General features: G+C 38.5%; 1 protein-coding gene and 1 pseudogene across 2 annotated transcripts; one reads left to right on the top strand and one right to left on the bottom strand.

The window, feature by feature from the left end:
* Positions 1-4501: 4501 nt before the first annotated feature.
* On the top strand, positions 4502-7767 carry LOC136388387 (HAUS augmin-like complex subunit 6; annotated as a pseudogene).
* A 12202-nt stretch (positions 7768-19969) lies between these two features.
* LOC136386273 (C-type lectin domain family 4 member A-like) lies at positions 19970-33403 on the bottom strand. 2 transcript variants are annotated; one of them, XM_066357770.1, is made up of 6 exons: positions 33170-33400; positions 29073-29189; positions 27416-27517; positions 24063-24214; positions 22904-23019; positions 19970-21113 (listed from the first exon to the last, which is right to left on the bottom strand). In XM_066357770.1, the coding sequence occupies exons 1-6, from the start codon at positions 33249-33251 to the stop codon at positions 20966-20968; spliced, it is 717 nt and encodes a 238-aa protein (XP_066213867.1). In that variant the 5' UTR covers positions 33252-33400; the 3' UTR covers positions 19970-20965. The 2 variants fall into 2 exon arrangements, with proteins under 2 accessions (XP_066213867.1, XP_066213872.1); XM_066357775.1 differs by lacking the exon at positions 29073-29189 and having other exon boundaries at positions 33170-33403.
* Positions 33404-53116: the final 19713 nt, after the last annotated feature.

Below are 53116 nucleotides of genomic sequence, written 5' to 3'. Positions count from 1 at the left end.
AAGGAGAAGTGATTATAAAATATCATCATCTGTTTCCAGGTTCCCTGGAAAATGAAGAAACACAAACTAAGGATTGAGTCACTTGCTGGTACTGTAAAAAAGAAAAACATTCTCTTTAACAATGTACAGAAAAAAACAATTTAAAGACTTCTTTGCTTCCTTGTTAATCTCCTAATCATGTTCTGATCCTGACCATTGGCAACCATTTGCTCTACTATCTTTGCTTTTTTCCATTCTTTTGTTCTATATAAATTTCTAGATTGCTACTAGCAAACTTCTGAATGGTAGTAATAAAATAATAAATGAGAAACACACCAAAATTAAATATCAAATATAATAAAACAAAATTTTATAGGGAGAACGGCAAATTGGAGCAAAAGCCAAATGGTGAATAAGTTTAGGTCAGATGTACAAAAAAATTTAGAGTATTTGAGTCTGGCTAGAAACTAATGCAAAAATTAATAATAAAGAAGATAATAACTAGTATTGATTGAATACCAAATCATATTCTATTAGACAAAGTGAATATTTTTCTGTTCTGGGTTGAACAATTTTAAAGGAGCTATTTGAAAAAAAAATCCATTCCCAAGAAAGCAGCATTGGGTTGCCATTTTTGAAAATTAGTGTTCATACAAACAACTATATGCCAACAAATTAGATAGTCTGGCAGAAATGGATAAGTTTCTAGAAACACACTATACATTCTTTCAAAACTAAATCAAGAAGAAACAAAAAACTGAACAGACCAATTACAACCAACAAAATTGAAGCACTAGTACAATAACTCCCAACAAACAAAATTCCTGGACTGGGTGGCTTCCCAGGCAGATTTTATCAAACATTCAAAGAATAAGTAGCATATATCCTTCTCAAACTATTACAAAACATCCAAGAGGAGAGAAGATTCTCAAGCTCATTTTACAAAACCAGCATTATCTTAATTCTAAACCAGATAAAGATAATACAAAGAAATAAAATTATAAGTCAATATGATAAAAATATATGCAAAAAATTCTAAACACAGTATTATCAAACCAAATAAAATACATTAAAAAGATAATACATTAAACCAATTAAGGTTAATTCCAAGGGCACAGGATGGTTCAACATGCACAAATCAATAAATGTGATACATCACATTAACAAAATAAAGGGCAAAGACATATGACCATATCAATAAATGCAGGAAAAGCACTTGACAAGATATAACATCATTTATAATTCAAATGCTCAATAGAATGGGCATAGAAGGAAAGTACTTCAACAGAACAGAAACCATTTATGTCAAACTGTCACTAGTATGTATGATATATTATACTAAATGGTTGCAAGCTGAAAGCATTTTCTCTAAGATTAGGAACAAGAAAGGATGCTCACTCTCACCACTGTTATTCAACATAGAGCTGGAAGTCCTAGCCAGAGTAATCAGGCAGGAGAAAGAAATGAAAAGTATCCAAATTGGGAATTAAGAAGTAAAATTGCGGCCCTGGCTGGTTGGCTCAGAGGTAGATCGTCGCCCTGGCGTGAGGGAGACCCGGGTTCAATTCCCAGCCAGGGCACATAGGAGAAGCGCCCATTTGCTTCTCCACCCCCACCCCCTCCTTCCTCTCTGTCTCTCTCTTCCCCTCCCGCAGCCAAGGCTCCATTGGAGCAAAGATGGCCCAGGTGCTGGGGATGGCTCCTTGGCCTCTGCCCCAGGTGCTAGAGTGGCTCTGGTCACGGCAGAGTGACGCCCTGGAGGGGCAGATCATCGCCCTCTGGTGGGCAGAGCGTCGCCCCTGGTGGGCGTGCCGGGTGGATCCTGGTTGGGCGCATGCGGGAGTCTGTCTGACTGTCTCTCCCCGTTTCCAGCTTCAGAAGAAAAAAAAAAGAAGAAGTAAAATTGCCATTTTTTGCAAATGACATGAGTTTTATACAGAAAACATTGAGACTCATCAAACAGCTATTAGAAATAATAAAAAAAATGCAGTAATGTTGCAAGATACAAAAATCAATGTACAAAAATCCATTGTGTTCCACCGTGGCTGGGTAGCTCAGTTGTTGGAGCATTGTCCCAGAATGTCAAAGTTGTGGGTTTGACCCACAGCCAAGGTACATGCAGAAATCAACAAGTGAGTGCATGAATTGGTGGAATATTCTCTCCCTATCTCTCTATCTAAAATCAATTTTAAAAAAACTTTAAAAAATCTCTTGTGGTTTGACCCATGATGGCACAGGAGATAGAGCATCAATCTGGAATGCTGAAGTCACCAGTTCCAAGCCCTGGCTTGCCCAATGAAGACACATATGAGAAACAATTATGAGTTGATGCTTCCCGATCCTCCCTCCCTTTCTTTCTCTCGCCTCTCTCTGAAAATCAATGAAATATATTTTTTAAAATTGTGTTCCTATCAATTAGTGATAAAATTCTAGAAAAAAAACAATTCTAATTGCAACAAAAACAATAAAATGCCTAGGAATCAACTTAACAAAGGATGTGAAGGACCTGTTCACTGAAAACTACAAGACATTATTGAAAGAAATTGAAGAAAACATAAAGCAATGGAAAGGTATTCTGTGTTCACGAATTATAAAAGAATTAACATAGTTAAAATGCCCATATTAGCCAACTCAATTTGCAGATTTAATGCAATCTTTTTCAAAATCTCAATGGCATTTCTCAAAAAAAATAGAACAAAAAAATTAATAAATTTCCATAGAACCACAAAAGACCCTAAATAGCCACAGCAATCCTGGGATGGGAGGAGGGTGGAGCTGGAACCACCACACTCCCCAACTGCAAATTATACTACAAAGTTACAATAATCAAGACAATATAGTATTGACAGAAAAACAGACACAGAAATATGAAACAGAATTAGCACTTTGGAATACAGTATGATGGTTTCGTATAAAACTAAAATACTTTTACCTGGCAATGCAATAATCACACACCTTGGTATTTACCCAAAATGAGTTGAGAATTTTTGCCACACAATAGCAGTTTTCTTCATAATGGCAAAAACTTAAGAGTAACCAAGATGTCCTTCAGTGGGTGAATGGATAAATATTCTGTGGCACATATAGACAATGCACGATTGCTCAGTGCTAAAAAGAACTGACTTATCAAGCCACAGATAGACATGGAGGGATTTTAAATGTTTATTACATAGTAAAAGAAGCCTTTCTGAAAAGGCTACATACTGTATCATTCCAATTATATAACATTCTGGAAAAGGCAAGAAAGTGATCAATGTTTGCAGGGGGAGGTGGAGAGAGATGAACTCGCAGAGCACAGAGGATTTTCAGTGCAGTGCAAATACTCTGTACAGTATGAGATTTTAATGTTAAATACATGTCATTAATCATTTCATTTGTTCAAACTCACTGAAGGTACAACATCAAGAGTGAACCCTAATGTATACATGGGCTTTGGGTTACTACGACACGCCAATGTAGATTCATCACTGGTGTACAATGTACCATTCTTATGAGTGATGTTGATATAGGGGGAAGATATGTTTATATGGATGCAAGGGACATATGGCAACTCTCTGTATCTCCCACTCAATTTGTTACTGGAGCAAGTTGGGGTTTGAGTTGCCTAACGCCACAGAGCCAATACACAGAAATGAGGAACAAGTAGAATATGAGTGTCTTTAATCAAATTGCCAGCAACCTGAGAAGGCAGTGAACTTCAGGTCCAAAGAACTGCCTTAATATCCTCAGTTTTCAGGCCTCTTTTATAGGGTGACCAGGGTTAGTTAGGGATGGGAAATGAATGTGCCTATGTGACCTTTCTCAGGTCCAGATTCTACTCTCCAGTAGCCTCTGGCATGTTTTTCCATCCTCTGAGATAAGATTTCTAGCCTTGTTACTTTTCTCAAGGACTAGAATCAAGTCCAAGTGCTCCGTAGTCAGGGCTGTGGACTCCTGAGTTTCGTCTGGTTTTCAAGGCCTGATAACCTGGCTAGAGAAGCAGTTCAGCTGGCATCCCTATGACAGGAAAAAAAAAAAGCACTCAAAGAATTCTACAGTATAGCGTGTAAGAATAGTATATTGAAAATATAACTATTGACTGTCTTAATCTCTGAGTTTTTCCCCACATAATTCCCAGGGGAATACATGAAATATAAGCTTTTCACCACATTTCATAGAGAATGGATAAATCAAGAGAGAATAAAAAGCAAATGTACTCATTAACTGTTTCCTAAACCTTACATAATTTCCTGTTGATTACAACTAAAAGCTACTATTACTGAAGCCAAATTTCTAACTGTTGGGTTCCCCTCTCCAGTTTTCTTGGGTAAGCACAGGAGTCTGGGTTTGAGGAGGCTGTGCTGTACTAGTGTTAGAGGCTCCATTTCCCTGCGACTTAATGCCCCGGGCTAGAGGGGAGTAAGCGGTGGCAGTGCAGGAGCTACTGTGACCTCAGGCAGCCCACAGGGAAGGAGCCTGAGAGACCTCTGAGTAATCTGGGCCTTTGTTTTCTTCCTGTGCAGTGGCATCGCCTGCCATGAAGATGCATTTGTCCTGCGTCACCTCCTTGGAGAAAGAGCACCTTTGGGTGTATCTGAAGATGCTGGGCTTCAAGCCCGGGCAAGCCACCGCTGCCTGCTAAAAGATCGTGTCACACATGCCGCTTGGGATGAACTGCTTGACAAAATGAACCGTGATGCCTTTCAAATATTTTCTTATTTCTTGTTTCAAATGCTAGACCAGTCTCTCACCAAACAAGGTTTCAAACTATGTTGCCTTCCATTTGACCAAAAATGTGATACTGAATTTCGGAAACATTGCTGTGAATGGTTAAAAAAATTTTTCTTCTGAATGTGGAGGTGGCTTTCCTCAAGTTGTTGGTTCAGTATTTCTTTCTCCTGGTGGTCCTAAGTTTATTCATCTGATGTATTATTTTGCAAGATTCGTTGCAATAAAATATATAAAAACCCATTCTAAAGGTTCATCCAAACATTTTGCAGAGACATTTAATGTAAAGCCACAAGATTTGCACACATGCAATGCCAGGTCCCATACAGGTCCCATATGTAGCATGTAACAGATTTTTACGAATTTTACAAAGAGAAGATTTTGTTGTGTAAAAGTATCAGGAAAATGCACGATTATCATTAAAGAAGTATGAAATTTGAGATCAGAATATATAAGACAGTAAAACCAATTTACAAAAAAAAAAGGAACTTTATGATGATCACTGATATATACAAGAGAAAATTCAAAAGGTTCGGTCTCTTGGGCTTCAGTGAGTGAAACGCTCCTGTTTTTGGAAAAGAGAGAGAAGTTGTTAGTTCAGTCCTTAGTCCCTGTATAGTTTAGATGGTACTTATGTTGCTATCAATGTTCCTAGGCTCTTACTTAACAAAATTGAGAGACAAATATGTCAGCTGCACATAGGAAGTATTTATGAGGCTGGGAAATTGAACCTGTTAACAGTTATTCAGTTATTACACGAAGTCTTGAAAGTAATGAGATATGAATGTGGTCAGGCTGACCAAGCAAGACTGACAGCCAACCTTTACTTCCTTGAAAAAGAGACCAAATATCAGAGAGAAAGATTATCGGACCTGTAGCATATAAATCATAAACTAAAAGAAGATCTTACAACTGTAACACATTCTAGTGTTGAAAAACAAGGAGAATGGCATAAAAAGTGAAAAGAGGCCCTGGCCGGTTGGCTCAGTGGTAGAGCGTTGGCCTGGCGTGTGGAGGTTCCAGGGTCGATTCCCGGCCAGAGCACACAGGAGAAGCATACATCTGCTTCTCCACCCTTCTCCCTCTCTCCTTTTTCTTTGTCTCTCTCTTCTCCTCCCACAGCCAAGGCTCCATTGGAGCAAAGTTGGCCCAGGCACTGACGATGGCTCCATGGCCTCTTCTCAGGCGCTAGAATAGCTCCAGTTGCAAAGAAGCAACACCCCAGATGGGCAGAGCATCGCCCCCTGGTGGGCATGCCGGGTGGATCCCAGTCAGGTGCATGCAGGAGTATCTCTCTGCCTCCCTGCTTCTCACTTCAGAAAAAAAACAAACAAACAGAAATACACACAAAAAAAAAGTGAAAAGAATTTCGTGGTCTGTCTCCTTTCAGTCTAATTAAAGGCTGGACTCCAACTGTGGATCTCTTACTGCCTGTAAAGATGCATATACTTCTTCCTCAGAAGTATTCTTTTGCAATATCCTACTTCACTTCCAGATACACCTAAGCAGCACAACCAGCATAATCAAGAAAATGATTGTGGAAGAACCAGAGATGTTCTGGGAACTGTATATAACCTAGCCAACAACCCTGCATCTTACCTGTTGCAGCCAACTTCTTCATTAGATACAAGCAGTGTCACAATATTTGAAAAAGACATAAAGATGACAACATCTAGAGAAAAAAATGAAATAAATTCTAAAAAAGCACCAGACTATGAAGGGGAAGACTCTCCATCATCAAGCATTGCAAAGAATACAGGGAGCAGTGCATTGGGAGGGCCTCTGCCCATTAAAAGAAAAATGATCCATTCCAAAAAGAGCAAGATCATCTGACAGCAAAGTTTGCAAGGACAGTTTTGTCTGATTCACCACAGCCCTTTACAGAAAAAGAAGTAAAATTAGAGGAACTAATTCACTTTTTAGTTTCTAACCCATTCTTAACAAGGAACCAAATTCCCTGAACTCCGGAAAACTTGATCAGTGATATTAGGAACTGATGCAGAAAAGCTGTTGAAATGGAAGATAGTAGAAGAACAGAACCAGTTCCAATGGGTATGGAACTTAGAGAAGGAATCCTCACTTGTGTTGCATAATCACAGAGAATTTAGCATGGCCACTTGTTTCTCAACAACCACTGTATCCAATGATAGCCCTTCTCATTTGCCTGAAGAAAAGGCTATTTTGGATTGCCTCCAGTGTGTGCCTCAGAAACATGTGGTGACTAGTCGCATAGGTGAAACAATAACAAACACAGTATCAGTCAGATATGTTAAATAAGAAAATACTTTGCAAGCAAGATTTGGAGCATACAGCTTTATAGAACAAGCTTCTAGAAACAAGCCAAATAGAGACATTTTCTCCTGCTGTAAGGAATAGGCGAGAGGTGATAGGTAGGAATGAAGGTGGGAAGTATATGAAATTATCAGATTACTAGCAAGCTTTTTACAAAGCTCCTTCCATGCATAAAAGTATGTTATGGAATTCTTCAGATCTCAAGGGGAGATAATTCCAGCAGTTTTAAGGATGTTGATTTTGACATATTACCTGACACTCTTCCAGAAGTTGGCCATTTAAGTCTTAATAGCTCCAATAGTACAAAGACCGACGTTAAACTAGAACCAGATAGTCCTATGCACAGTAGCATTTTCCCACAAGATGTGGGAGAAAGACACACTGTGCCAAAATCAGATTCTAGATTTCAAACTATTTACAGTAGCTCTGAGGCTCTAAAAAAAATCTCTTATGAAGAAAAGGGAAGAAACTTACCTCTCCAATTCTGAAACACCTGAAAGACACAAACCAGAATTGAGCCCTACTCCTCAAAACACACAGACAGGGGATACGCTTAACATTTTGAACACTCAGGATTTGCACACTGACTATACAAAACCATCTTTACGCGTGTCTCTTGGTGAAAGAAAACCGTCTCTTTCACCACTATTTAAGTTTTCTCCGGCGGAACAAAAACTGAGGACCGCAATACTGTGTAGTCTTGGAGAACTTCTGCCTAATTTAAAAGAAGAAGAAATCTCTAATAAAAGTCTTAATTCAAAAGAATCAACATCTGACTGGAAAAGATGAAGCAATAGCCCTGTTCATTTAACTATGATGCACACTCCAATTGAAGCAAGTTGTTTTAAAAACTGACTTATAATTTAAATACACATTGGAAGTGTAACTCTTTTTCAAGCTCTAAAAAGTCTTAAATAATTCCTTTTAGCTTCTTCTAATGTTTTTAGGTAAGAAGAATATTTTCTCTTTGTACTGATATGGGGTTGATATATGAAGTATTTGATAAGCAACCATCAAGTTATATAAAGCCAATTTGATTATTTGACTACTCTTGTAAGCATTCAGAAAATGGGAAAGTAGTAGTTTCATTTATTCTGTTATAATTTTAGTTAATTATATTCAGGATGAGTAGTTTTTTATATACTTTTGCTAAGAGGTTAACATAATAGCCATTGAATTTACTGAGCTTTCATTTTAGGGAAATAGACAACTTTTCTTGATGGAATATTCTAGTACTAACCAAAAAAAAAAGAAAAATAGTGCCTTGAAATGTGTGGTCAAAATGACTGATTATTCAAATAGGTTGGGCCTGAAAAAATGATGTTTGATGGAATAAAATGCATGTGATAAGTGAAGACTGGGGCAGACTGAATTTAGTAAACGGGAAAAGGATGGGAGGTGACGAGCATTTTTAAGGAACACTGTCAAAATTCAGTGGGTTGCATGACCAGGCGGTGGTGCAGTGGATAGAGCATCGGACTGGGATGCAGAAGGATCCAGGTTTGAGACCCCAAGGTCGCCAGCTTGAGCGTGGGCTCATCTGGTTTGAGCAAAAGGCTCACTGGCTTGGACCCAAGGTCGCTGGCTCCAGCAAGGGGTTGCTCAGTCTGCTGAAGGCCCACGGTCAAGGCACATATGAGAAAGCAATCAATGAACAACTAAGAAGTCGCAACGCGCAAGGAGAAACTAATGATTGATGCTTCTCATCTCTCTCCGTTCCTGTCTGTCTGTCCCTGTCTCTCTCTGCCTCTGTAAAAATAAATAAATATATAAAAATAAAAAATAAAAAGGGAGAGATAATTTAAAAAAATTCAGTGGGTTGTATGGCAGATTTATATTTAGTTTAATTTAGACATTGAGAATTTAATTTAACCCTGGCTTTATATTTTAACAGAAAAGGATGTAAATTAAAAAGTTAACGAAATTTTTGTTGTAAAACTAAAATGCTCTAAAGATAGTCTTTTGAGGGAACTAGATGAAAGAAGGTAAAGGGATTAGCCAAAAAACCCATATACACAACACACAGAAACTGACAACAGGATGGCAAAGGAAGGTGGAGGTAGGAGGAGAAGGGCAACCCGGGGGGGGGGTGGCAGGAAAAGGCTTTGATTGGGGCGGGGGTGGGGGTGCACCATGCAGTGCACAGATGGTGATATATTGAGTTGTGCTAGTGAAACAAACCTGTATGGTTTGGCAAACCATGTCATCCTGATAAGTTAAAAATAAAATAAAGAATAGCAGAGAAAACGGTTATAATAATTAGTGATATATATTATATGTATATATGAAGATTTGTAGCTAGACTAATTTCCCATGTAGCAGACTTCAGAGCAAGGAAAATTATCAGGGCTAAGACAGGCGTTACATAATGATAAAGGAGTGAACACTCCAAGAAGCCATAACAATCTTTAATATGAATGCGCCTAACAAGAGAGTACCAAAGGTGAAGCAAGAGCTGACAGAAATGCAAGGAGAGATAGCTAAACCTATTGTTATAGTTGAATCTGTCAGCACTCTTTTCTCAGTTTTGATAGATTTATTGGACTGAGATAAGTAAAAATTTTATTAAACTGAACGGCACCATTAATCAACTGAATCTAATTGACATTTATAGTTCATCCAAAAACAACAGAGTATATACTCTTCTCAAACTTAAATGTAACATTTACCAAGATAGGTCACATTCTGGGCCATAAAACACACCTTAAATTTTCAAAAAAAGGAAATCATACAATGTCCGTGTTTAGCCCACAGTGATATTAAACTAGAAATCAGAACTCAATTACAGAAAGATAACTGGAAAACCCCAAAATACTTTGAGATTAAATAATACGCTTCTAAATAACATGAGTCAAAAAAAAAATCTTAAGCAAAATTTTAAAATAACTGATAAAGAAGTTGTATCCACAATATCCACGGAACTTTTAAAACTGAACAATAAAAAAACTATCAATGCAATTAAAAAGTGAGCAAAAGATATGAACAGACACCTTACCAAGGAAGATGTATAGTGACAATTAAGCATATTAAAAGATGTTCCATATTTTTATTATTAAATTACAAATTAAAACCATAAAATGCCACACTAAATCCCTATTAAAATAGCCAAAATCCCAAAACACTAACAATATCAAATTCTGGTGAAGATGTGAAGAAATAGTAAGTCTCATTCATTGCTGTTGGGAATAAAAATAATATAGCCACTTTAAGAAGGTTTGACAATTTCTTTTTTTTTAATAATTTTATTTATTTATTTATTTTTAATGGGGTGACATCAGTAAATCAAGATACATATATTCAAAGATAACATGTCCAGGTTATCTTGTCGTTCAATTACGCTGCATATCCATCACCCCAAGTCAGATTGTCCTCCGTCACCTTCTATCTAGTTCTCTTTGTGCCCCTCCCCCCCTTCCCTCTCCTTCTCCCCCTCCCCCCGTAACCACCACATTCTTATCAATGTCTCTTGGTCTCACTTTTATGTCCCATCTACATGAATGTAAAGTAGTACAACCATTATGGAAGAAAGTATGGTGGTTCCTCAAAAAACTGAAAATAGAACTACCTTATGACAATTTCTTACCATACTAAATACAGACTTACTATACAATCCAGCAATGTGTTCCAAGGTATTTAGTCAAATGAGCTGAAAACACATACACAAAAATTTCCAAATAAATTCTTATGGCAGTTTTACTCATAATTTTCAAAAACTGGAAACAACTAAGATGTTAAGTTAATTGGCAAACTGTAATACATTCATATACTAAGATATTTCCTGGAAAAAAAAAATAGAAATAAGCTATCATGCCACAAAAAGATGTGGAGGGACCCTAAATGCATCTCCTAAATGATATGAGACAGTCTGAAAAGGCTAGAAACTGTATGATTCTACATGTATGGCAATCTGAAAAAGGTGACAATTTAGAAACTGTAAAATGTCAGTGTTGTCAAAGATAATGGGGAAAGAGGAAGATACAAATAGGTGATGTACAGGGAACTTTTAAGGTAGGAAAATTATTCTTTATGATACTGTAATGGTAGATGCATACCATCTAGGTATATATCCAAAGAAATGAAAGCACATGCCTGCAAAATACTTACATATATATATATTTATATATATGAATATTTATATATTTATATTTATATATATAATACTTACATATATATATTTATATATATGAATGTTTATAGATTTACTCAAAATAGCTAAAGCCTAGGAAGAACTCAAAGGTTACCAAAGGAGAATGAATAATAAATTATGATCTATTTATACAATAAAATACAAGTCAGCAATAAAATTAAATGTATTGCTGAAAAAATACAAAAATTTGGAGGTCACAAATGTTGAGCAAAGGTATATAGAAACAAAAGTGCATATTTTATTATTTTGTTTATATGAAATTTTAGAGCTGGCAAACAAATATATGTTGATGGAAATGAGATTACTGTTTTCCTAGGCTAAGGGCACAGGGAATATATGACGATAATCTAAATATTCTTTATATTGATTAACATGGTGGTTCCAGCTTTGTATAAATTTGTCAAAATCATTTCATTGTCCTCTGAAATTATTAGCTTTATAATCTGTATAAGTATAACTTCAAGAAGTTTGGTCACTAAAAATAACATACTTTCTTACATAAGTCAAGATTTAATTAGACTTAAATAATTAGTAAACTTATTAGCTTTCATCATTAAAAATTTTGATAGAATGTGTTTTAGAAATAGTTCACTCAGTTGCTCAACAACGCTGTTGAGGAACCAGGCTCTTTCCATTGCTCTGCTTTGGTATCCACGGTGTTCCTCTAGTTGTAAGGCTAGTTTCCATCATGATCATAGCAAGGAGAATTACACATGTCTTTGTTCATATTCTTTGAGATAGGGAGATAAGCACCACAATTCTTTTGAGAAAAAGAAGAGGTAGTTTATGGGAATAACTTGCAATTTGTGCCTATGGCTAAACCAACCATTACGTGGTTATTTTGATCACCCTGGATTAATTAATCAATATTCACCCATAGAGCTGAATATGAGGTTAGCATCCTGAGGCACCTGGGCTGCTGCATGAGCAAAGTGACTCTCCAAACAACACTGAAGTTTTGCTTGTAAGGAAGAAAAGATAAATAAGCAACAACATGCACCAAGGTCCTAATTATAAAATCCCATTTGCAACAATTTTAACTAATGCAGAGCATTTTGTTTTGTGGACAGAATATGATAAATCAAACCCTTATACTGAACATATGGTTTCACAGTTAAATTGTCACTTTATTTCTTTCATCCTGAAGTCGTTAAATATATCTTTGACAAAGTGTGCACTTTTGATGATTCCTTTATTATCAAAGACAGAACTATTAATTCATGTTTTGGTGTTAAAATCAGCTAGTGAAAATTAACATTATACAGACCCTGAAGAGTTGTCAGGTATCAGGAGATTCCCACCTTTCAAAGAATCATCCAGGTTCATCGTTTCACTTCCAATGGGCTAAAGTACCTATATTTCGCCAGTTCTGGACGTTTCACTAAGTTTCCGCCTCCTCTTCCATTTGCTAAGTATCAATTTGACCCCAAAAGCTTGACGCATTGGTAGATTTATTATTTGTATGTGCATTTTTCCCAACACAATTTTTTGATTGCACATCCTTACTGGTAGAAAAAATTATATGCACGCACATTATAACCAAAAACCTATGATGTAACATAACATAACAAATCCACTATACAATAAATAAGAATTAGATGATAAAAAAGAAAACTGAACAGTTTAGTATTGCATTTATTTACTGATAGTACAATTAATCTACACTCATTATTATATTGTTACTTATCTTTTTTGCAGCAGTGTGATTGAATATGTTTCATTATTTTGCAGTATCTGGAACTGCAATATAATTTGAAGGCGCCTACGTTATATATTGCTGAATAATACACCACTCCAAAACATAATAACTATAAACTATTTTGTTATTTTTCACAATTCTGTTCATTGATTGGGACTCAGCTAGTTGCTTCTTCACTTAAATACCACTATCTACCACAAATCTTACATAAAATCTATCACACACAATCTTGAACTAATAACGTTCTAGGAAATATTAATGAAAATAGGCTCTGAACCACACTCCTATAATGTAGGTATAGGAAGGAGAAAAGTTTCAGCACTGAATGACATTATCATTCTCCATTTCACTGCAGTTCAAGCACATCTTCTATTCTGATAATCAAAGGCATTTAGTGGTTCTTTTGTCCTCCCTAATTCCATCCTCACATTATTGAAATAATAATGTGAAAAGCACATTGTAAATAAATATTGCCCAGAATTTTCCCATAGATAAAAGAGCAGTGGTTACCAGGGGAAGGAGGGCGGAAGGGTAGTAAAGAGGGACAAATATATGGTGACAGAAAATGATTTGACTTTGGGCGATGGGCACACAACACAATCAACAGTTCAAATGGTATAGAAATGTTTACCTAAAACCTGTGTACTCTTACTGATCAATGTCACCCCATTAAATTTAATTTCCAAATTAAAAAAAAGAACTCTATAAAAAAATAACTCAACTTTTGATATAGTCAAAAAATGAGTAATATATGCCTGACCAGTGGTTGCACAGTGGATAGAGCATCAACCTGGAACATTGAAAACCCAGGTTCCAAACCCCAAGGTCACTGGCTTGAGCATGGGCTCATTCAGCTTGAATGTGGGGTCACCAGCTTGAGCGAGGGATCATGGTCACTGGCTTGAAGCCCAAGGTCGTTGGTCTGAGCCCAAGGTTGGTGTGAGCAAAGGGTTACTGGTTCAGCTGGAGCCCCCCAGTCAAGGCACATATGAGAAGCAATCAATAAACAACTAAAGTACTGCAACTTCGAGTTGATGCTCCTCATCTCTCTCATTTCCTGTCTCTCTCGGTCTCTATTGCTAAAAAAAAAAAAAAAAAGAGTGGTATATATAATTACTCATTTAAATCAAGAAAATCAGGGTATAATTTTAAGCCATATTGGGATAGTCACAGCAAGAATCAGCTTTATCATGATCAAGTATAGCTACTATAGTAAAGCAATGAATTAGTGGCTTTATTATAAATATCATATATTTTATATTGTAGAAAGAAAATTGTTGTGGACTGTTAATGGCAAAAAGCCATGATAGATTTGAGGCTTAGCAAAAGGCTAAGTTCTCCCCCCTCCATCTCCATATTTGGCTTTGATGCCTCTGACTCTTTGTTTATTTCAGATGTTTGTAAATTTCACTAATGTATCTTGTTTTTGCCTTGGGAGAGTTCCTGTCTTAGCCTTTGATGTGCAACTTTGTATCAGGGTCCTTGATTTGCATAAATCTATATAATAAAGCGAACTGGGGCTATGAGGCGCTCAGAAAGTGCCAGGCAGTTTGAAGAGTCCTCCCGGTCCCATCGTTTTTGTTTTGACAAGTGTGTTTCTTCAATTCCGCACCGTTATTAGGAGCTGCGCTGGTCCGCGGCAAGTGGTGCCCGAACAGAGGACTTGATTATGAGTACGAGGAAACTAAAACTGAAGGAAGGTGACGGAACTCCCCAAAGTGAAGTGCACACAGTGAGTAAAGAAAATTTGGGGGGAAAGTGTAGTTGGGAGTAAAAGATTATGGGAAAGATAGGGTCAAAAATAAGGGACCTTTATGTAGAAATGTTTCCGTGTGAAGACAAATCGTTGTCTGAAGAGCATCAGGGTGAGCTGGAAACAGAGGGATGTGAACACAAGGATAACTTAGAGTCTGAGGATGACAGGGGGGATGAAAAATCCATGGCTATGGCTGCCTTAGCCGCGGGGCCTCCGCTGCCCTCAGCTCCTTCCTACATTCAAACCTCTGCTCCTGTGTTCCCTTATCAGGCTGATTGCAGAGTCTATAGCTCAAAGTCTGGGAAATCCCCTCTCCAACAATCTATAGACCAGGCTCGAAATGTAGGGGAAACAATAAATGATGGCTTTACCCGTTTTCCTGTTGTAGAAAGACAGGATGATACAGGGAGACTAGTGCAAGAACATGAACCTGTACCTTTTAGAACTCTGAAAGAGCTTAAACTTGCTTGTGTTCAGTATGGGCCTACTGCCTCCTTTTCACTTGGTTTATCAGATATTATTAGTATAAAGGCTCTTCCCCCCAAATGACTGGAAGGTGATTGCTTGTGCTTGTCTCTCCCGTGGTGATTATTTGCTGTAGAAGTTGGACTTTCATGAAGGGGCTGTTGAGGTAGGAGAAAAATCTCAGCATAGTCAACCTGAGCCACCAGTTACAGCAACTATAGAATTTGAAAATGGATAGGAGATTCAGGTATTAGGAAAGTTACAGCTTTTCCTATCATGATCTGATTTTTCTTTAATGTTTTAACTATGATCTTCTGAACTATCATTTTGTTTCTTTCTTGTTCTTTGCCTGGAGGTTGAGGCAGGGGACCTGTGTTGGATCTGACTATGGAAAATATCCCAGCAGCTGCAGAGAGCAAATTTTCTCGGGGAGATTTTGTTTAGTCACATCCTTCAGTCCCTCTGTCAGAAAATGCCCTGACTAATATCAAGCAAGCATCTTTCTAATCTGGATGTGCTCTGAAATCCCGGGTTTCTCTCTGGTTTGTCTGGTTCATCTAATTCTTGTTTCTGTTTAGTCTTTGTTTAATGTTGTCAAAATGTGTCTGTTTTTAAGGCCTGAATTAAGGCATTTTTTGCATGCAAAAATTGGAAATGCTGGCTCTAATATTTAGAAAAAATAAAATGTTTTTAGAACTTGTAAGGAGCACTCATTTAAATTTAAATAGAATAGAATGTAGATCCTTAAGACTTACTGATTTGGTTAGTGCATTGTGAGGTGTGTTCAGAGTTAGGAGCCAAATATCAACTTAAATATTAGGAAACTCCTGCAAATTTTCTTTGTCATGCTCTTTTTACTTTAAATTTTTTTGAATACTGATGTACAGGGTCATTCAGCAGCAGAGAGACTCTGGAACCCTGCAAGGAAAACCTTCCCTGAAGTACAATGGAGAGACCTGCTCACAGGAATCTGGCAAGGGCCAGACCCTGTTTTCTTATGGGGCTGAGGATATGTGTATGTTTTTCCTAGGTCTGCTGAAGCTCCTCGGTGGATCTCTGAATGACGGGTGAGACACCATGATTCTAGATGAGAGACTCACTTCACAAGAGCAATTTTATGAGGCTTATTTTACTATGCTCTCTTCCCTTTCTCAATTATTATTATCTAAATTTTTTTAATGTTTTATATCATTTTATTTCTTTCCTGCTCCATTGTCTGAAAAGAGGGCAAAAGGAGGGCCTGATTTGGGTGTTGCTGAACAGAAATCTCATACGGCCGTCTTGAGATTTTTCTAGAGAGATCTCTGTTTAGTATATATCCTTATTACGTTCCTATTAAGGAAGCCCTACTTAAGACCAAGCAGGCCATAGTTTAATCTCTAAAACCCCAGGTTTCACTCTTGATTTGTGTGATTGTATGTGAAGTCTTTGTTTAATGTCTAAGTGTCTTTGTTTATAAGGTCTGATTAAGTCCTTATATGAAAAGTAATAATAATAATAATTTTGGAAATGCCGGCTCTAGTATTGAAAAAAATAAAAATAATTTCATTTCCCTACATAAATATAATTTTGTTTGGAATAAGTAAAGCGTGCTCATTTTGGATCCAAAAGACTTGCTGGTTTGGCCAGGCTGCTCCAGGCCCCAAGTGGAAGGCTTGGGGCAGCATAGATTTACATAATGAAAGTGTAAAAAAAAATTTTTTTACTATAGGAGAATAATGAAGATCACACTGGGATTTTTCAGTTTTGATATGTACTCTTTAAGGTGCCTGTTAATTAATATTAAGGGGGTGTTTTGATAAGTGTGGGAATGTTGCTTGAAGGTGCATTTACTCTATTTTTGTTAAAAGTTAACAAAGTCAAGAATTTCTTGCAATCTTTGAAGTCAAAATATTGTAAAATATGCTTAACATTTGCTTGAAGATTCAATTGTAAATAATATAAAAAGAAAGAGGGGGGGTCATGTCCTGGAGCTCCTGCTTTTTACTTCAAAAAATTTCTTTTGAATGCTGATGTACAAGAGATGCCAAATTTTTTTGTTCTGCAAACTACTACCCCTTTTTTAATTTTTATTTGATTCCAGCTAATAACACTGTTTTGTCTTTTCCCAAATAGCTCCAGATATATAGGCAGATAGGGACTCTCAAGCCCTTCAGTGAGATCTTCTGAGCATGGCTTTTAAGGTACCAAGAGGCAGAAAAAGCCCAAAGGAGATCAGGTAAAATACTAGCTCTTGGCATATGCCCTCAAAGGCTCCAACACTCCAACTGGAACTTCATCAGGGCCCTGCTTCAATAGTGGAAAGGATGGTCATTTAAACCAAAGCCTGCCAGGCTTACATGCCTTTGCTGTGAGGAAGAAGGAACACACTGGAAGGTGGGCTTCCCCCTCGCTCCTCTAAGGGAGGGTTCAGTCTCTTCCAGCCCTGCTCCAGCCACTTGTGACCTAACCTTGCCCAGAATACTGGGATTTGCCACTAAAGGCTAAAAGGTGCCCAGGGCTGTTGACCCCATCTACGACACAGTGGATGAGCCTGGGGTATTTCTTCCAAGTAGCCGGTAGACTGGTCTCATTTACACAAGGGCCACTTAACTATGTCTTGCCTGAATATTCAGGTTTTTTTATTCTTTCCTCGAAGATCTCTGTTGTGGGTATTGATAGTCCTGTTTTCTGCTGCTTTGTTTAATATATAGTCTTTTCTTTATTCCTCCTGCCTCAATGCCCCACTCATATTTTAGGCTAGGATCTACTCCTAATTCAGAGCTCATTTTTCCTTTTTTGCCAACTTACAAATTTACCTCTGCCACCCAGCTTAGTGTATCCCAAGATTCTCCTCACCACCCAATGGCTGTAAAGCTCCAGTATAGGACCCCTGGGTTCATCTTTCTAGTTTAAAGAAAATGGAAGCTCCGTCTTCATGCGTGCTGCAGATGACTTTTCCAGTCTACCTGGGTCATTGCCAGCTGGCAGCAGCGGTCATTGGGACTTTAATGCTAACTGCAGAGTGTGGAAGTGTGACAGCAATTCCAGTGCCATGTGGACTTTTCCTGAATGTGGACTTTTCCTGGACTCCTGCTCCTGTGACAGTTTTTGATGGACTGAACTAGGGTTGGGTTGCATTTGCAGAGATTTGGAATGGTGTTGGTGCCAACTTGGACTTGGTGAACACTTTAAGGACATTACTCTTTTATAGATTCTTGTTGTATTAGCTTAAAGAGTTTGCTTAAAGGCTTTAATCACTGTGATGTATTAGTCTACTTGTTTTGGGTATCTGTTAGCATTGGCTATACTAATTTTGTGTTTGTTCTGTATTTTTTCTGTCTGCCTCCAAATTAGAAAATCAGATGAGTGCAAATCTCAGCACACAAATTAAAAAGAAAAGGGAGATATGTTGTGGACTGTTAATGGCAAAAAGCCATTATAGATTTGAGGCTTAGCAAAAGGCTAAGTTCTCCCCCCTCCATCTCCATATTTGGCTTCGATGCTGAGTATTTGCACCCACTCCACTTGCTTCCTTGGGTTGCAGGAAGCAATATACATGCCCTTCCTCTGACTCTTTGTTTATTTCAGATGTTTGTAAATTTCACTAATGTATCCTGTTTTTGCCTTGAGAGAGTTCCTGTCTTAGCCTTTGATGTGCAACTTTGTATCAGGGTCCTTGATTTGCATAGGTCTATATAATAAAGCGAACTGGGGCTATGAGGCACTCAGAAAGTGCCAGGCAGTTTGAAGAGTCCTCCCGGTCCCATCGTTTTTGTTTTAACAAGTGTGTTTCTTCAATTCCGCACCGTTATTAGGAGCTGCGCTGGTCCGCGGCAGAAAATGTGTACAAACTTTAGTCAAAGGGGGAATACAGTTATGGCAGGGGCCATTTTGAGTGACAACTCATACAAAGAAACCATAAAACATAATTAAAGAAGAAATGTGTCAAAATACCTGGTGAATATAAATCTATGTCAACTCATCAGTGTTAACCTACAAATAAAAGGCCAAAGTGGGAAGTAACAAGCAGTTATTTGAGATCCAAAAACTATTCTGGAAGCAATGATTCATGTAGAAACTTAGTATTCCAAGTAGGAGCTGAAGGCATGAGGTATTTGAGAAAAGTGAGGAGAACAATTATATGAATAGAAGGGAGGGATTTCTATAGGTGCAGATACACTAAACATAGTCATGCTAATTCTAAAGAATGTCTTTAATTTTCAGTCAAGATTCATTATATTGCTTTTTGTTGTTATCTTTGCAAACCTTTGTTTGGGGTACAATGCTGCTTTAGGCCCAGTTCAAAGGTTATTTTGACAAGTTTTAATAATTCAAAGGTTTGAGAAATAGGATATTCAAGGCAGTTTCTCTGGGATAGCAGCTCTGACTCCATTTAAAAATGGTTCCATTTACATTATTTTCACACCAGTAATAACTTCTAATTTTATAATTCTACATATCCAATGCCCAATCTCTGCCTGAATTATGATATTAAATGAGAATGCAAGACCAAACAGAGAATGTTAAAAAGCTTAACAGCCTACTGGACCAAAGCTGAAACTTACCTTCCATTGATATGTATTACATTCCAACTGATACATAATATACTTTCAGTAAAACTAATAAATCTTTCTGAGAGAAATAAAATATAATGGTTGGTATTATTTTGCTTTACACAAACCTATAAAGAGATAAATCCAGACAGATGAAAGAACCACATCATATTATTATAACAGTATCTAAACCCTTCAAAATTAGACAAAAATTGGGACAGAAGGCTCATGCTCTTCCTCCATTTGTCTGAAAATAAGCTCTTGAGTATACTGTCTGCACATGGAAAACGTTCAATAGCTGTTCATTGTATAAAGGCATTGCCAGTGGAAATAGGATTCTTCCAAGGAGTTGTAAAAAAATCACTTAGAGGACTCATGTATAGAAGATGTGAGCAATTGTGATAATATTTATTGGGGTGAAAGGAAATAATACCCACTCCTAGATGTAAAGCATAGGAAGGCTGCAGTAGCAATTGCTCCCAGGTACCTGTCTCAACCACAACCAGGTAGCTCAATTCTATCTCACTGTCGGAGAAGTCCAGCCTTTGGGCCTCAGGCTTTTACTTGTCTTCATCAACCTTAGGAAAACCAGAACCCAGAGATGCAGAACCTCTTTGCATCTCATTCTCCTGTCTGCACATCCACTGCCGAGGCTGAGCTTGGGCCCACATGGCTGATAGAGCGTGTGAACAAACCTCAGACTTTTATTAAGCTTTGATTATATCTCCTTGGGTTTGGGAATGGGGAAGTTTTCTTTCTAATTATCCCATCTTCTTCCAAATCCTTCATGGGCTTGTGCTGGATCATCCACTTATCCAATCCCTTTTCTGGATTTTTCATGGCTCCATACACTGATCCTATCCAAACCTTTTCCCAGATTTTCCCAGGCTGGAATCCTCCCATTTATTGCACCCTTCTAGGTCCTTTTGCACATGCCTCATAGTAGAAGGACCTCCCTCTGTATCATCTTGATTTCTACTGCACATGTGCCCAGCAAAGAAATTTCCCTTACTGTTTTATCCCTCCCCCGGTAATCTATGAAAAAAAGATTAGAAAACCAGTCCTTCCTTCCTACTGAGAGTAAGGAAACCAAAGAATGTTAGTCTCCTTGGCAGGGCAATCTGGAAGTGGTAGCTTTCTAGTTAATCTGGTTTAATTAGATGTTAGGTTTCTTTGTTTTTTGTTAACATCTAACTAACTACTATAATAAAGGAATTTATGAACAAATGCATACACTGATTTTATATGTTGAATAGGTGATAACCTACTGAAAAATTCTTTGGACGTCACTTATACAGGTTTACACATATATATTAAAAAGCAAATTAACTTTCTCTTTAATGGTGGATACCAATTTAACCACATGTTCATAGAGAATTTCCCATTCATAAATAGATCTTGATCATCTTGCAAATTCGCTTGTGAGATTCCTTACAAGAGACATCATTCAAGCCCCATGAGCCCCCTTGTGGACGAGTATTCAGTATAACACAACGCTCGGCAGAATTACTGGGTTCGCCTTGATGCCAAAATCTGAAAGGGGAAAAAATAGGATGAGGATGTGGCTTCAAACAGTGAGAAGAGTAAGAGACAGTGAGGGAAGGAAGTGGGGTTGAATTGTGTGGAAATCAAGGCAAATAGCCCCAACCATTTTTTCCCACTTATCAGGCAGTTTTATTCTCCGACATTTCCCTTGAAAACCATGTCTTACATCACCCAGATTCATGTCATCTATTGTATTAAACACTTTCCCAGCAAAAAACACAGAGAATCCCTTCTATTTGTTCATGCCCTGTTCCAGGGGACTGTCAGTCCATAGGCTCCCATCAATAATGACGATTTTTTTACCCTAGTCCCAAGTCTGTATGTAGTTTGTTTCTTTCTTTTTTTATTTTTCTGGGGTTTTTTTGAAATCTAAATAAGTAGTTAAAATTTATGAATCTACTACTATGCCTTTTATCTTGAAAAGTAATTTAATTTCCCTCATTTAAATATTAAAAAAATAAAGAATAGAGTAATAGCCCTATAGATTTTACACACTTGATATAAGGATCAAAAATGGGAATGTACTAAAAGGCACTAAAGTATTAAGAGGTTTTTTGGGTTTTGTTTTTTTTTTTTTGTATTTTTCTGAAGCTGGAAACGGGGAGGCAGTCAGACAGACTCCCGCATCGCTCTGTCGGGGGGGGGGGAGGGGGAGGAAAGGGGGGCGTCGCTCTGTCCCGACCAGAGCCACTCCAGCGCCTGGGGCAGAGGCCAAGGAGCCATCCCCAGAGCCATCCCCAGAGCCCCGGCCATCTTTTGCTCCAATGGAGCCTTGGCTGCGGGAGGGAGACAGAGAGGAAGGAGAGGGGGAGGGGTGGAGAAGCAGATGGGCGCCTCTCCTGTATGCCCTGGCTGGGAATCGAACCCGGGACTTCCGCACGCCAGGCCGACGCTCTACCGCTGAGCCAACCGGCCAGGGGCAGTATTAAGAGTTTTTAAAGATCCATATAAATGTTAGACATTATAAAACTATCAGAATTTAGCTCATTTGCTTTATGAGAGATAAAAAATATTATGATCTTTATTGACATGATTATGTGTTTGTTTGGAGATATAAATGTGTTGGTTATAGCACAGGCTTTGGTGTCAAATGGAACTGAATTTAAGAACCATTGTCGGCCCTGGCCGGTTGGCTCAGCGGTAGAGCGTCGGCCTAGCGTGCGGAGGACCCGGGTTCGATTCCCGGCCAGGGCACACAGGAGAAGCGCCCATTTGCTTCTCCACCCCTCCGCCGCACTTTCCTCTCTGTCTCTCTCTTCCCCTCCCGCAGCCAAGGCTCCATTGGAGCAAAGATGGCCCGGGCGCTGGGGATGGCTCTGTGGCCTCTGCCCCAGGCGCTAGAGTGGCTCTGGTCGCAATATGGCGACGCCCAGGATGGGCAGAGCATCGCCCCCTGGTGGGCAGAGCGTCGCCCCATGGTGGGCGTGCCGGGTGGATCCCGGTCGGGCGCATGCGGGAGTCTGTCTGACTGTCTCTCCCCGTTTCCAGCTTCAGAAAAATGAAAAAAAAAAAAAAAAAAAACCATTGTCATCACTGCTAAATAGCATATGCTGAATTATCTAAACTCTTTTAACCCAGTTTCCTCAGTGAGGAAAATAGTGATGTGCGCTTCGTAGAGTTCTCTTGATAATTAAATAAGATAATAAATAAAGTTATTTAACTTAGTGCCCAAGAGTGAAAGAAGAGTGAGCTATTTTATTTAAATATCTGATAGTTTGGACACTCTAAAATATCAATGATTCAGGACCCAAGATTCCTTTATTTAATTCTATACTCACGTGGCACTTTCGTTGTATGATGTATGATCGTCCCATTGCCAGTCTCCTTTACCCTCTGGGTCTGACAGCCCCACATAATAAGCAGTAGTTTTCTGCAGGTTCTGAGTAATAAAATCCTAAGCAAAGAAAAGAAACAAGTTATAGTTTTTAGAGTATGCAGGTTGAACTGAGTTCTTTATGGCTTTATGGAGAAGAAAAGAAAAGGATGGCCCAGGAAGAACCACCTAGGGGTCCTGCCCAGGAGTCTAAGCCTTCTCTTGCTGTGCAGTGCAGGATCAACCATGTCACTTGGGAGCCTGATGTTTGTCTTAATCTATTTGGGATGTTATAACAAAATGCCACAGGTGTAGCTTATAAACAAGAGAAATATACTTCTCACAGTTACAGAGACTTGAATTCTAGATCAGAGAACAAGAATGGTTGGGTTAATCCATCTTCCTGGTTCATAGCTGGCACCTTCTGGCTGTGTCCTCACATGGTGGAAGGCAAGGTAGCTATTTGGGGTCTCTTTTATAAGGACATTCATCTTGTTTATAAAGACTTCATCCTCATGAACTAAGCATCTCCCAAATGCCCCAATTCCTAATACCATCACTTTTGAGAATTAGAATTTTCACATATATATTTGGACAGGACACATTCAGAATGTAGCAATGTTCAATACATATAGAATCAATTTCTAACCGTGATCATAATGAATTCTCATCTTGGATTCACTACCCCTCTTTTCTTCACTAAGAGAAGGTAGTCTTCAAAGTTACACATGAGTAAACTTTTGCAGGCTAAGTCATTTTCTTTGTGCAACCTCAAAGATTCCTTTACTTTATTTTCCTATTTAATTTAATATTTCTCTGTTCATTAATAATCTATAAAACATTTATATGTTGAAATATTATATTTCAGGTAGAAGTAATTTTTATTCTTTAACTCAACCCTCACATATTATATTTTCAATGTTCTTTTTATTCAGGGGGAGTTTAGTTTTATGGAGGTAGAAAGAAGGTATGAAATGTAAATCCTTAATCATCCTTTCCTGTCTATTTTATCGAATGCCTTTTGCCACAACACCAATATCCCAAAATAATGAAAACTTCCCTTAGTCAAAAGAGCTGTACAAACCCAGGCAGAATTTTTTACTCCATTATCTATTAAAACATACCTGCTCTTCCTTGGTGTTGATCACTAGCAGATGAGCTCCCATTCCTGAGCAGTTCTTTTTACTCTCTGACCAGTTTTTGTCTTCAGTAGAAATAAAGTAGCAGTTCAAACTAAATGACTTCCAATTCTTTGGGCAGCAGTTCCAGTATTTCTCTGAATTGGCAGAAGACCGTGTCGGTGCAATATAAGAAAAGTAATTTGCAAAAGCGTGTGTTAAAATTACTTTTTGTTTATGAAATTGTTTTTATTTTAATAAGAGGAAGGGAGGCAGATAGACAGACTTCTGTATGCTCCCTGACCAGGATCCACCTGGCAAGCCCCCTACCAGGCCAATGCTCTGCCCATTTGGGGCAGTTGCTCTGTTACTCAGGAACAAAGCCATTTTTTTAGCACCTGAGGCAGAGGCCTCAGAGCCATGCTCAGCACCAGAGGCCAACTTTGCTTGAACCAATCTAGCCATGGCTGTGGGAGGGAGAGATGGAGGGAAGAAGGGGAAAGGCTGGAGAAGCAGATGGTCACTTCTCCTGTGTGACCTGACCGGGAATCAAACCCAGTACATTCACACACAAGGCCAATGCTCTACCACTGAGCCAACTGGCAATGGCATGTTAAATGGCATGTTAATGGCATATGTTAAAATTAAAGACCAAGGGAACTGCGTAGACACCAAGTCAGACAAAGAAAGACAAATACCATATGATTTCACTGACATGTGAAATGTAAAGTATAAAATTAACCAACAAAATAGAAACATGCTCATAGATACAGAAAACAGAGCGGTAGTTGCCAGAGGGGGAAGGAGGTTGGGGTGCATAGTAAAAAAGGCAAAGGGATTAAAATGTATAAATGGGTAGTTACAAAATAGTCCCAGAAATGTAAATCATAGTGTAAGGAATATAGTCAATAATATTATAATAACTATGTATGGTGCCAGGTGAGTACTTGAAATATTGAAAGAATCACTTTATAAAATCCATGATTGTCTAACCACTATGCTGTACACCTGAAACTAATGCAAAAATATTATTGAATGTAAACTGTAATTGAAACATGATGTTTTTAAGTTAAAAAATAAAAATAAACCAAAATCTAGAAATCGAGAGTAGAATACTGGTTGTCAGGGGCTGGTGGTGGGAGTTCTGGGAAAATGATGGCCAAAGGTCCAACAGTTCTGTGATAAATAAGTCCTGGAAATCTAATGTACAGAATGATCACTATAATCAGCAATACTGTATTACATAATTCAAAGTCGTTAAGGGAGATACAGGATGGCAACAAAGTAGGTGGAAGCTACACTCACGTCCTCCCAGGACTAAACTGGAATTATAACTAAAATATAGACGAATCAACCTGAATAACTAACTGAAGACTAGGTGAAGAAAAAGCTTATAACCAAGAATTTATAGAAGAAGCTACATCAAGAGTGGTAGGAGTGGAGACACGATAAGAGCTAACCCTGGTCCCACAGGTGGCAGCTAAGAATCTGGAGGGATATCTCAGCTATAAAGATTCCCCCTAAAAGAAAAAAAGAAAAAAAAAAAAACAAGCCAGGCTCCCCTCTCCAGGGAAGCAGAACTGTGAAGAAGAGCTTACATAGGATCTGGCTGTGAAAATTAGTGGGGTTTCTGATCACAAAAAAGAAACATGTCTTCTAGAGACATAGGTGCCTTCTTAAAGGGCCAATGCAAAAAACTTGTTCACTACCATTCACGTTGGGCTCTGGCAGAGAAAGGGCAGAATGGATGAGAGTCATACAAGGATAGAATGGGGTTTGCAGCTCTGGGAAGAAAGTTGAGGGAACAATCACCAAGACCCTCTGTGCTAAGTCACTCTACTGCAGGGGTCGGGAACCTATGGCTCACGAGCCAGATGTGGCTCTTTTGATGGCTGCATCTGGCTTGCAGACAAATCTTTAATAAAAAAATAATAACGTTAAAAATATAAAACATTCTCATGTATTACAATCCATTCATTTCCTACCGCTCATGTTCATGGTTGCAGGTGGCTGGAGCCAATCACAGCTGCCTGCCAGGACAACACCAAACTTTTATTGGATAATGAGTAATGTACACAGATTGTTGTATGGCTCTCATGAAATTACATTTTAAAATATGTGGCGTTCATGGCTCTCTCAGCCTAAAAGTTTCCTGATCCTGCTCTACTTCATCAAAGACATCATCTTTCTTGGTGAAGCATACGCTTCCATACGGCATAAGCCAGAAGGAATACAACAGACCCACTCTCTGGAATTCCTATTGACCCACCCTTCAAAGCATCTGCCTTGCTGAAAAGTCAGCCGCCTGGGACAGGGTAAAAGATCAGGGCAGACTAAAGTGTTGTCATTGACTGAGTTGTGTTTCTTTAAGGCATCGGTCATTTGCCCGACTTTCTTGTGAATCTGAATGGTGCCTCCTCCCTTATAAGAGATCTGTTAGACCCATGTTCTTGGTTCTGAGCAACCCCATCCTCTCAACTCTTGGTGACTCCACCCTATGGAAGTCTGATCAGAATCCAGAATAGACTGAGTTGTGGCTCTGAGATGGAAGCCACACTCCCAGCTTCTCCTAAGCCTTACCAATACCTCCCCTTCTCATGACTCCCAGCTGCCCCACCCTGTTAATATCAGGCTCCTAGCAGAACCTGAAACAGAATGAGTTGGGAGGCTCTAGGACAGAAGAAATGTTTGCGTCACACGCCCAACGGGTAAAAAGACTTTCTTTCACACAGCCAAATCTTGGTCTGTTTGGGCCTGATATATTCTGCTAACTTCACCCTGATGACTCCCTGACACAAAGGTGTGTGAGCACCCTGACAGTGGCAGCTAGTCTTGGTATATACCTGAAGACATTTGCTGAGTGGCCTCAGACCCAGCACAGGCACTAAGTTTGAGCCTGTATACATCTGGTGAACACCTCTTGCTCTTATCTGGTAATTCACTAAGAACCTATGGCATGCAACTCAAGTACTACCAGAGGCTTTTTCAGTTAGCACATGATTAGATAACCACTATGATGTCTATCTGAAACTAATACAGAATAATATTGAATATAAACTGTACTTGGAAATAAAAAAATTCTAAAAAGACAATTTTCTTGCAGATATATTAGATATTCACATAAAAATTTTAGATCCTATATATACTACTCACATAAATTAGGGTATATTTTATTTCTTCATATTCATTTATGGATATCACCTAATTTTTGTGAGCAGTATATTCCCACACTTAGGCTTGAAATGATCATGAGACTCAACCTTTTAGTGTAATTTACTTGTGAATCTTTTCAGAAATATTGATTGGAGATCCTTACACAGTGTAGTTAGCAACTAAATTATAGACACATTAATTTTTACCTTGTATGGTCAAATTTTCTTTCTTACATTCCAAAGTTGTGTGAGTGAATTCTTTTATAGTCTTTTTTTCTTTAAGAAGCTGAGAATATTTTTGAAAGAAAACTGAAAAAGAGAATAAGACCATTCATTTCCCTGGTAGTGTTATGACTTTTTTTAATTGTTACTTTCTTTCATTCTTTATGGAACAAACCTACAAATGCCCATTTAGTTGTGTCGAAAGATCCTGACTGTGGGAAAGATTTACTATCACCCCACACTTAATGCAATCCAATCCTACTGATTTTGAAACCAGAGATTTCTCCAGGAATAGCTACAAGATTAATAGTTGAAAAGGACATGATGGTTCTATTATTATGGGTCAAAGGTACTTACATCCATATTCTTTTTCAATACTAAATGTATGATGCACATAAAAGCTAAGCCTTGGAGGAGGAGGAATAGAGAAAAAATGGCTTCTGCTTCTAAATATCACACCAGAAAAACCACCCTTGCAATGGTCATCAATAGAATTCCAGGGTTTCGGTTTTGTTTTCTTCCTCTTTGACCTTCTTCAATACTTGACCCCAGTTCTCTTCCCCTTAACTGTTGGCTTCAGCCAAAACCACTGAGCACAGTCCAGATTGCCAAATCACAAAATCATGAGCTAAATAAACAGCTATTGTTTTCATCCACTGTTTTAGTTTGTTTTTTTAAGCAGCAGGAGATAATTGATGCAATAACCTTTCAGGGGAAAAAAAAATTCATTCTCTTAAGAAATGTTTACAACATTCTTCATGGTTGAAGCCCCACTTCTTTCTCCCACCTAGAACTTTATTTCTCACAGTTCACTTCGCACCATGTGTTCTAGTCTTTTATTATTAGGTTTCCCCACATTTTCCCATGTTCTTTCTGTGCCATCTCATTCAGGAAGTCTATCTAAGCCTCCTCTGCTTCTTGTCTATACAATACTACCATACAATGTTGTAACCACTTTCCAGTTACTACCATTCTCTGAACTTCTTGAGAATAATGGCTATGGCTAGGATTCTGTCTGGCACAGTGTTGGAAATAAAGCAGATGGCCATCATTGCTTATTAAATGACCAAGTAAATGAATAAAATATCATTCCAAATATGTACTAGTTCTTATGCCTTTTAACAATTTAATAAATTCTTAAAAGCAAAGATATGCAGAAATCCATCTATTTGCCAAATTGGCCTTTAGAATCTCACATCTTGAGCAGGACAGAAATAATTAAGGTGAAAATTCAATGGGAAACTTTTCCTGGAATATTTCTTTCCATATTCTTGTTCACTTTCTCATCCCAAAGCAAGTATCTATAAACTCAAAACGTTCTGGCTTTATAAACACCAAGGAAATCTAAATTTGTCCTCACACAATGTCTAGTATAAAAATGGTGCCTTACAGATTTCACTCTACAACACAAACACATGGATACACATATACTCTTCTGTTGCTATAAAGAGTAGATTCCACTATTTTTATAGAAAAGTAACTAAATTCAAATAAAAAACATCTCCAATGGATTCCCACTAATTATGTCATTGCCCAACCCCAAGAACTTTTTTCCCTTTATTTCTGTTAAATGTCAGAATCTAATGGCTATTCTGTCTTTGTGTAAGGCAGACATTCCTTATAGTTTCATTTGGATACTTACTGATAAAAGCAATAAAAAATGAGATTGCCAATAACAACAGAAGTATCAGCAATGATGGGAAGAGAGCCTTGGGAAAATCAGGGTTACTTTTGTGAGGACTGGTCTTCTCTTTTGGAGCTAAAGAAGAAATTAAATTAGTTTTATCAGTAATAAATTCTGACCTTTACTTACTCTTTCTCCTTCTCTTTCTGTTCACCCTTTTCTTGGATGGCATACTATTACTAACAATGTGACACTAGACATAATATAAAAATAGAAAGGAAATAATAATGTTCATTGTAGAAATTTTAGAAAACATATAAAATTACAAGTCCTTACTATACAGGATAACTATTGTTAATATTTTAGTATATATTCTTCCAACAACTTTTACAGTGTTTATATAAGGTCTACCGGAAAGTTCTGTTCGTTTTTGGAATAAAACAAAATACAAATTTTTCTTACCATCAATAAACTTTATTAAATAATATATTTCCACACCAATCCTATCTTCCGAATATGGTCCAAAATGGTTTGCTGAGCTGAATTAAGCCTTTCTGCGATCTCTGATGTTGTCAGAAAAGGATCTTGCTCCAACATGGTCTTAACATCATCGTCATCATCGATCAAAGATGGTCGCCCAGAACGTGGCTTATCAGAAAGGTTGAAATCACCTATTTCGAAATTTCCAACCATCTTCTGCATGTCCTATCAGAAACTGTACCTTCACCAAACACTTTCAATAAATTTCTACATGCTTCTGTAGCATTTCTTCCTTGTTGAAATTCGTATACAATACAGTGGCATAAATGAACTTTATCAGTAGCTATGGGTACACTATCACTTCACACATAAGACTAATGTGAATCAACTTTGTTTTAGTTAATTTGCTATGTCAGTATGTATACATTAAGTGATAAAAATAGAGAGGCACATATGCACCAAATAAATGTGTTTATGTGTCGAAACTTGTTGTGATAGAAACGGACAGAACTTTCCGGTAGACCTTATCTTTATTATATGCGACTTAGGTGTCTGTTTGTCGCCGATAGCTTATTGGTTGCTTGCGTAACTGTACTATCCAATGGGGTGAAGTTGCCACGGCTGAACACAAATTGAGCAGGTCAGGGGGAAGGTGAACATTTGTTTGCATTGGCAATCATCTGTTTTACATAAAAACTATGTCTTAACGTAATTTCTTTTAAGAATGCCTCCTAGAAAATATAGCACTGAAGAGGAGAGAAAAGGAGCTAAAGCTGCACAAAAACGGCTTTCTCGACAAAAAGAAACCACTGAGCAGAGAAAGACAAGGCTTGCTTCAGTCGCAGAGCAAAGGTGTCTTTCTCGGCAAAATGAGACTGATGAGCATAGAGAAACAAGGCTTGCCTCAGATGCAAGACAAAAAAGCCTGTCTTGACAAAATGAGTCCCTTGAACAAAGACAGGAGAGAAATGCAAAAAAACGACAGAGTAATGCTGACCAAAACGCAAAAAGGATGGTCCTCTGCAAGGTGAGCTTAAAAATGATGGAAAGACCTACACAAGAAATGTTGTGTACAAAGAGATCTTTGACATGTGAATTAACATTTTATTATTTAAATCACCTTTATTTATTGAGCTAGCGGTGGCTCTTAAGAAATGTACTGCCAGTGGTTTCCTTCATTGCTCTCTACTTTAAGCAATTAAGCAAGTAGAAGAGGGAAACCCCATGGGGCACTAAGCAAAGGGGCGTCCTCGCTGCCTGCCCTGGGTAATTCAGTTTGAATTAGCAGACACCTTTGCACAAATCATTTTAATTAAAATTTATAATATCTAGAACAGCGGTCATTTCATATGACCTCCGGGCTTTCTAGTATATACATACGCATTTTCCTACATGATTGACACACTATATATACTAGTTTCTGACCTGTTCTTATTTTCTATATCATGAACACTTCTCATGCCATGTTTTCTTCTACTACACTCTCTATTGTGGTTGCATAGTATTTCATTATATATTTAATTAATCTTCCAGGCTATGACTTTATTGGAGTTATTACATTGCTTAATAAAATTATATTGATTTCAGGTATATAATATATACATCATCTGTATATTGTATTGTATATTCACCACCCAAAGTCAAGTCTCCTGTCACCATTTATCCTCCCTTTCCCTCTGGTAATCACCATATTGTTGTCAGTGTCTATGAGTTGTTGTTTTTTTTTTGTTTTGTTTTGTTTTGCTTCATTTATTCACCTTTTTCACTCACCCCCCCCCAACTCTTCTCCACGCTGACAGCAGTCAGTCTATTCTCTCTATGAGTCTGTTTCTATTCTGTTTCTTATTTTACTACTTTAAATAATGTCATAGCAGATAAACCTTTATAGTCATCCCTTATCATATGCATAAGATAAGATCATATCTTTCTGGTTACTATTTCATGGTTAAAAATTATTTTCTCATAGCAAATGTTGGAGAGGCTGTGGAGAAAAAGGAACCCTCATACACTGTTGGTGGGAATGTAAAGTAGTACAACCATTATGGAAGAAAGTATGGTGGTTCCTCAAGAAACTGAAAATAGAACTACCTTATGACCCAGCAATCCCTCTACTGGGTATATATCCCAAAAACTCAGAAACATTGATACGTAAAGACACATGCAGCCCCATGTTTATTGCAGCATTGTTCACAGTGGCCAGGACATGGAAACAACCAAAAAGCCCATCAATAGATGACTGGATAAAGAAGATGTGGCACATATACACTATGGAATACTACTCAGCCATAAGAAATGATGACAACGGAACATTTACAGCAAAATGGTGGGATCTTGATAACATGATACAAAGCGAAATAAGTAAATCAGAAAAACCCAGGGACTGTATTATTCCATACGTAGGTGGGACATAATAGTGAAACTAAGAGACATTGATAAGAGTGTAGTGGTTACGGGGGGGGGGGGAGGGAGGGGGGAATGGGAGAGGGAAAGGGGGTGGGGAGGGGCACAAAGAAAACAAGATAGAAGGTGACAGGACAAACTGACTTTGGGTGGTGGGTATGCAACATAATTGAACGACAAGATAACCTGGACTTGTTATCTTTGAATATATGTATCCTGATTTATTGATGTCACCCCATTAAAAAAATAAAATTATTAAAAAAAAATTATTTTCTCAAAAAAATGACACATGCCAAGTGAGAGGAAACCCTTCAGTGATGTATATTATAATCTCATCTTTAGAAAAAATGCAAATATTTTTGGTATATTTATGCCTGGAAAGATATATACTAAAATGTAAGTTATAGTTATTTCTAGTTGGTAAGAACAAAATTTAAAGTTTTATATGCCTCTATTTTTTGGTTTTTTTCTACAATGAACATTTTAACATCTAATAAAGAAGTTATATACATGTTTGAGGGGTTTAGAACAGTTTTCCTCAGCATTTCTCATATCTTCATAGAAATGTTTTGGAAAACATGAGCAATCATGATCACCCTCTCATGGCTTCTTATATTCTACATGCTTTTTCCTCTTTTTCTCTATATCTGAGATAATGTAGGTGTTACTAAAGTCATTTTTTATCTACTCCCAAACTTAGTCGAATCCATCTCAGAGATGCAGTATGCAATGGATTTTCTGATCACAGAGAAATTTCAAGGGACTTTATAGGACTTTCTAGTCTTCTACTTGCAAGGATCTTTTGTTCTACCTTAGTCCAGAATTAGCAAATACACCCATAACCCTCTCCAACCAAGCTCTTTTCCTCTAACTAGTCAAAAAACAAATCCCACTAGTTCATCAATCTGTAGGAGCCATAGATAATTTAGTGGGTTTTGTTACTCCTGACTGCAGTCTCACTGAGCCTCAGAAAACACTGGACAACTTTCCCCCATAATTGTCACTCTCCTCAGCTCAGGACTATATAATGAATTTCTCACATCTTAGTCTGTTATAGTACAACTATACAAGTCCTAATACGTCTCTACAGGCAACTTAATCTTCTGAGAATCTTATATTTTCAAGCTGTGGCCAGTCAGAAAACCAGCAACTAATATCATCTATTCTTGTTTTATACTATTGTCTCTCTATCCTTCATCTCATCATTAATTCTGACCACCAAAAACATTTCTTACCTGCAGAAGGCTCTGACTTGGTGCCTGAGGACTTAAATTCATTTTGGAATCTTACTTCAGCATAAGTGATCTCTGCAGTCATATTGCAAAGAGATCTGAATAGAAAAGGGAAGAGCTCTCTTCAAATATATCTTTTTCTTCTCTTCCTTAAAACATCTTAAAATGAAAACCAAACATGATGGTAACTTGTCATACTTCCTATTATGCAACTAGTGAGAACAGAGGCCCCAGAGAGGCAAGTAACCCTGAGAGGAATCTCATGAGAACTAAAATCCTCAAGACAGAGGTCCATTCTCCAGAACCAGCACAGTGAAGATTAGAGTCTTTAAATATATGCTAGCAAAGATAATAAAAGGAGGAACTCAAGATTAGGAGAGAAAATAGGAAGGAAAAGAAAAGAGGAACCAAACAATAAGAGAAACCTTTTCTGCAAATGGTGTTATCTGAACTCACCTGCAAGAGTAAAATTCAAGTATTTATGTGCATCTACATGCTAATACAATTATTTGTTGGCCAATCAGTCTTGGCATAAACTCACTTAGGCTGCTTTCTCTTCTCCATTTGTAGCTAATTAGGCAACTTTCTGAGATCACATTCTAAGAGGATCATTGACAAAAACGCATGTCAGCCTCTCACTTTCAACAGTCAGCATCCTGTGACACATTGGGGAAGTGAGACTTTGGATTGCATGCCTTCTGAATCTTCTCAGTGCTCTCTGCTTTTCCCTGTTGTTCTTAACTAATCCATCATGAATCTTCATTCATTTGGCTCCAGTCACCTACAGTATCTTCTGAAAATGGGTCTCTCTGGTAGATGTCAGAGGAGTAGGCAGCCTTTCTCTATTCCATCCATCTATAGCCCTTTAGTCCCCACAACAGTACGACAAAGGTTATACAAGTATATGTAAATATTTTTTACCAGTTAGGATAATTTCATGAAATCATGATTTAGAAGGAAATAAACTGAGTGCTACATGTAATTTTTCCCAAAAGCCAGGAGAAAAACACTCTAAAAATTAAATCCTCTGTGTGAAATCTTTCCACAGATTTGTTCCCAGCTCATACCTAATTCAGCTTTCCCAAATAATCCTCTTTTTTTAAATCTCTCCCACTAACATCATCCTGTAACACACACACCCCTCTATATTTATTTTTATATTTAAATATATTGAAAGTGAGTTCACACTAATACCTCTAATTCTTTTTTTTTTTTTTTTTTTATTTATTCATTTTAGAGAGGAGAGAGAGAGAGAGAGAGAGAGGGAGGAGAGAGAGACAGGGGGGAGGAGCTGGAAGCATCAACTCCCATATGTGACTTGACCAGGCAAGCTCAGGTTTCGAACCGGCGACCTCAGCATTTCCAGGTCGACACTTTATCCATTGCGCCACCACAGGTCAGGCCAATACCTCTAATTCTAATTCAACACCAAAGAGTTCATTCCAGTTTTCTCCCTTCCCACATTTCTAACTCCCATCTATGAGCGTACAAAATCTTCTTCCATTATCTTGAACTGACTTCCTTATTTGATCAATCTCCTGGATATAACCAATCCAGGAGAAGCTCTTCTCTCCCTGATAGGGCTCTGATTTCCCGATCCAGGCTCCCACTGTTGTTGATGCCCTCTTCATTCTGCTTGGATGTTCTTGCACAACCCCCAGGGACAGCCTCTTTACCTTGTTCAGATCTGACACCCTACACAAGGCCACCAGTAAGAAAGCCCTCCTTATTCTCTATGGACTCTCACCCCACTTAGACTCTAATATCCTATACAAGATCACTCTCGTGTTTGTAAGCCTCTCTCACCCCGCCTGGGCTCTGCTCCACCACGTGAATAGCCTCTGTATCCTGCTTAGCTTCTGAAACCCAAACAGTAAGGGAAAGGGAAGAGTTAATTCTTACAAATTTCCTAGTAAATCACTACTGAGACTAACAAGCACTTTCATGTGAACATGTGTGTATGCACACACCTTCCTCCCAATAATAATCATTGATTATCAGAGGCTTAGCTATCTAAGTTTCTAAGGAGAAAGAAGTAAGTCATATTCTAACTGAATTATGCATTGTTTAAATAATTTAACCAAGGAATCTTTAAGGCAGTTAGAATTCTATTTTTAAGTATTTAAAATCTTAAGAAACGTAAGCTTTACTAATATCACATGGATTTATTGTATCACAAGCAACCTTCAAATGTGAGTGTCTCACAACAACCAACATTTATTTCTCCCTCACATGACATGTGGGTTCAGGATCTGTAACTCTGCTTGGCGCTTCACTACGCATTTTCTTATTCTGGAACCTAGGATCACAGAGCAGCTCCTTGTAATCTGAAATATATAGTAACATTCAGATCTTTTATTCAGATAATGTGCATATTATATCCACTATGATTCAACTGACTAGTGCAAGTCACGAGGACAAACTTGTGAATGAGGCAGGGAAGTATACTCTACTTACAGAGAGACATGTTAAGGGCATCCAAGTTTAATACTCTCACAGAAATAAATAAACACTTGAGAACAATAATTCTATATATCCCAATCCCTTCATCTTAGTCATTTGGGTTGTCATGACAAAAGTGTTCTAGACAGGGTGGCTTAAACAACATTTATTTTGCACAGTTCTGTTGACTGGGAAGTCGCTCACGGTGCCAGAAGTAATATCTGGTGAGACTCCTCCCCTCTTCCTAGTTTATAGATTGCCATCTTCTCACTGCATCCTCACATGCCAGAAAGGGCAAGGGAGTTCTCAAGGGTCTTTTATAAGGACAGTAATCCCATTTATGAGAGTTTCAACCTCTCAACCTAATCCTCACAAAATCTAGTCCATAGCTTTGTTTAAATAATTTAACCAAGGAATCTTTAAGGCAGTAATCTCAAAAATGGAGTACACAAGTGCCCCAGGTGGTATAAAGGCACAGAAATAAAGTACTAGAAATTCTATTTTTAAGTATTTAAAATCTTAAGGAAAATAAGCTTTACTAATATCACATGGATTTAGTGTTGGCTGCCTGTCATGTGTGGTAGGGGATCTATCATGAGGAAGAGTGAAGGTTCTACAACTCTGAGAAGTTGGTGTGCCCTCACTTTTTCATTCACTTTCTGTACATGACATCAAACCTGTGCAATCAAGAATTTGGCTGGCATTTTTACCTAGTTCCTGGAAGGTACCCTCTAAATCCTTGTATTTTCTGAGTAATAAGAGTGTCTTTGTTATTCATGCTGAGCATTGATACATTATATTAATGAAATCACTCATAGTGAGCTCCTAAATAGTTTATGCTAACAAGATGATTCAAGATGGGGACTGGCCAAGCCCAAAGGACAGATCATGGGGTTAGAGGGTTGGGGCTTTGAGCTGTGAGATATCAATCCAGACAGGAGAAGAAAGCAGGAGATAGAATTCAACCCAGGTCAAATGATTCCAGCAAGCATACCTATTGAAGGGGTTCAGAACAGGTCTTCCCAAGATGTGACATTTTGGCATGTGACTTACTTTGAGATGAAGATAATTGAGACCCTGTGGACTCATGAGACACTTTTGCCTCTTCTTTAAAACATTTCTGTAAAAGTCTTCCCCATAATAAAACATGATTTTATGACGTTTCTATGTAGGACAAGGCAAACTTCTAATTATTGAACATCCGTCCTTCTCATTGTCCTGCAAATGACCTTTTGGCCCTCTGAAGATCCAAGGTGCCTTGCCTCATCCTTAGCTCAGAATTTTATATATACCTCACTTTAACCTTCTGTTTCTGTACCTCCTATGTACGTGGCATTCCCATACATACATATGTAATTAAATTTGGTTATTTTCTCTTTTTAAACTATCTCATGTAGATTTAACTATTAGACTAGCCAGAAAAACCTGGAAGGGCAAAGAAAAGTTTTTTCTTTAGCACACTATATAATAAACCCCAATTAAAACTCTTGGCACAGAGGTTCAGGTGAGCTCACCTGGTTGGTGATACTCTGTGTATTGTCCTATATTAATATGCCATGAAGGTGACACACCCATGGGAACAATGAAGGCTTCCCGACTGGGACCCTCCCAGACCTCGTTCTGTGTGTCTTTCTCTTTGGTTGGCTCTGATTTATATCCTTTTGCTCCCACCCAGCCCCTTAACGTCCTTCCCATCTAGCAACCATCAAAATGTTCTCTGCATCTAATTTTTTTAATGTTTTATTTTACTGATATTTTTTAGAAAGAGGAAGGGAGAGAGCAGGAGTGAAAGACAGGAACGTCTGTTCCTGTATGTGCCCTGACTGGAGATCAAACCAGCAACCTCTGTCTGTACTTTGGGTTGATGCTGAACTGAGTTATCTGATCAGGGCTAAAATGTTCTCTGTATCTTTAAGTTTGGTTTCCATTCTGCTTGTCTATTTATTTTGTTATTTAGATTTAATTGTTGATAGCTATGTATTTATTGCTATTTCTTTTTCTTTTGTTGAATTTAATGGAGTGACACTGGTTAACAAAAGTATACAGGTTTCAGGTGCACAATTACACAACATATCATCTGTACCCTGTATTGTGCATTCACCAGCCCAAGTCAAGTCTCCTTCTATCACCATTTATCCCCCATACCTTCCTCCACCTCCCTTCACCTCCCTCTCCCAGCCGTCATCACACTGTTATCTGTGTCCGTGAGTTTTTTCTCTTTTTTTCATTTTTGCTCATTTCCTCTAACCACCTCCTCCCCAGACCCCACACCTACCAACAGCTGTAAGCCTGTTCTCTATTTATGAGTCTGTTTCTATGTTGCTTGTTAGTTCATTTTCTTCATTATATTCCTCATATGAGTAAAATCATATGGTATTTGTCTTTCTTTGACTGGCTTATTCCTCTTAACATAACACTCTCCAGGTCAATCCATGCTGTTACAAAGGGTAAGAGTTCCTTTTTTTTCCCCCACAGCCAAGTAGTATTATTCCACTGTGTAACTAACTGTTCCACAGGTGTTGCCATCTTATTATTCATATTTTTTATTTCTTTTCTTCTTCTTCTTAAAAAGGACTCTTTAACTTTTCATTTAACACTGGTTTGGTAGTGATGAACTCCTTTAGCTTTTTCTTGTCTGGGAAGCTCTTTATCCTTCTATTCTAAATGATAGCTTTGCTGGGTAGAGTAATCTTAGTTGTAGGTGCTTCTTTTTTTTATTAAGATTTTATTTATCCATTTTTATTAGAGAGAGAGGAAAGAGATAGAGAGAACAGGGGGAGGAGCAGGAAACATCAACTCCCATATGTGCCTTGACCAGGCAAGCCCAGGGTTTTGAACCAGCAACCTCAGCATTCCAGGTCGACGCTTTATCCACTGCGCCACCACAGGTCAGGCCAGTGCTTCTTTTTGTTTGTTTGTTTGTTTGTTTGTTTGTTTGTTTGTTTGTTTGAAGCTGGAAACGGGGAGAGACAGTCAGACAGACTCCCGCATGCGTCCGACCAGGATCCACCCGGAACGCCCACCAGGGGCAAAGCTCTGCCCACCAGGGAGCGATGCTCTGCCCCTCCGGGGCGTCGCTCTGCCGCAACCAGAGCCACTCTAGCGCCTGGGGCAGAGGCCAAGGAGCCATCCCCAGTGCCCGGGCCATCTTTGCTCCAATGGAGCCTTGGCTGTGGGAGGGGAAGAGAGAGATAGAGAGGAAGGAGGGGGGGTGGAGAAGCAAATGGATGCTTCTCCTATGTGCCCTGGCCGGGAATCGAACCCGGGTCCCCCGCACGCCAGGCCGACACTCTACCGCTGAGCCAACCGGCCAGGGCCTGCTTCTTTTTTTTATTGCTTTGAATATTTCTTGTTGATTCCTTCTGGCCTGCAAAGTTTGTTGAGAAATCAGCTGTCATTTTATGGGAGCTCCCTTGTAAATAACTAATTGCTTTTCTTTTGCTGCTTTAAACTTTTTCTCTTTGCCTTTAACCATTAACATTTTAATAATGATGTGTCTTATAGGTCTTTTGGGGTTCATTTTGTTTGAGACTTGCTACACTTCCTGAACTTGTATGTGTATTTCCTTCCCCAGGGTAGAGAAGTTTTTCTCATAGGTTTTCAACTCTTTGAAATTCTCTCTCTTATCTATTTGGCACCTCAATGATGTGAATGTTGGTATGCTCGAAGTTGTCCTAGAGACTACTGTAATTGGATGGGGATCAGGCCCAGAGCCAGTCTGCCTCAGGTAGGCTGGTAGTGTGTAGGTTCTTGACTTCATGCAGGAAGATTTTACATGAGCCCAGGTGATTTTGAGAGTTAGGTTTATTAAAACTGGGGACAGTGAAACAAAAGAAGGTCTTAGAATAGAAGAAGCAACAGGAGGGAGCCTAGGTGGTTCTTGGCTTCGGCTCCCTAAATATATTATAGAAAAGAAGTGAGCCAAATTAAGTGAGCTGCTTTGTCTCATTAGGAAGTAAAAGTCACAATGACAGAAGTGAGCCAAGGTGGGGCTGCTTTTATCTCATTGGAAAACCAAGGTTGCAGATTCAATCCCCAGTTCAGGCACAGACAAGGTCTTTCTTCCTTCCTCTCTCTTCAAAATCAATCAATCAATAATTAATTATTTAAAAATGTTCTTGGTACTAGTCGCTCTCAAGGCCATTTCACCCTTGCCTTTCCTGGTAATGTGAGTCAATAATTCTCTTTCATCGTTGTGAATCAACATAGGTTTCCTCCACTTAAAAGCAAATACTCCTCCTTAGTAGAGTTATCAACAGTGAAAAGGATTGCAGTAATGGTTAACACATTTGAGCCTACTATGTTCTGTAAACTGTGATAAATACATTGCTTTCATTATCTCACCTAATATTAAAAATAATCCTTAAAAATGAATTGTTATTACCATTTGACCAATGAGGAAATTCAGAGTCTGAGAAATTCATTAATTGCCCAATGTCACATATCCAATAGAAGCAGATTTAACTTTATTATTTTTTTTTTCTTTTGCACTTTTCCGAAGCTGGAAACGGGGAGGCAGTCAAACAGACTCCCGCATGCGCCCGACTGGGATCCACCTGGCATGCCCACCAGGGGGCGATGCTCTACCCCTCTGTGGCGTTGCTCTGTTGCATCCAGAGTCATTCAAGCGCCTGAGGCAGAGGCCACAGAGCCATCCTCAGCGCCCGGGCCATCTTTGCTCCAATGCAGCCTTGGCTGCGGGAGGGGAAGAGAGAGACAGAGAGGTAGGAGAGGGGGAAGGGTGGAGAAGCAGGTGGGCACTTCTCCTGTGTGCCCTGGCCGGGAATCAAACCCAGGACTCTTGCACGCCAGGCCAATGCTCTACCACTGAGCCAACTGGCCAGGGCCAAAACAGATTTAACTTTAACCCAGAGCTGCCTAATTCCAAAGCCCAAGTTTGTTCATATTCTAGAATATTAACTTTCAAAGAGTGAGCTATCTAGGCAGATATTGGAAAATAGTCTTTCAAAGATATAACAAAAAATATTTTCTGCCAAATTGTCATTAATATTCTTTCAAATCAAAGGTTTCATCATTTCTAAATACCAAAAAGAAAATTAAGTATTTTGATTTAAAAAAATAGAGTTTATATAGTGGCTGGTGAAAAACAGGAAAAGCTGTGGGTCTCTAATCACTCTACTGCTGAATATTATTTTTACACAAATCCCATGCAATTATAATATGTTGTGACAACCTGTCAATGGTTGAAAGACATTCTTCCTGCCAAGAACCAGCCCCTTCGAGTCTCCAGTACTGAATAATTCCAGGTTGACCTTCAACCACTAAATACGAAGTTATCCTTAAGAAAAATAAGCTAAGAGGGGTCGGGGGAGGTAGAAGAGGGTAAAAGGGGGGAAAAGATGATGGAAAAAGACTTCACTTGGGGTGATGAACACACAATACATGTATTAGACAATTGATAATGTATTATACCAGGGGTCCCCAAACTTTTTACACAGGGGGCCAGTTCACTGTCCCTCAGACCGTTGGAGGGCCGGACTATAAAAAAAACTATGAACAAATCCCTATGCACACTGCACATATCTTATTTTAAAGTAAAAAAACAAAATGGGAACAAATACAATATTTAAAATAAAGAACTAGTAAATTTAAATCAACAAACTGACCAGTATTTCAATGGGAACTATGCTCCTCTCACTGACCACCAATGAAAGAGGTGCCCCTTCCGGAAGTGCGGCAGGGGCCGGATAAATGGCCTCAGGAGGCCGCATGCGGCCCGCGGGCCGTAGTTTGGGGAACCCTGTATTATACAATTGTACACCTGAAATCTATATAATTTAATTAACCAATGTCACCTGAATAAATTCAATCAAAAACTTTTTAAAAAGGAAAATAAATAAAAATAAAGGAAAATAAACTAAATTGGCAATAACATCACTAGACCTTCTGTATGATATATAGAAAAGTTGTTGAGAGTAAATCCTAAGAGTTCTCATCATAAGATTTTTTTTTCTTTTTTCTTTTCTTCTTTCTTTTCTTTGTATTGTCTCTATACGAGAAGATAGATGTTAGCTGGCCCTCTTGTGATAAATATTTCATAATATATGTAAATCAAACCATCATGCTATATACCTTAAACTCATGAAGTTATATATGTCAATGATTTCTCACTAAAACTTTTATCAAAATTTGTCTAAGCTCCTGAGCATAAATTAACATAATTAGTCACCTTTATTTATATTCCACTTTTTTTCAGCTTTCTTGAGACAAAATTGATATATCATTGTGTAGGTTAAGGGTGTAAAGGAGATGATTTTATATACATACATATTGTGAAATGATTATAATAGATTTAATAAACACCTCCAGAATCTCATATAATTGTCATTTTCTGTGGTGAGAACATTTATAACCTTCTCTCTTACAAAATGTCAATTATATTATACAGTATTGTTAACTATAGTCACCATGCTGTACATAAGATCCCCAGAACTTATTTATCTTAGAGTTGAAAGTTTTACCCTTTGACCAACCCTAATCCTCAGTCCTTGGCAACTACCATATCACTTTATTTCTATGAGTTCACTTCTTTAGATTTCACATATAAATGAGATCATACAGTACTTGTCATTTTTCCAGCTTTATTGAGATATTATTGACATATCACATGTAAGTTGAAGGTGTACAAGGTGATGATTTTATATATATATATATATATATATATATATATATATATATATATATCACAATGATTACTATAACAGGGTTAACACATGCCTTCACATAAGTGCCATTTGTGTGTGTGGTGATAAGATTTAAGATCTACTTTTAACAATTTTCAAGTATACAATACAGTATTTTTATTTGTCACCAAAGCAAAGGCAACAAAAGAAAACATAAACAAGTGAGACTGCATCAAACTAAAAATCTGTAGAGTAAAGGGAATCATCAACAGAATAAAAAGGCAACATACAGATTGGGAGAAAATATCTGCAAAGCATATATCTGATAAGGGGCTAAAAACCAAAATATATATAGAACTTATACACCTCAGTAGAAAATAAATCCAATTAAAAAATTAGCAGGGCAGATAAAACCCATGCCTATATGGTCAATCTATGATAAAAGAAGCAAGAATATAAAATGGGGTAAAGAGAGTTTCTTCAATAAATGGTGTTGGAAAATCTAGACAGACACATGCAGAAAAGTGGTACTAGACTTCTTTCTTACAACATAAACAAAAATAAACTCAAAATGGGTAAAAGACTTAAATGTAAGACTTGAAACCATAAAACTCCTAGAAGAAACATATGCAGTAAACCCTTTGACATTGGTTTTAGCAATATAATTTTTGAATATGTCTTTTAGAACAAAGACAACAAAAGCAAAAATAAACAAATGAGACTACATCAAACTAAAAAGCTTTTGTATCACAAAGGAAAATGTCAACAAAACAAAACAGCAACCTACTGAATGGGCAACCAACTGAATAGGAGAAGATATTTCCAAAGATATATCTGATAAGGAGTTAATATCCAAAACATATAAAGAATGCATTCAGCTCAGCATTAAAAAACAATCTGATTTATAAGTGAACAGAGGACATGACCCAAGAGGGCATACAGATGGTCAACAGACACATGAAAAGATGCTCAACATCCTTTCATCTTTAAATTCCATCCTGCAACCCATTACTATTATATTCTTGATTTAATTCACCCATCTTGCCAATGTAGATAGGTCATACAGAATGGCAGTGAATTGTCATAAATTTAGTCAACTGGTGACTCCAATTTTAGCTGATATTCCATATAAGAGATCTAGAGCAAATCAATGTAGTCCTTGGTCCTTAGTGCATACATTAACATGAAAGATATATTTTCTTCCACTTAATAAATAATCAAGAAAAATCAGAAGCAATTTGCTTTTTCTCCTATCAGAAACAACAGTACACCTTCACCATCTTGCCTCAGATCTATATACGTTAACTCTTTCATTCTGTCCTACCATTTATACTGCAAATAACTGAAACATCTTACCATTTCACAGGATGTTGTGCTGGTTCATCCCACTGATGCAGATAACATGAGAAGAACTGGAGTATCTGGTTTCTTAGATGCCTTTGTAAGAGGGGTCAAGGTGCTGATTTTTTGTGTGGTCCCCAAACTAGCAGAATCTAGCACCTGGGAAGTTGTTAGAAAAGCAAATTCTTGGGTCTCACCCTACACCAACTAAACCAAGAATTTGGAGGTTGGGATCTAGAAATCTGTGCTTAAATAAGTATTCCAGGTGATTCTGATGGATATCTAGGACATTAAAATATCCCTTCTTGAATGAAAAGTGATAGTACTTCTATAACACACTAAGAAAATTGTCTGAGCCTGACCAGTGGTGGCATGGTGGCATAGTGGATAGAGCATCAACCTGGGACACTGAGGTCCCAGATGCAAAACCCTGAAGTTGACAGCTTGAGCATGAAATTTCCAGCTTGAGCGTGGGATCATCAACATGATCCCAAGGTCACTGGTTTGAGCTCAATGTTGCTAGCTTGAGAAAAGGGTCACTGGCTCTGCCTGAGCTCCAGGTAAAAGCACATATGAGAAGCAATCAATGAATAACTAAAGTGACACAACTATGGGTCGATGCTTACCATACTTTCCCATGTATAAGACACAACCTTTTTCAAAAAGTTTGGGGTCTAAAAACTGGGTGCATCTAATACACTGGTTGTAGATTTTTTTACTTGCATTTTCTGCTTTTTCATGCTTGTTTCTGCGCTCATTGTTGAAGACAGCGATTCATCATCAGACACAGATGAGGACAAACTAATGGATGGGAGTTTTAACAGTGATGAGGAGTTGTATAAATTTTATGAGAAATAAAACTTGAGTTCAATAACTTTATGTAATACATATTTTTTCATATTCCAGGCCCCAAAATTAAGGTGCGTCTTATACATGGGAGCATCTTATACATGGGGAAATATCGTATCTCTCTCTTTAAAAAAAATTTGTCTGAAAGCACATATATTAAAGATGTTTATTAAAGTGATACATACTGTCAGGATATCTTGAGAAGAGTGTTATTTCTGAAAGTTGATAGATATGCTCTTCTGTATTATACAGTATTTAGAGAAGTATTTAAGCACGTTATGTGCATGAAGTAATATTTGCAGTACACTGAGTGGAGTGTTTGTTCATGAGTGGAAGAGATAGTTTTTCTGTACAGCATTTATGAAAGTGTTTATTAAAAAATAAAAATAAATAAACATCCCCTCCAAAATAACAAGTTATTATATAAATCTCTTTGGATTATTTTTTCCGATTTGGGTGTTCAAACCCATTAGTTACTAGAAAAGTTAAAACATTCTAGGATTTAGTGACATAAATAAAAGGCTGTCCAAGTGATTTAGGCTACGCTGTACAGAGTTTGCATGTAGTCCAAATGAACCAGTAGTATTTGAACTCTCTTTGGCAAGTCCATGCTGATTGGAATCTAAGGGAAACCCTAGTAGTACAATCCAAGGGAGGCCTCTAGGATTTTTCAGAGCAAATCATGCCCTCTCAGCAAGTAACCATTCTATTCTGGAGAAATGCTCTAGCTTGCTATAGGACCATCGCAGATTCAGAATGCATGAACATGGAACAAGAGGTGAAAATGCAACCTGGGTTGGGTCACAGTCATGAGCTGAGAGTCATCTCCTCTGAGTGGGAGATTCATTAATGGTTAATGGTTTGAATTTAAATGTACATAAAGGAGATAAAATGAAACCTCAGACAAACACTAAGCTAGGAGTTGAAACTGAGTTCTCTACCTAATTTGGAATTTCTGTAAAAATGTAAATTAACTGAAAAGGAAACTAGAAAGAGAGGACCCACCAGTATTACCTCTCCCTGGGCTGGAGATTTGGGGGGGGGGGCAGTAGGAAAGCACAGTAAATCTGGAATATCTTGTTCCAGCAAATATAAAGAAAGTAAATAAATTATTTTTCCAGTGTCACCAAAATAGTGGAGACCACAGCTTCTGTCCTCAAGAAAAGATCAATATTAGACAGCCATCCATGAACAAAAACAGCTCTAGAAGAACTCTGGGTTCTATTAAAGAAACAATAATAACAAAAAATCAAACTAACAAAAGAATCCAAGAATAACCTCACAAGAAAAGAAGGAAGACAGTTTCATTTAGCTTGCCTGCATCATCCCACCCCCAAGACAGCACTGCTCAGCAACCAGAGGGAAGTACCCAGCTGGAAAGAGTTCCCCTTACCAGGAAAGGAAGAGTGAAATGAGTGATCAGCTTCCTTAGCCTTTCAGGGCACTTCAAGAAGGTCCAGCTTCAGTTTCACCCCACCCATACTGGCAAAGCTGAGACATATAGAGATGGCTAGAAACAAGGAAGCAAACAGGGGCTACCAACCTCAGCCAGTTCAGTGACCTGTGCTGCAAAAAAAAAACAGCAAATATCACCACTGCAGAAACCAACAGCCTCAGCAGACCACTGAAGATTTCACCGGTTTTCACACTACAGGTTTTGTTTGTTTGTTTGTTTGTTTGTTTTTGTATTTTTCTGAAGTTGGAAACGGGGAGGCAGTCAGACAGACTCCCACATGCACCCAACCGGGATCCACCCGGCATGCCCATCAGGGGGCGATGCTCTGCCCATCTGGGCTGTTGCTCTGTTGCAACCAGAGCCATTTTAGCACCTGAGACAGAGGCCATGGAGCCATCCTCAGCACCCGGGCCAACTTTGCTCCAATGGAGCCTTGGCTGCAGGAAGGGAAGAGAGAGACAGAGAGGAAGGAGAGGGGAAGGGGTGGAGAAGCAGATGGGCTTCTCCTGTGTGCCCTGGCCGGAAATCGAACCCAGGACTCTTGTACGCCAGGCTGACGCTCTACCACTGAGCCAGCCGGCCAGGGCCACACTACAGGTTTCCATATTTGCTGGTGTCATCCACCTGAGTTCCTCCCTACTCTGTCCAACCCTAACTGGAACCCTTGAACCACAGCAGCAGCTAGCCCTGGCCACTTCAGCTGCAATAATACAAGATGCCAGCACAGACTCAGCCGCTGACCCCAAACACCATGTGCACGCTTGAGGCTAGCCTCCCTCGCTGTGCACTTGCATGCTGTCACCAACCACCACTGCAGGGCACACTCCAGAGGAGGATACTATGCAACCACTAGAGAACACACCCACAGCCAGGGATTCCACAGCAGCCAGTAAGCTGATAGCTGGCTCCAGCCCCTGCTGCCTTCCCTGGACCCCATTGCTATATGTGTGTCTGCCACAGGCTCTAGCCACTTCACAGGTCCCTGCAGCTGGTCTCCACAGCAAAGTGTGCACACACCACAAGCTCCAGCTACCACCACTGCCTACCATGGTCTCTAACCCTGGATCTAGAGGCATTGCTAAGGACCCCCAAAGCCCTACATTCTCTGCAGACCCCCAGAAGTGCTCACAAACATCACAGTTGTCGATGCTGTGGGATCCAACAGCCTGAGCTGAAGATACATTCTGTTCCCCACCCCAGCCCCCACTCAGTACAATTACACACCCCAGCACTTGGAACCCTGTACCACTAGACTTGGTGCCAAGCACGCTCCAGTCTTACCCCACCCACAGGGGAAAGTGTTCCCTTACAAAAGTCAGTCAGAAGTCTGGTGGAGGTGACTGCTTCTTCAACTGGTCAGACAAGTATGCTGTAACTACAGGGATAATACAGAATCAAGGAAACAGTTAAAGGAATACAGCAAACCTCCAGTAACTGTCCCCAAAGAAATTGTAGATCAGGAATTACCTGACAAAGAATTCAAAATAATTGTTCTGAAGCTGCTCAGAAATATCCAAGAAAACAAAATAAACAATTTAGTGATCTCAGGAAAACAATATAAGAAAAAAGGGATGTTCAACATAGAAAGAGAACATTAAAAAGAATCAAACAGCCTGACTGGTATAGCACAGTGGATACAGCATTGACCTGGACCACTAAGGTCACTGGTTCAAAGCTCTGAGGGTTGCTGGCTTGTGTACGGGGTTGTCCACACAATCCCAAAGCTCAGCAGCATGAACCGAAAGGTCACTGGTATGAAAAGCCCAAGGTCGCTGGTTTGAGCAAAGGTACACTGGCTTGGCCAAGTCAAGAAACATATGTGAAAGCAACTACAAGTTGATGCTGCTCACCCTCTCTCCTTTCCTGTTTTTCTCTCTCTCGCAAAAACAGAAAAGAAACTAAAATTTTGGAGCTAAAAAATGCAATGATTGAACTGAAGAATTCAATAGACAGCTTCAAAGCAGATTTAATCATGCAGAAGAAAGAATCAGTGAGCTAGATACAAGTCAATTAAAATTATACAGAGGAACAAAAAGAACAAAGAATGGAAAGGGAGGAAAAAACCTTATGGGACTTATGGGAAACCATTAAAACAAATAATCTATACAACATTAACATGCCAGAATAAGAGGGAGAAAGGAACTTCATTCTGAGTCTGTGAGTTGGGCCCAGACTGGCAAAAGTGGTTTTTGGGGTCCATCCACAAAAAAGATGCTCAACACCAGGAATCAACAGCAAAATTCAAATCAAAACCACAATAAGATATCACCTCACACCTAGTAGAATGGCTATCATCAAGAAGACAAGCGCTGGCAAGTGTTGGCAAGGATGTGAAAAAAGGGAACTCTTGTACACAGTTGGTGGGAATGCAAACTGGTATAGCCACTATGAAAAACAATATGGAGGTTCCTCAAGAAATTAAAAAATAAAACTATAATATGAGATTCTACTTCTGGAGATATATCCAAAGGAAATGAAAACAGGATATGGAAGAGTTGTATGCATTCCCATGTTTACTGCAGCATTCTTCAAAATACTCAAGATAGGAAAAAAACCTAAGTGCCTATTTACAATGAATGAAGATATGGTATATGTATACAAGAGTATTATTGAGCCATGAGAAAGAAGTCAATTCTGCCATTTGCAACATGGATGGACTTTTCAGGCATTATTTTAAGTGAGGTAAGTCAGACACAGAAAGACAAATACAGTGGTCCCTTGTCTATCGCAGGGGTTAGGTTCCAGAACCCCCCACAATAGTTGAAAATCCATGAAGTAGCAACCTTATATTTATTTTATTATTTATATATATTTTAAGGCTTTATAAACCTTCCCCACATTCTTATAAACCTTTCCCACACTCTTATAAACACTTCCTATGCTCTTAAACACTTTCTACACTCTTAAACCTACATAATTTTAACAACATATAAAATTCTATATGGGTACTCACCAGTGAATATACAGTAATATTGTTTTAATATGGGTTTTATTTATTTATTTATTTATTTATTTATTTATTTATTTATTTATTTTTTGTGACAGAGACAGAGAGTCAGAGAGAGGGACAGACAGAAAGGGAGAGAGATGAGAAGCATCAATTCTTTGTTATGGCACCTTAGTTGTTCATTGTTTTCTCATGTGTCTTGACTGGGGGGCTAGAGCAGACTGAGTTACTCCTTGCTCGAGCTAGTGACCTTGGGCTCAAGCTGGTGAGCCTTGCTCAAACCAGATGAGCCTGTGCTCAAGCTGGTGACCTCGGGGTCTCGAACCTGAGTCCTCCGCATCCCAGTCTGACACTCTATCCACTGCACCACCACTAAGTCAGGCTCTTTTAATATGTTTGAATTAACATTTTTATATTGTTTTCAATTTTTTAGGCTAGAAAATGCTTATTTTATCGCAAAAATAATTAAAATAATATATAAAAATACCTGTATACCACAAAATCCCATGATATAGCAAAAAATCCATAATACAAAATTAGTATATACAATTTAAAAATCCACAATACAGTGAGACCACAAAAAGGGACCCACGATATGGTGAGGGACAACTGTACTATGTAATCTCACTTACGTGTGAAATCTAAGAAAGCCAAATTCATAGGAACAGAGTAGATTGGTGGTTACCAGGGACTAGGGGGTGAGAATTGCAGAGATATGACTTAAGGGTACAAACCTATAACCAGTAGATACGTAAGTCCCAGAGGTCTGATGAACAGCAGTCTTTATAAAAAACAATACTGTACTATAGACTTCAAAGTTGCTAAGAGACTACATCTTAACTATTCCCACCACACGCACAAAAATTTATTATTATTTTTAGATTTTATTTACTGATTTAGAGAGAAGAGAGAAGTGGGGGAGGAGTAGGAAGCATCCACTCATAGTAGTTGCTTCTCATATGTGCCTTGACCAGGGCAAGCCTGGGGTTTCAAACCCGCAACCTCAGTGTTTGAGGTTGATGCTTTATCCACTGCACCACCACAGATCAGGCAAAAAAAGGAAATAATTATGTGATGTGATAGAAGTGTTAGTTAACATTATGGTAGTAATGATTGCAATATATGAATGTATCAAATCACCTGTTTTACATCTAAATGTGTACAATGTTATATGTCAGTTATATCTCAAAAAATTAAATGTTTTTTAAAAAGGAAAGAAACTCCCATCATGTTGGTCTTATACTTGCCATCTTATTACACATCCTGATAGCCAGAATTGGAATGCTGAACCTAGCAGCAGTGGTAGTAGCAATGAAGAGCTTACCAAATGCCAAGTCCTGTTCTAAGCACTTTAAATTTTTAACACATTTGTCACAATAACTCTATTGAGTAGGACTTATTCTCCTCACTTTTCATGAGGAAACAGAGGCTAACAAAGGTTAAATAACTTCCCTAAGGTCAAAATAAACAGTAAGTAGCAGAGCAAAATTTTGCACCAAGGCAGTCTGCCTCCTCCCAAATCCATGCTCATAACAACTACTCTTTACTGCCCACTAATCATCTAATTTGGTGGAGTTTAGAGGTCATTAACAAGTGCATTCCCCATTCAGATAGTTAAGTATTCAAGTCAAAGAAAGTATTATTGCGTACTTCTTTTTCTGCCTACCCAAATATCTATTTTTCCACGTTCCCAACAAACCTTGGACAGGAATGCATGTTTAGACACCATAAACAAAATGTCCCTTGAAAGTCTTCATTTATGTTTTTTTTATTTTTAATTTTCCATTGACTTCAGAGAGGAAGGGACAATGAGGGGGAGAGACAGAAACACCAACTCACTCTGTTTCACCTAGTCGTGCACTCATTGGTTGCCTTTCCTATGGGCTTTGGATGGGGATCACACCTATGATCTCGGTGCAAGGGGACGACATTCTATCCACTGAACCAACAAGCCAGGGCCTATTTCTTTTCAGATGCTTCCCCTGTGTGCAGAAGTTGAAGCAGAATTTCCTAGTTGTGCTAGTTGCTACAAGGAGCATGCCCTCTAGTGGCCCCATGCTGATATGCAGCCAGATAAAACATTCACAGAAAAGGACTTCAATGACATTTCCTTCCTATCAGAGGTTTAGTGGCAGAGCACACAGATTACTAAAAAGCAAATTTCTAAAAATCCATAATAGGCCTTAATGCATTATTGTGTTGGGGTGGATAACAGTATCCTTAGATTAATAAGACAATTAATGGACAATTATTCCACTCCTGGCTCAGAGCTTTTTTTTTTTTTTAATTTATTGGGGAGACATTGGTTAATAAAATCATACAGGTTTCAAGTGTACAACTCAATAAAACATCATCTGCATGCCGCTTTTTAAAAAGATACCATCCCTATATATTGATAGCTTTAAAAAAGGAGAACAAAAATAGCACTTCTTGAAAAATTTTAAATTGCTGTGAAAACCTTATATGTGGAATCTAAAAAAACTAAATAGATGAACAAGCAGAACAAAAATAGACTCAAAGATACAGAGAACATTTTGAAGGTTGCCAGATGGGGAGGGGGTTGGGGAAAGATGAAAAAGAGGAAGAGACTAAAAAGTACAAATTGGCAGTTACAGAAGTCACAGGGATGTAAAGTACAGCATAGGAAATACCGTTAATAATATTGTAACAACTATGTATGGTGTCAGATGGGTACCAGACTTATTGGGGTATTACTGTGTAAGTTATACAACTGTCTAATCATGGGACTGTACACCTGAAACTAATACGATATTGTATATCAACTGCAATTTAAAAATAAAAGATATATTTTTTAAAAAAGCTAAATTTTTCTTTAAAAATAATTGCTGTGAAAACCATCACAAGCTTATACATCCCCCAAGATTAAGGGACTGACAAAAATTACTCTTTTTCGGCCCTGGCCGGTTGGCTCAGCGGTAGAGCGTTGGCCTAGCGTGCGGGGGACCCGGGTTCGATTCCCGGCCAGGGCACACAGGGGCACGCAGGAGAAGCGCCTGCTTCTCCACCCCCCCCCCTCCTTCCTCTCTGTCTCTCTCTTCCCCTCCCACAGCCAAGGTTCCATTGGAGCAAAGATGGCCCTGGCGCTGGGGATGGCTCCTTGGCCTCTGCCCCAGGCGCTAGAGTGGCTCTGGTTGCGGCAGAGCGACGCCCCGGAGAGGCAGAGCATCGCCCCCTGGTGGGCAGAGCGTTGCCCGTGGTGGGCGTGCCGGGTGGGTCCCGGTCGGGCGCATGCGGGAGTCTGTCTGACTGTCTCTCCCCGTTTCCAGCTTCAGAAAAATACAAAGAGAAAAAATAAATTACTCTTTTTCCTTTCTTTCTCATCAATCGCAAAATATATGATTGATGGAGAGCATTGAAGTTTGAGTTCTTGAATCACAAACCTTGAGTTTATTTTCTTCGTGTACAGTTGGAACAGTAACAGAAACAATTTTCTTAAAAAGGTAGAAAATAACCAAACTGCAATGTAATCTTTAGCCAGTTATAATCATCAAAAGGAGAAAGTAAGCTACAAAATCTATCAGCAGCTATGCCACAAAGTCTATGTACTAAAGTCAAGTCTGTCATCTCCATGGCTTTTTTGATTCCAAATATTGACTACGAAGAAAATGAGATTTTCTGCAAATATGACAAAGCATATGAGGAATACTTATGTCATGTATGACATGAGAATGAGTAAAAGAAGGAAAATAGCCAATTTACTGATTTCTAGTCCCTCTTCACTGAAATCACTTAATTCAACAAGTAGTTGATGAGCATCTACTATCTAGAAAGGTATATGGGAAGTACGGTGACTAGATAGAAATGACATGGTCCTTATATTTAAAGACAACTTCAACAGCAATTCAAAGAAAAGATCATCTTTCCCAGTGGGAGACTGGTAACACTTCATGAAGTAGTATTTGAGCTAGCTTTACAGGATGGGAAGGATTTCAACAGGCAGGCATAGAGAAGAAGGTATTACAGGCAGAAAGAATTTTTAGCAAGCATTCAGTGCTCACGGTGCTGATGCATTGGAAGAATGACTAGTAAGTACCTGGTTCACTGGAGCGTACTAGAGGGAAAGGGAAACAGTTAAGGATGAAATAGTGCTCTGAACTTCATTGTGCATGCAAAGGAAAATCTTTAAAGGCAATGGGCAGTGAAGAAAGGACATGGGAAAGGCATGGTTTTAGAAAGATTATTCTGGTGGCAACATGTAAACTCAACTGGAGCTAAGAAAGCTACAGACAAGCTGACTATAGATTAACAGA

Source organism: Saccopteryx leptura, chromosome 1 (genome assembly GCF_036850995.1).
Source record: "Saccopteryx leptura isolate mSacLep1 chromosome 1, mSacLep1_pri_phased_curated, whole genome shotgun sequence".
In the NCBI taxonomy this organism is placed as follows: domain Eukaryota; kingdom Metazoa; phylum Chordata; class Mammalia; order Chiroptera; family Emballonuridae; genus Saccopteryx; species Saccopteryx leptura.
Note: the sequence above shows the minus strand (reverse complement) of the source record. Positions and strands in the feature narration are given on the sequence as shown.

Excerpts from the sequence above, each read along its gene's own strand:
- LOC136386273 (XM_066357770.1), bottom strand. The coding sequence starts at position 33,251 with ATGACTGCAGAGATCACTTATGCTGAAGTAAGATTCCAAAATGAATTT. Across the intron at positions 24,215-27,415 it reads AGAAAATTTGACCATACAAG|AGAAATACTGGAACTGCTGC; the intron begins GTAAAAATTAAT and ends CTGCCAATTCAG. Across the intron at positions 23,020-24,062 it reads TCAACACCAAGGAAGAGCAG|GATTTTATTACTCAGAACCT; the intron begins GTATGTTTTAAT and ends TTCTTTGCTTAG.